This window comes from Nyctereutes procyonoides, unplaced genomic scaffold (genome assembly GCF_905146905.1).
Source record: "Nyctereutes procyonoides isolate TBG_1078 unplaced genomic scaffold, NYPRO_anot_genome, whole genome shotgun sequence".
Lineage (NCBI taxonomy): Eukaryota > Metazoa > Chordata > Mammalia > Carnivora > Canidae > Nyctereutes > Nyctereutes procyonoides.
The window spans coordinates 3,342,411-3,414,499 of record NW_026575136.1 but is presented as its reverse complement, the minus strand read 5'-3'; the positions used below and the strand labels follow the sequence as shown (position 1 = coordinate 3,414,499).

General features: G+C 37.1%; 1 pseudogene; it reads left to right on the top strand.

Moving 5' to 3' along the window:
• Positions 1-26,107: 26,107 nt before the first annotated feature.
• Positions 26,108-45,452, top strand: LOC129495418 (thymocyte nuclear protein 1-like; annotated as a pseudogene).
• Positions 45,453-72,089: the final 26,637 nt, after the last annotated feature.

Genomic DNA, 72,089 nt, shown 5'->3' with positions numbered 1-72,089 from the left:
TGCATTACAAAAACAAGCATATGCATATAAGTTAGGTTACCCAGTATTGTTTTTTAAAAAAATCTTTGCCACTGTTCCGCTTCATTATGGGAATGGTGACTTTCAAACTTATTTTTTCCCACACAGAACCCTCTCTTTAGATGAAATCTTAGCCAGGAGCATAAACAAATAAAACAGATAAAAGCAGGGTGATGCTGTTGAAGATGAGTAAATCAAAGGGCTCTTCACCAGCAAAGTACTAAATATTCTCTTCATCCTATGAATTTACATAGTACTCATTGTCTACATCTCTCACCTCCTGCCAAATGATACACTCCCTTGAATTTTATTTTTATGTGATTCTATAGTATTCCTTTAACAAAATCAGGAGCTCTCTGTAACAAGGATCACAATTCCTAAGGCATTATACTTCTTCAACACATCCAACGATGTCTTCCACATAGTAGGTGTTTCCTGCTATCTATGTGTTTCTGAGTTAATTGAATATGATGTGTAGGTTTACACATGAAAATTCATTTTCATCTTTCTCTACATTTTCATTTTTCTCATCTCTACATTTCTACAAGATGTCTTCACTTAGGTTTCTTAGATACACACAGTTTAAAAAAACAGTTATATGTATGCGTCAAAAATATATATCAGAAAAATGACATGTATAAATTTATCAAATTAATTTCTCAGAAAAATAATGCATAACATCATTCTTGATAATGTTTTAGATAAAATATGGGTAACTAAGAAATATGAGAATTGTTCCTTTTAGACTGTTGATCAGATGAAATTATTTTTACTTACTGAACTGGCTTAGCTTTCACTAGAGGTAAAGCTGACTTATTGTCAAATCCAACCAATTTGTAGTTCTCTCAAGAGAGAAGAGACTGGTATAACTAGCTTAGTACAAACAATCAGGGCTTGAACTATAGGATGGCAATGAGCAGTAAAAGAAAGAAGAGATGCAAGAGTTGTGTCTTCTCTGTTCTTAGCTCCAAATTGAACTAAGCTTGTATTACATACACACACAAAAATAGACACATATTCAAATGGGAAATTTCCTGCAATTGTCACAAGGCTTTCTATGCTTTCAGTTTTGTTAAATATTATTTTAACACTTTCAACAACAACAACAAAAAAAAAGTATCTTTGTGTTTATTCTTTTTTTTTTTTTAAGATTTTATTTATTTATTTATGAGAGACACAGAGAGAGAGAGAGAGGCAGAGACACAGGCAGAGAGAGAAGCAGGCTCCATGCAGGGAGCCCAAAGTGGGACTTGATTCCAGGTCTCCAGGATCATGCCCTGGGCTGAAGGCAGCACTAAACTGCTGAGATACCCGTGCTGCCCTCTTGTGCTTGTTTGAATTAAAATAGATCTTACTAGTAATGAATAGCAGGAATATTGTAAGTCCATTCTGAATTTTAAACAATACGCTACAGAGGAACACACACTCAAACACTCCTAGCTTGCCTATACAAAAGTGGGGGAAATAATCAAATATATGTAATCTGTATTTCATTTATTTTACATGCTCTTCATCAGTAGTACTTCACAATGCTTCCCAAATAACTGGACGATTTAAGTTGGTAAACCTCCTCAAGTGTCTTTTGAAAAGGTTCATTGGAAAAGTGATAGCAATTAAAATTTTTGTAGCCACATTTCATACTTTGTTTACATAAGTTAGCATCTTAAAGGTAGTTAGCATCTTAAAGGTATTCTATTTTCAGTATTTATATGAGTATTCAGTAATCTCTGTAGTGACCTTTTTAAGGCATGTTTTCTTCTTTTTTTTAATTTTATTTTTGTTTAAAGATTTTATTTATTTATTCATGAGAGACATAGAGAGAGAGAGAGGCAGAGACATAGGCAGAGGGAGAAGCAGGCTCCATGTGCAGGAAACCCGATGTGGGACTCGATCCCGGGACTCCAGGATCACACCCTGGGCCAAAGGCAGGCGCTCAACCACTGAGCCACCCAGGCATCCCAAAGGCATGTGTTCTTCAAGAAGGAATTATAGTGACTCCTGCTGCCCCCTTCAATGACCTAGAAACCATAAACGTCTGTCTATCTTGACTTTAAAATATGTCTGTTTCTTAGGCATCTGGGTGGCTCAGTTGGTTAAGCATCTAACTCTTGATTTCACCTCAGATCATGATCTCAGGGTGGAGGGATTGAGCCCCACGTCTGGCTCCACACTCAGTGAGGAATCTACTTGAGATTCTCTGTCTCCTTCTCCCTCAGCCCCCACTTCTAAAATAAATAAATAAATAAATAAATAAATAAATAAATAAATAAATAAATCTTTAAAAAATCAATCAATAAAATAAAATATGGTTACTTTTTGAGTGATCTTTGGTCTTTAAGTTGATATATACTATTTAAATTTAAATTCTTCTTCTAGTTTTGCCTAAATATTTTGTGAAATACCATTAAGTCAAAGAGCACATTTATGGCAGTCTAGTAAACATTCCTGAGGTCCCTTTGCTCAGAATTTTAGGTCAAACCTCCCAAAATATTTACTGATATAAATAGCTCATAATTTATTAGAAGTTTTTATAATCACTCTGAAATTTCAAGATCAAATGGACAAAACATTAGCATCACCTTCATTAAAATACACAGAATTTTGGAAACCTTCTTTTGGAATCAAATGGTGAAACAAAGATAGAATAGATTCTTAAACAGCCAATCTAAGCAAAATGGTTAGGGTATTGAGACAAATAGGATAAATTTGTTTTGGTTTTACAAAGGAGATTATGAGTTTGTGAATTTTTAATAATGATTACCAAGCTAAAATAAAATGAAGTAGTGATGATAAAAACAAAGGCATAAGTGACCAACAAATATATATGTGAGATACCCTCTAAGGACTCAGAAGATAAAAGTATAATCTCTTAAAAGCATAAAATGGCAAGATATGTCAAACTTCAAAATGACCTGACTGGGGATGCCTGGGTGGCTCAGCATCTAACTCTTGGTTTTAGCTCAGGTCATGATCTCAGGGTCATGAGATCGAGTCTCATGTTGGGCTCCATAATCAGCAGGGAGTCTGCTTGAGATTGCTTCCCTCTCTCTTTGCACCTCTCCTCACTCTCTGTCTCTCAAATAAATAATTAAATCTTTAAAATGAATTAAAATGGGGCACCTGGGTGGCTCAGTTGCTTAAGCATCTGCCTTTGGCTTAGGTTGTGATCCCAGGGTTCTGGAATTGAGCCCCACATCGGGCTCCTTGCTCAGTGGGGGGTCTACTTCTTCTTCTCCCTCTGCTGCTTCTCACTCTACTGTGTGCTCTCTCTGTCAAATAAATAGTCTTTAAAAAAAATAAAATTACCTTCCTATTACAATTTTGAAAATTTATTATATAGGTATATTTTCAAAGAATACACCAAAGTATGAAGATTCCATTGAGACATTGCTTATAATGTCTCATGATTTATAAAAATGGAAGCAGCTGAATATAGCAATAAGGAATTTGTTCAGTCAAATATAGTATATCCATGTGATGAGCCACTATATGGTCATGAAAAGAAAAGAATAAGACAATGACAACAATAATAATGTTACTAAGGACATTAGTCATCATTAATTGAGTCCATGCTATATGTGTTAAGAAAGTGGCATAGTGTAGTTCTGGGGAGAGCGTTCTGGAACCTTATTGCCTTGGATAAAATCATATACCTGTTACTTCTGAACTCTGTTGGCCTCAGCTTACTTATCAGTGGATTTAACTATAGTCTCTGTTTTGTAGTTTGGAGAGACAAGTAAAGGAAAAGTTAGCTCAGTGCATAATAAGTATTAGCTGCCATTATAATTAGTCATTTATCTTTACATGTCATTTTACATATACCACATGTGCTAGATAATATTATTATCCCCATTTTTATATATGAAGGACAAGGTTGGTTATCAGAAAGTCATACCATTGATAATCATCAATTATTTGTAAGTGATAAATAATTGATACATTCATCTTTTTAACAATATTATCAAGAACCTACTTTATATTAGGGCTTGGAGAATATGGTGGTAATAAAGCCTTCAAAGTTCTTATTCTACTGGAGCTCATCTTTCCATAAGAAAGGTAGATCAAAAAAAAAGATAAATGCATAATGTCAAGGTGAGTAATGCTATCAAGAAAATGGAAGTCAGACCAGTTGTTACAGAGAGATGGACAAAAAAGTGGGGCAGAGAAGAACAGGAACTATATTAAAGGCGGTCTTGGTGATATGCAAGTAGAAATATGTTTCTAAGAATGCTACAAACCATATAGATGGAGAAAGGGCTTTCCACACTAAAGAAGCCATAAGTTCAAAGCCCAAAGTGAGGGTGTTCTCACTATGTTGAGAACTCAGGCTTCAAACTAAAGCTCTGTTGAGTCTACAGTCTGAGGAGGCAGAGATACTGATTTTGAAAGGTATCTAAGATACATCTAAGAAGTGAAAGAGTTAGTTGTATACAAGAAGGATTATGGCATTTGTGTTGTAAGAAGTTATTTGATGTCAAAATCTATATCTATGTTTAAATGGCAATGCATGCAAATTTTTCTGGATAGGCAGGTCAAATTACATTATTGCCCTTGAAATTTTTGACATCACTAGCTTGAACTACTGGCATTCTGTAATTGAATGCAGCCCAGATGCTTGCCCCCTCAACTGCTCCTGGACTGCTCCAGATGATGGCTCAGAGCTCACTTGTACTTCTTCACATCTTGTTCCTGATGTCTTTCAGTCTGCTGTTCTTACAAATGTCCCTCGTCTCAGGCTTTTGACAAATGCCTCTAATACTTTGGACAACCCGTACATAATTTTCTAGTGTTGGAAGAAAACTTTCTTCTATCACTTTATGATTCATTCTTTTTATAGGGTCACTACATCAGAGTTACGTTGGGGGCCACGGGTGGGCTGCCCCAAGATAGGCCTCTTTGGCATGAAGATTATTTTGATTTAAAAAGCAATCAAAACCCAGTAGATTCAGGAAAAGTTCTTTTTTTTTTAAGATTTATTTATTTACTTATTTATGATAGACCTAGAGAAAGAGAGAGAGAGGCAGAGACACAGGAGGAAGGAGAAACAGTCTCCATGCTGGGAGCCCGACGTGGGACTCGATCCCGGGACTCCAGGATCACATCCTGGGCCAAAGGCAGGTGCTAAACCACTGAGCCACACAGGGATCCCCAGGAAAAGTTATTTACCTCCCCTTCAAACACCTAAAAAAATGTTAGATAGAGGGCCTGCTCCAGAAGGACCTATCATCATAGGTCACTACGCAATGGTGTAAAGTAGGTATGGTAGTCAGGGAGAAACCTAACAAGACCTGTTTGATCAAAGTTTTCTATGTCCCATCATTTCTGAGTGGTCCAACTAACATTCATTTGCCAAATATTTACTCTTTTTCATCTTCCTGTGAATTGAATTCTTTCCCTTTAAAGTCCCAGACCCCTACCCCTTTCTCCTCAGTTCAGAATGACATCTGTATTTATTATATTGCCTTATTTTGCCTCATTGTCTTTGGAATTTCCTTGTTTCTATGGATCCCCCATAGGTTCACTATTAACTGATTCCTTCCTTTTAATCTGTTTCATGTCATTTTTATCCTTTGTCTGGCTAAAAATTAAGATATAAAGCAGGTAGAAAATCAGTAAGAATATAGATAGCATAAATTAACCAACTTAAAGTTAACATTTATAACTACAACAACATCCAACAGATCCACCAATGGCATAATATACATTCTTCTCATGTTTAGATAGAATATTCACAAAGATTCACTGTATGCTATAAAACATACTTTAACACATATAAAGGAAATAGAAATCATACAAAGTACCTTTGTATGATTAAACAGCACACCATTAAATAAGCATGTGGTGAGAGAAGTTTAAAGAGGATTTTTAAAAAATCAAATCAAAAATGTTTTGATACTAATAAAAGTGAATATATCAATATTTTTATTCTCTTCTCCCTAGATAACTAGAAAGAAACTTATGTTCTCAAATTTATATATTGCTTTTTAAAATATTATATGGATTTAATGCTATGTGCTTTCCTCGTGTTACTGCTTTTGCTATCAAAAATATTGCTTTTTAAAAATGTCAGGACATTTTTGTTCCCTCATAGTTACTAGGGCCCCAAAGCTTAAGTAAAACTATTTTTTGTTTATTTGTTTTATATAAGTTTTTGTCCACCTCGCTGCCAAATTGGCTGAGTCAAGGAAGTATTCAAATAATATCCCCATAATATCCTTCTTCCTAAATTCATCCCTGGAGCCGAGTCCTGATATCCATACTTGTCTCCTTTTCTAATGGTGGACCATGCCAGAAGGACTCCGCAGTCTTGTCCACCACTTAGTTTCTGCTACCCTCCTCCAAGTTCACCCTACTTGTTTATATATCTTTGAACCCTAAAAGCTCACACATTTTTTAGCAGGCTCATAAACATGAAAATCAGAGAATGCATATATATTATAATGGTGATTGAGATACGTGCTTGATCTCTTTACAATCAACACCTCTAATAAAGCTATGTCCATTTTGCATCATCGACTGTATTTCCTTAGCACTGAGCAAAAATTCCATAGTATCCTATGACATACGGTTGAGAAATAGGAATAGGTTTTATCGAGGAACTCAGCAACCAAGGTTCATCAAGAATAGAAGGCACAGGTCCTCTGATCCTCTTTATAGCATCACACAGACTGGCATCGTGTCAGGGCTCTCTACAGCTTGGGCAATGTATACCCGCGTTCCAGGAAAGGCACACCATCAGCCCTATGCTCTCCTTCCTTATGTGGTAATTGGAAAATAATCAACCTACTGGCATGATGGACAGATAGGGTAAAGGTACCAATGATTCTCAGCAGTTGTCTGCTAAGGGTCAATTCGGGTCCTCCTACTTGGGAAAGAAACCATCAGTCCTCTGAGAAATGCAATTATGATGCCCCCAGTTTTGCTGAAATGAGGTATAAGTAGAGGGAAGATCAAGGTTCTCCAAAATAGCTCACTGTCCTCACTGTCCAGACAACCCAGTGTGAGCCCCCAGGGTGATTTTCAGATATATCTGTTTGTCGTGCTAGCATATTTGAGTGTCTGTGATGTTCTAGCTGTCTTTCCTGCTAAAAATAGTCCAAAAGATTGAATGAAATAATATTGAACAGACAAGTAGGTCAGAATAATTTTGTTCTGGAGTAGAAGCTTTTAACCTTTTAGAAATTGTGGAGTCCCGTTAAGAATCTGATGAAAGCTTTAATTATCTCTGAAATTTGCATTTAGGCAAATAAACCAAGTCTACCACACTGCAAAATTTCAGGGGGACATTTATATGATTAGCTAACATATAAACTCAACAATGTATAAACCACATCACAAATCATAAAATAAATTTGTTCATACACTTATAGATTCTTATGCTTTATCATGTTAATAACCCTTAATTTATTTTACCCCTAACACAACTCGCAGTGTTCTCTCATATTACACTAAAAATCACTGCAAAGGAAGATCAAACGCCTACACAAGTGCTCATGTGAAATGGGATATAAGTGTTACAGGGTTGCAGGATTCTTGTCTCATGGAGTCAAAGAATGAATCTCGTGGACACAAAAGGGTGAAGGAATAGCTTACTAAGTGAAGGTGAGAATGGAAAGAAATCTCTCCAGAGTGAGAGGAGACTCAAATGGGTTGTCAAAAGATGTAGTTTTGAAATGTTGGTGAGGTCCGGAGCTGATGGCCAAGAAAGAATTCTTGAGCTGTTTTTGGTGCAAAAAGATGATATTATTAAGGCACAGAGACGGGACCTGTGGGCAGTAAGAGCTGCACTAGGGTCATGAGTGACCCATTATATACTTTCAAGTTGGAGAGGGTTAGGGATAGCATAAGTCTCTAAGAAATTTTGGAAGCAAGGTATCCAGGACCTTGAGGGGCTAGCTATTGCTAGGAATATATCATTTATTATCATCTAATAAAACTTTAGTTATGAGACCCTTCAGATATATATAGATGGGTCATATGCTTAGAGGGTGATTGCCAACATGTAGCTTGGGAGGTAGAGATAAAAGTTTCCAAAGGAATTTTTATATGTTAAAATAGACTTATAGGATCCTGAGAGTCAGGCTAAGATTGACTCTTGCCCTTACCAAAGTGTCAACATGTAGGCAGTTGAGGCCCTAGAGAAATTTCATTGCCTCATTCAAGGACTGGTCAATGGTAAGGAAATTTAACAATTTTTCTTTTGCCTTTGTTTCCCATGTCATCAGGTTAAAGTTATCCTTGTTAAAAACTAATTGCAGTTACTTATTGTATTGTAGGAGCCAAGAACAGGACACGCCAAGATGGTCCAGTTTGGTATGAAGAGTCTTCTGAGTTGAAGGCAATAAGACCCTGCAGGCTCAAGAGACACTTTTGCCCTTCCTTTAACTACACAGAAGAATCCAAATTAGGGATTTTTCTATTAGCAGAGAAAAATTTTATCTGAGTGACCCATCTGTATAACAAGACAAACATCTAATTGCCAAACATCTTTTCTTCCTCTTATTGTCCTGCGAACTACATTCCTTTCCCCTGAAGTTCTGACTCCTACTCCATTCTCTTTAGTTCAGGATAACATATTTACCCCATTTTGATTGACTGTCTTCAGAATTTCCATGTCTGGATGGATTCCCTGTATGTACACCATTATATTTGATTCTTTTCTATTAATCTGTCTCATGTCAATTTGATTCTTAGTCCAGCTAGAAGGACCTGTGAAAGAACAGGAATTCTTGCTCCCCTACATATAAATAAGTACAAAGTATTCAAATCTGATAAGTCAAGAAAAACAGTAAAGGACTTTAAAATGGGCAAAATTGATTGGTGGTATCTTGTCCAGAACACTCAGATTACTTTAGCCTTTAATGATATTCAATGTTAATATAATCTGTAAATTGTGGAAAACTAATAGTAACATAAATAATTATTTTCATTAGAAATGCAAATGAGTTTGTTCAGTAGAGTTGTAATTGATCATTGCTCTGTGAATATTGGCTAAATTTGCACGTATTTCCACCTTCACTTCAATATCTCTATTTGTTTACAAATGTGTTCTTCGAATTCTCCTTTGAACAAATTTTTATGTTACCTGTTCCCTCGTTAATTATTATGCTAAATAAGATTTGTAAAATGTATTCACTTTGTTGGACCCTGGCTCACGGGTGCCAACGTGGCCCGGTGGACGCCCCAGAGACCCAGACCCCAGACAGGCAGATGCAATTAGCAAGAGGGTTTATTGAACGTTTGCGCAAACGGGCTCTCCGCCTCCGAGGAGGAAAAGAGCCCCGATTAGCAATTACAGGGATCTTTTAAAAGGCAAAAGGAAAGAAACTGCCTAAAGACAAAAGAACCGCGGGAGTCGCATGGCCTCCAGGTTGATTTTGGGGAGGGTCAACATGAACCTATTCAGGGACATTCCAATCAGGGTGTGTGTGTGGGGGGGGGAACGGTTTTCTTATTGTAAACAGAATGCTTTTAGTTGCTAAAATTTCAGGAAGGCGCCTGGATGGGCTGCCTCTGGGTTAGGGCTGGCCCTACTTACAAGGGGGGAGGTTTCTTCATTCCCTCCTCTTGTTTGGGCTGATTTTAACCTTAAAATCTTAGGGAACATTTATTTTTTCAGTTTGGAGGGCCCGACATTGCTGAGTTAATACCAGAGCTTGGGTAATAGACAATCTTTCTCGGATGAACTGGAGCAGCCGGTTGAGGACGCAGGGGCCGAAAGTTAGCAGCAGGAGCAGGACAACTAGAGGGCCCAGAATGGTAGAGATTAGGGTGGTCAACCAGGGAGACTGATTAAACCAGCTTTCAAACCAGCCCTGCTGGGCCTCCCGGTCCCTTTGTCTTTTATTTAACCTTTCCCTGAGTTTGGCCATGGAGTCTCTGATGACTCCAGAATGGTCTGCATAGAAACAGCATTCCTCTCCCAGGGCCGCACACAGTCCTCCCTCTTTCAGGAATAGTCAATCCAAGCCTCTCCTGTTGTGAAGTGCTACTTCTGAAAGTGAGGGGAGGGACTGTTCTAGCTTAGAAACGGACTGCGCTAGTGTCCGTAGATCCTCATCTACAGCTGTTTGGAGTTCTATAGAACGTCGTGAGCCCTGGATCGGAGCAGCTGCGCCAGGACCCACCCCAGCAGCGACCCCTAGTCCCAACATAACGGCTAAGGTTAGGGAGACAGGTTCGCGCCGAAAACGGGTGGGATGTTTATCACACTGATTTTCTAGAGTTTCAGCAGGTGATAGAACACCCTGGGTATGATCTGCACCATGACACAGAAGTCGTTTGAGCTATTTAGAACCTTGGCCGACACACAGGGGGTGAGGCCTTTGTTGCATGCCCACCAAGTTCCCGGCTGGGGCTCCAGGTAAGAATCAGTCCCCAAAATCGGGGTGGTAGTGTTGCAGAGTCTCTGGTAGCCCCGGGGGGGTGTTCCTATGCAGGTTCCCTGTCCTGTAACTTCTGTAAGGGTGAATTGTGGTTGGGAGTCGGGTGTGCATCCCTGAGTGCTAGTGATGTTATTATAGGTCCCTGAAGTAGCAATTCCCTCATAATAAGGGGGAGGGGAAGCAAGGCAGAGCCAGCAGGATTTAGTTACATCGGGGCTGGATCGATTAAGGGCCAGGAATGCCCCTATTTGCTGGACGATATCTAGGTCGCTGTCTGAGTACTCGAGAGAGAGTTGCCCCGGTGTCCGGACAGCCTCTGGTACTTGTAGGGAGAGGGCCTGTGGGCCTAGTGCAGCGGCCCGTGCTGTCTCATCGGCCATCCTGTTCCCCTCTGCTACTGGGTCATTGCCTCGCTGATGCCCAGGACAGTGAATTATACTCAGTTTTCTCGGCAGAAAGAGGGAATGGAGAAGATCTTGTATTTCTTCTCTGTTTTTGATGTTTTTACCTGCTGAGGTTAGGAGACCCCTTCTACGGTATATTTCTCCATGAACATGGGCAGTTGCAAAAGCATATCTGCTGTCAGTATAAATGTTGACCTTTTTGTCCTTAGCCTTTCTTAGGGCCTGAGTTAGGGCTATAAGCTCTGCCCTTTGAGCTGAAGTCCCAGGCTCTAAGGCACTGGCCCAAATGACAGCTTTCCCATCTACCACGGCTGCCCCGGCTTTACGCTCACCATTTCGTAGAAAGCTACTCCCATCAGTGTACCAGGTTGCTTCAGCATCTGGCAAAGGCTGGTCCGTCAAGTCCCCTCTGGTGCCATGGACTTCAGCTAGGATCTGGTGGCAATCATGCATTACTAGGGAGGGGGACTCGGTTTCTGGAAGCAAGGTGGCCGGGTTTAGAGATGTAGCCGTTCCAAACCGTATCCGCTCAGAATTCAGTAACATGGCCTGATAATGGGTGACCCGGGCGTTTGAAAGCCATCAATCAGGGGGCTGGCAGATGACTGTCTCCAAGGCATGGGGGGCCACCACAGTGAAGGGTTGGCCGAAAGTCAACTTGTCTGAGTCTTTTACCAGGACTGCCACAGCCGCTATTATTCGGAGACATGGGGGCCATCCTGCAGCCACGCTAATTTTTTTTGAAAAGTATGCCACGGGCCTCTTCCAGGGTCCCAGTTTTTGAGTTAGGACCCCTTTGGCTATTCCATTATGTTCATCAACATATAGCGTAAAAGGCTTGGTTACATCTGGGAGGCTCAGGGCAGGGGCGGTCAATAAGGCCCTTTTTATTTTGTCAAAAGCCAATTGCTGCTCCTTTCCCCAGTGGTAGGGGGTGTTGGATTTCATGAGAGGATATAGGGGAGCCGCCATCTCCGCAAACCCGGGTATCCAGAGGCGGCAGAACCCAGCACTGCCGAGGAACTCTCGTAGTCCTTTGGCATTAGTGGGTGCTGGGATCAGGGCTACAGCCTTTTTGCGGCTCTCCGTCAGCCACCTCTGGCCTCCTTCCAGGAGATATCCCAGATAGGTCACTTGTCTCTGGCCTACTTGGGCCTTTTTGGCGGAGGCCCTATACCCCAGTTCTCCCAGTCTCTCAAGCAGGGCCCCCATACCTTTTACACAATCCTGTTCTGTCCTAGATGCCAGGAGCAAATCATCCACGTACTGCAGAAGGACGAGGCCCGGATGGCCAACTCGGAAATCTGCCAAATCCCGATGCAAGGCCTCATCGACAAAGTGGGGGAGTTTTTGAATCCCTGCGGCAGCCTTGTCCAAGTGAGTTGTCCTGAGAATCCCGTCTCAGGATCTTTCCATTCAAAAGCAAAAATAGGCTGGCTTTGAGAGCTTAACCTTAGGCAAAAGAATGCATCTTTTAGATCTAACACCGTATACCAGACATGGCTTGGGGGTAAGGTGCTGAGCAAGTTGTAGGGATTCGGCACCGTGGGATGTGTGTCCTCTGTCCTCCAGTTAACCTCTCGTAAATCTTGTACCGGCCGGTAATCTCCTGTGCCGGGTTTTTTTACGGGTAATAGAGGAGTATTCCAGGGCGACTGGCAAGGTATTAAAATGCCCAATTGTAATAGTCTCTGTATATGTGGCCGAATGCCTTCTTTGGCTTCTTTGCTCATTGAATATTGCTGGATCGATATGGGGGTGGCCGAGGGTTTTAAGTTTATAATTATGGGCGGCTGGTTTACAGCTAGTCCCATTCCGGCCGTTTCCACCCAGGCCTGAGGGTAGTTAGTGAGCCATTCAGAATCTAGGGGCTGCACGGACGGTGGAGAGTCCTCGTGCAGCCGGTGTTCATCCTCTAGGCGCAAGGTCAGTACCTGGAGGGGCTGCCCTCCTGCGCCAGTAATAGTGGCCCCTTTTTGCTGAAAATGTATCTGGGCCCCTACTTTTGAAAGAAGGTCTCTGCCTAGGAGAGGGTAAGGGCAGTCTGGGACCAGTAAGAAGGAATGCGTTACTTGCCCAGTGCTCAGGTGGACCTTCCGTTCGGTTGTCCATCGATATAACTTGCCTCCAGTTGCCCCCTGAACCCAAGACGTTTTAGAGCTCAAGGGTCCTTTTGCCTCAGTTAAAACTGAATGTTGAGCCCCCGTATCGACCAGGAAGGTCACCGGCTGTCCCCCCACTTTAAGGCTTAGGGGGGGGTTCCTGGCCCTGACACCCCTAATCTTCATCTTCTAGGGACAAAACAGGAATGGGCTTCTTTTTAGGTCCCTGCGTTTGGCCCTTCCTTGGGCAATCTTTAACCCAATGTCCTTTTTCCTTGCAGTAGGCACACTGGTCTCGTTCAACCCGTGGTCCTCTTTTGTCTCCCAGGTCCCTACTCTGTCCTGACTTACTCTGCCCTGAGCCCTGTACTACGGTGGCCAGTATAGCCTTCTATTAACCTCTCCAGAAAACCTGCCGGCGTCTCATCCTTTCCCTGCACTATAGCACGTACCTTTGCCAAATTGGTGGGGCGACGCCCTGCCCCTTTGAGACCCGCTAGGAGTACCTGGCGATAGAGACGGAGCCGCTCCCTACCAGCAACAGTGTCGTAGTCCCAGGTCGGGCGAACCAAGGGGAAAACATCCTCAATCTCATTAGGCAGCCGGGTCGGCCTCCCATCCGCCCCCGGGACGTTTTTCCGAGCTTCGAGTAGACGCGCTGTCTCTCCTCCGTGGTGAGGGGAGTCTGCAGGAGCTGTTGGCGGTCATCCCAGGTCGGCTGCAAGATAATGTCAATATTAAAAGCTCCGTTCCTGGGCCACCCGACGTTGAAAGCCGGCCACTCTGAGGAGCAGAAGGTGACCCATCTTCGTCTTCTGACTTCGACCGAAAGATTGTGTGCCCAGCCGGCAACATCTTTCCAGTGATCTAGAATGAGGCTTAAAGGGGTGGTTACAGTCTGCCCCATGGGTGTAGAGAAGGGGTGAGCGGTGAGGAGGAGGACAGGAAAGGAAGAAAAACACGGAACGAACAGACGCACACGAACGACAGGACTGGCGCGGCAGATTCAGGTGGGAGCGGTCGCGAACCACGACCCTCCCCGAAGAGGAGGGAGTGCCGGGGCTCCGTTCCTCTTCCAGACCACTCCGGAGTCCGACTCCGGAGGGGGACCAGGGGTCTCGGGCACGTCTGCCTCCCCCGCTGGTCCAAATACAGAATACAGAGTACAGCGTCCTGCAGGCACAATACAGACCCGGCACAAAACAGACCCGGCCAGTCAGACAAACGGACGAGACAGATATGACATTTAGCGAGCTCGGTCTTACCTCCTGCCAGTCTTAGGATTGAGTCTGGGGCGTCTCAGATCCCGGACGAGCCCCCAAATGTTGGACTCTGGCTCACGGGTGCCAACGTGGCCCGGTCGACGCCCCAGAGACTCAGACCCCAGACAGGCAGATGCAATTAGCAAGAGGGTTTATTGAACGTTTGCGCAAACGGGCTCTCCGCCTCCGAGGAGGAAAAGAGCCCCGATTAGCAATTACAGGGATCTTTTAAAAGGCAAAAGGAAAGAAACTGCCTAAAGACAAAAGAACCGCGGGAGTCGCATGGCCTCCAGGTTGATTTTGGGGAGGGTCAACATGAACCTATTCAGGGACATTCCAATCAGGGTGTGTGTGTGGGGGGGGGACGGTTTTCTTATTGTAAACAGAATGCTTTTAGTTGCTAAAATTTCAGGAAGATGCCTGGATGGGCTGCCTCTGGATTAGGGCTGGCCCTACTTACAAGGGGGGAGGTTTCTTCAACTTTATGTTTCTATATCATAATTTAATGTTTAAAAAATTCTTCTGTACATTTTGTAAGTACTCATCAGAAATAAAAATGAAAAAATATATTATTTCATGGACACATGCCGTTAGATTTTTGTGTACAAGAATTTTGTGTGTAATTCTATAGCTACTATTTAGTGCCATGGACAAGAGAGATAGGAAAGATCAATAATTTCAATTATTTACTTTTTTTTATTTAAAATGTGGAAAACTCCCTTTCTAAAGTGATATGATTTACCTAGACTATTGTCCTGAAGTTTTCTACATTTAACCAATTAAAATGTTCTTTGCTATTACATGTTTTGTTTGTATGTAAGAGAGTTTAATAACACAATTTGCATTCTTCCAAATTCAATAAGACAAGATTATTCTGGGCACACTTGGCTTTGAATATTGCCAGGTGGCACTGTAGACTGAAAAAAAAGTAAAAGTAAAAATTATATTCACGATATATGCTTTTATTGAATGAAATATACATTTATTAGAAGATAGTTTTTATTTGTATTTTCACTGCTTTCATTACAATCACATTAATATTTGTTAGGTATTGTTCAATCTGATCATTTGGCTAAAAATCAAATGAGGTAACGGTTCTATTGTCTGATTTCTGTGGAGCAACTGCATCTTCTGGGAAATGAATTATGACAAAGTACAAATTCATTTCTGTTCTTTCAAAAAAAACAAGCTTCAATTAAATGTTAACACCCCAGGTGTTTTACATCTCTTCAATAGAAACATTATCACTTCAGCTTTTGAGACAGAGGTATGTCAAAAATCCAGATGCTTCATGCATTTTTTTTTTTTTTTTTTGGAATTCAATGAGGAAAGTTAAGAAAACTATCTGCATGTGAATTACTTTCTACAATGGAAGGCATCCTGACACTGATTAATTGCTAAGCAAAGCCCATATTCACTGGAATGGCAGTTATATGCAAATATCAGAGGCCAACTGGAGAAGGCCTGGAATGACATTCTCCTTCAAGAAATTTAATTTTTGAGAAATAAATGCAGCACACTGAGATAGTAAGGCTTAGAGAAAAATAAACCAATATAGCTTAGAGGTATAATTTTATTTTCTTCTTTTTGAATTATTTCTCACTTTATATGTCCATGAAAATGACTTATTTTTTTTTTCCCAGTAGAAAGCATATTTATTGATCCACAGAACTTCTCCAGAATAGACTTTAGGAAGAGCTAATATCTATTGTTTTCCCTTGGATTATGGAGACCAAGTATAAAAAAGCGTGCCGAAGAGATAAATGAGAGATTTTTGGAAGCTAAAATATAATATCTCTGTAATTATAATTTATTTTGAAGGATGTGGGACTGACACCAATCTGGTGCAAATATAACATTACCAAATGCTAGAATGTTCACGAAGGGGAATTTTAAATGAGAGGTAGAATAACCCACTCCAAAATGATGCTACTTTGATATAGTAATTATTTTGAGGTGAAGGCAATTGAGAAATAGTACACAGAGAAAGAATCCTTTGCCCTATCAATTTCTGCCTAAAAGTAGAGCCTACATTTCCCATTGTGACTGTGGCATAAATTTCCATTTGTAAAGATGTTTCCCCTTTCATACCACTAAGGCTTGAGATGACTCTGAGATGAGTCTTCATTACAAACCTTAGTAAGAAACACTTATTTACTTACCATATATTTCCTAGTTACCTTACCACAATTTATATCCCTTTGTTAAAATGGTATACAAATCATCTAGTCTAGGCACTTCTTTGGGTTTTTAATTTCTTTTCTACGAATCCCTCTATACATAGAAAATATTAACATCAAATAATGTTTGCATATATTTTTTTCTTCTGTTAATCTGTCTTTTGTCAAATTAATTCATGTACCACTGACAAAAAAGAAAAGAAAAATGTAAGAGGGTAGAGGAAAAACTTTTGCCTTCCTTACATTTCCATGCAACTCAACATATATTAAATAATTATCTTCTATTACATTCTTTTATCAGCTCTAGGTATACATAAAGGAAAAAAATGTGAATGTGTATTATTCATTTTGAGAAATATGTAATTGCCAAGGCTAATTTGGCCTGAATGAAATATAGTACATACGGATTGTGGCAAACTCAGGCGTTGGATCATGGCAAGCCTTAGACTACAGTGTTTGACCTTAAGCAGATTTTCACAAGTTCCCAGCTGGATCTCAGTCACTCATTTTCTCAACAAATGTTTACCTACTTAATTGTGTATTTAATATATATTTATTGAACACATTGTATATGCCTCTTACTCTTTTTAGGTGCTAAGAATAAAACAAAATATTACAGACAAATTCTCTGTCCCTAAGGAGCTTACAATAAATCAAGAGAACTATAAACATTTATAGAAAGTTGATAGTATTGTTTATAACAGGAAGTGTTAAGGGAATATATAAATGTTTGACATTTATGTTAATTCTAGAAATAGAGATGTCAAGGAAAACTTTCAGTAATTTACAACATATTTATGATTTGTCTTCTTATCTGTACCCAAGACTTATTATTAGTGTGTGGTATTAATACAAAGTAATATACATATAATTTTATATATATTTTAAATTTGTTTATTATCATTATTTTTACAGACCCTGGAGAAAATAGTCTGCCTTCACTGACCCAATAGCTGGAATCATGGGAATGCCAGCTCTGTCACAATCCTAACTTACAACTCTACTCAAAGTGATGAAGAAGGAAAATTATAGAATGTGATGTTTGCAGAAACATTGTCTTTACCATGATCACGACTGACCAGGCCCACTCACCATTGGGATGATGTTCTGATGGAGTTCAGGGCACACTTTCCCAAAATATGGCACCTAGGCATATTAAATATCTTAAGCTGAATAAATTTTAGAAAATAGTGGAAACAGAAAACTGATTCTGACCTTTTCTCCTCTCCCTTCTCTTCTGAGACAGGTCATAAAACCCTTATGTGAGAGATAACCTCTAGAGGAAAGAAGCATCCTTATTTGTGAAGACAGAATGGCATTGAGAATAATCTGAACTAACAAGTCTTGCTAAGTTTCCTGGTTGACTCCACTTACCTCACACTGTCTTACCTATCATATATCTATAGGACAGCACACTCTTCCTCACATCTAATATAAAAATTCTCCGATCTGTTTCTTCAGGTTTTAATTTCCTTATGAAGACTTTTGTATCACACAGAACTGTATTAATTAAATGTATATGCTCCTCTCTTGTGAATATGTCTTTGTCAGCTTAATTTTCTGACTCCACCAGGAATCCTAAGAATGTTGAGGAAAACTTTTTGCTTCCCTACAGTCTAATTGCTCCTAAAATAGCAAAGTCTGTGTATGTTGTCCTGAAAGCCCATGAAATGAAATGTTTTCCACCTGCAACAGCTCTTTCAATGTTCCAAGAAATTGAAAAACTTTCCTGTTAAGTATTTATAATTCTCCTATTTTGAAACTTATGTTGAATACTTTGGGCATCTTTATTTCATTAACCAGAGGTGATTTTTGACATATATTTCATTTTCAAAAATCCAAACTTTCATAAAACATGTGTTTTTTTTCCCTAAAACACTTCTCACATGCTGAATTGAATCCTTAATGTAAGTGAATCAAATAATGAGCAAAAACATTAGCCTATCTGATGTCGATTCTTCGAGTCTGTGCAACTAATTGAGGACTTTATTATATTTCAGAATTCCTTTTTTATTACATGAAAATGTAAGAATAAAACAATGACAGATACTAATAAGAAAAAATATCATTCTCAAGATAAAACTGAAACAAAGTAGAATATAAAACAGGATATCTAGAAGTATTTCACTGAAATTGTAACTTTGGCAAGGTTTTATTAGAGATTTATGATATTTCTGGTTCTTATGGAATAGAAACCTCTTTATTCTATGTAAGTCTGTTTTTCATCCTACTGACATTCAGAATACATACATATTTTCAAGAAGACATTATACACAAAGGTAGGAACTGTCTTTATTATGAATAACACTACAGTGAACATCTTTATATATAAATTGTGGACTGCATCTCTGATTATTTCTACATGTCTAATGTCATACTATCTGCACTACGGTTAACATTGCTGTGAATATTTTTATACATAACTGTTTGACAGCACCTATCTTTATGGTAAATTACTTCAAGTGAGATTACTGGATGAAATTGTATAAATAACATGAAAATTTGGGGTATTTATGCATATTATAGTCAGTTCTACTGGCAGCAACAGATAAAAATGGATGTTGGCAATCTTGAAGGGACTTTTATACCTTAAAATTATTTTACAATTGATTGGCAAATAAAATATATTCCTGTATTTGCCTTTCTTTTTTTAATCAAGCTAGACTACTATTTTACATATTGATAGGCTATTTGTATATATTTTCATAATTTTATGTTGTGACATTTATCTAATTTTTATCAATCTGTATTTGTTACAAAAAAATGAAACTTTTTCATATTTATTACAATATTTAATCCAAATATTTATTTTTTAACAATTACACAAAATTAAATCTATGCTAATGTGATTTTTGTCTTTTGAATTTCTACATACATGGCATTTTTGTTAAACAGCCCCAGATTTCTTCTGCCTTGAATCAGCTAGTGATTAAAATTATTAAAAAGTGGCTTCAAAAGGGAGAGTTGTTCAAATTTCATTATATACTTGGATTTTTTATTCTTCGATGAAACAGGTGATACTTTGCAGCAAGAAAGGCAAGATTGTAAAGAGAGAATTTTAGAGAATTATTTATCTTATATTTGACCCCAGGTTATAAGCTTTACATAAGGAGCATGGTGTTTGAAAAAAAAAAAAAAAGATAAAGAAGAAGACTGCCCAGGGCCACCTATGTAATTGACAGAATGAAAATGATCAAATGATCTTGATCAAAAATCACTAAAAATATCAAGACAGTGACAAGAGGGTATTAAACCAAGTGTGGGACCCTGTGCAACTGCATAGGCCACATGCCAACAAAGTCAGTCTTGATTCTACCTTTTCTGATCTTGTTGGATTGTGGAGAGAAGGAATAAAAAAATACAGAGGTGGTAGTTGGTCAGAGATGTGCCACCATCATATTTCTACCTCAAAGTACAGTGTTTGTTTTATAGGTTCAGGGAAATTCCTAGGGTGAGGGGATCATCCTCCCCCACATATACACTGACATTTGAAATTTGGGATAGAAATCCCCGTCTACCCTTTACCCGGTTCAGTAACAATCTGAAGGGAGGTCACATCAAGGGGAACTCAGCTCACAGCTCAGTCAGGCAGAGTAAGCCTTCAGTCAAACTTCTAGCTTCTCTGTTGGTGTCAACAGGACTCTGTGCCCTGAAGGTGAGCAAAGAAATTAGCTGAGTTGAGAGTCAGCATGATGCCCAAGGCATCTGGGGAAAGTAGTCCTAAGCAAAGGAATGAAGGAAGGAGGAGAAAGCCCGGCAAAGCTGCCCTGTCTCAGCATTGTCCGGGTGGTGGAGAATCCAGCAGCTGTATTTTGCTGATGCCTATGGGGTGACTAACAGAAAAAAAAAAAGGACAAAAAATGGTGGTTACAATAATTTCTCACACAAATACTTTACAAAACATCCTGTTTAACAAATAAGTGAAAATAGAAAAAAAAATTAAAAATCAACATCTTCGCAAAAACTTTAGGATGTACCTTCTGAATAATACAATAGTTGCAACTCTTTTGGTCAAAAGTTCTCATTGCTATTAGTAATGTCAGCTGACAACTCTTCAAACAAAACACCACAGTAAAATGTTGATCATAGAAAGCTCAATTGATCAACTTATGGCAAATAAGGGAGAGCATCACCTTCAGAGACATTTAGTTTCTTAAAAGGGGAAGATGGGAAATAGTTATTTCTAGGGTTTAAAGTTTCAGTGGCTGAAGCCAGGTGCTTAGTGCTGAATCTGCCTTGGATTGGGTGCAGTTTCTGGTATAATGGTTTAGGATCTGTGGACAATTCAAGATAAGCCTCTTAGAAAAGTGTTCCTGAGTTACCAGTTTTCTGATGAGTGACCTCTTTGCCCATTTGAGCAATTTATTGTCCTGAGAAGGCTGCCTACCTAAACATAACTGTTGTCCTAGGAAAAACTTGGTCACATTCCTTTTATTTTTTTATTCATTTATTAAAAGATTTTAATTTACTTGGGAGGGAGAGAGCACATGGGAATGCACACAAGCAGGGGGGAGGGGCAGAGGGAGAAGCAGACTTCCTGCTCAGCCTGGAGCCCACTCCTAGCTTGATCCCAGATCCCAGGACCCTGAGATGATGATCTGAGCCTAAGGCACACACTTAACCTACTGAGCCACCCAGGTATGTGCCCTGAGCACATTATTTTTAGATAATTGAATTTGGGAGAAGATCCTGAAGCAAACAATGAAGTTATTTACTGGATTATATCTTTAGCTTCTTGGGAAAGAAGATTCCAGAATAAATAATAATGTTGATGGAGGTAGTCTTCATTTTTAATCCAGAGAGTTAAGTTTTAGGCCTGCAGTTCATCTTGGTCCTCACTAAACTCACAAACATAATGTCAAAGGCAGCTCCTCAAGAGAGTGTGATTTACCTCTTATGATCCGGTAAGAGCATCATACACTTTTAAAGTAATTGTCAACTGTCATTAATATGGCCAGATCTGGGCAAAATTTAAAGAAAGTATAAAGTTCTACTACTTTCAGTAAGTTTGTAATCTTATTTCTCCTCAACCTCTTGAATTTCCACCTCTGTTTTAGTTTGACCCTTCTCCTCATCTACCAAATTCTTAAATACTCTTTCCCCAAGGTTTTCCTGTAAGAAACTGAATAGAAATCAATAAACTTCCTTTGAAATTAGAATTCCTTGCTCTCAGAATATTTATTTGGTAGTTGCTGCACTGCTTTAATAAACACTTCTGAAAATATACACATACCTATCTATCGACTTGCTACAGTTTGTCCCATTAACCAGAATGTATAACGCAGAATTCATGTCTTTGAGGAAAATGAATTACTTAGTAATATGTATACTTTCCAGATATATTTATTAACTGCATAATGGATTGAATAGTTACTTCCTTCAATATTTTTAAGTTTGGATTTGCCCCCTTCAGTTTCAGTTGGCTTAAATAAAATATTGAATTGGCGTTTTCAAACCAAGGGAGATTGGATTAAATAGTCATAGCTCATCAATCACTTTTCTTTCGTTATTTAGTGTAATGTTGTAAGGAAGCATGGGATTGAGAGTGAGAAAATCTTGGTTTTAGTCTTGATTCTGCCATCGACTGTCTGCAGAACTACATATATCATTTAATTACTCTAAATTTCAGCTTATTTATTCATTAATTGAAGAATTATACTAACGGGTTTCTAAAATTAATGCCAGCTCAATCTTCTCTGATGAATGATCCCAAGTTGTACAGCATCTCCCATGTGAGCTGCTTAGAAAAGTCTGTTTTCTTACCTGCATTTGCCAGTCATTTGTGCTAAATCTGAAAGGTCATTCATCACACATTGCTGGTTTATCATAGCTTTTTCTGAATATCTGTTTAAAGTGTCTACAATAAACATTTCATAACAATTTGTAAGTTTTTAGAATATTCTAGAAAACATAGGAAGACTCATATGTCAAGAGCACATTGAGGAACTTATTGAAGTAATGAAGAAAATTGGGGAGCCAAGTGGGGGAAGGACTGTTGATTAACTCTCCAGATTTGCTACTTTGTTTCTTAGCTCTGATTCAGTAGAATATTATCTATTACAGAAAGATACCTGTTTTCTAAAGTAATAATTAGAGACTGGAGGAGCCATTGATTAGTTCCAAATATTACTCTTTCAGGCATGGCTTAGAGAAAATGACATTGTAAAATTTTAAGATAATCAATATTTAAATGGTAAAAGATACCTAACTTGTACATTGCTATAAATGGTTATAGGAAACATAATAAAATAAAAATCCTAAAATAGAAGCAAAATTAAGTTTGAGATCCTCTTTATTCTACTACAGCCTAGATTCAAACCAGGAGCAATAAAAAAGGGAGAGTTTTATTGTTACCCACTGTTCTACCCTTCTGGGCCATGTTTCATTTTTTCTGTTTTACACCTCATCTGTCTTTGCCCTATGTTGGGAGGAAGAGAGTTGAATAGAATTGAACTTCCTATGCTATCTAAGGAAGATAAACTCAGTAGGGCATATAGACATAAAGTCTATGTATGTAACGTATAATAAACTAATTTTTAAAAAGGAGTTTCAGGGATCCCTGGGTGGCGCAGCGGTTTGGCGCCTGCCTTTGGCCCAGGGCGCGATCCTGGAGACCCGGGATCGAGTCCCACATCGGGCTCCCGGTGCATGGAGTCTGCTTCTCCCTCTGCCTGTGTCTCTGCCTCTCTCTCTCTCTCTCTCTCTCTCTCTCTCTCTGTGACTATCATAAATAAATAAAAATTAAAAAAAAAAATAAAAATTAAAAGGAGTTTCATGTGTGTGTATCTAACTCAAATGCTGTACTTTCTGTGTCTAGACCCCATCATAGCTGCTGCCTGGATCACAGCGAGGTGGTGGTTAATGAGCCAGGCACACCCAACAAAGGAGTCTGGCTTTTGACCCTTTGGACTCCTGGCGACCACAAACACTTCCGGATATGGCCTGTTCTCTAGTGCTGATTCTATTGTTTTGCAGCAATATGCTCCCTCAGGCATTCTCAGTAGTCATTTCTTTCTTTAATTCTCTTTTAACTATTTTGGACTTCCAAGGATTCTCACAATATGTGAACCAATGAACTACATCTTTGTCTTTTTTTTTTTTTTTTTTGCTATAATTTTGGATTTATTGCCATTTGTTAAAACCATTTTTAGGGACCAGAAACATAAGGGAGACAGGCTGTAATATGTTCAACCCATTATCTGGCAAGTGTGGTAATCAGATAGGTAGATATAAAGTGCAAGTGGCAAGCTGAAGAGCAAATAAGTATGCAGAGAAATTTTTTGTAGTGTTAAAAACAGAAACCTTGAGGTAAGGCAACAGACTGAGCACAAGAATGACAGGAAAGGGTGCTGTGGAGCAGATGGGTATATGGGTATGTGCTGGGTATGGCACAGCCACCATCACCCTCACAACACTGTAAATTACAACTTCACCCAAATGAGAGGATAAAATCTTAATCAAACAGGCTTAAGATAAAATAAATTTATACACAATGAACAATTTTATAAATAACGTCAAGTATGAACCCCAAAATGTCCTCTTGCTCCCTGAATGTCTCTGGTTAAAATGAACATCCTAGACACTCTGTAGCAACTGCCTACCCAAGCATTTCACCCCTTGTGGTTTTTTTTTCCTCCTTTAAAGATGCTCTGATTTTACACTGGCATCTAAGTAAGTATAAAAAACAAGAATTTGGGAGGGATTGTATTAAAGGGGAAAGGGCTCTGTATTCTTTGTCTTATTTTATCTCAATTAGTTCAGATTACCTTGGTATTTATTGCCCTGGACAAAAATAACCCAAATAAGTTATTGGAGGTTTGTAAAACCAAGTATTCAGCTTGCTTAAATATGATAGATAGATAGATAGATAGATAGATAGATAGATAGATAGATAGACGATAGATAGACATTTGAATTTGTTACAAGGTTAATATTACACAATTTTTTTTGCCAGAGTAATTGTAGAAAATCTATACAACTTTTGAGAAAAAAACTTTTCTTTTTTGTTTTCAGAATTAATTTTTTTTTTTTTTACATCCTCTTCCTCCAACATACTACATAGATGTTCTAAAGGAAATCATATATTGGGATGTTAGTTTCAAACAGAGATAAACTCACCAATTTACTCAACAGGACTTCTATATAGAAAATATCATCAAGGATAAAATCAAACTTAGGCATTATGTTTGGATGAACAAAAAGCAAAAAATTTTGCTTTGAATATTATGCCAAACAAAAGTGATGAAGAGTCAGTGTTTTTTTTAGAATTCTTCAGTGCTACAAATATGACCTATTTCTACATATTTCAAGGAGCTCTAGTGTTTAGCATATATGCTGCCCTATGCTTTTTTTCTGTTCTGTAACTTATTTCTGAGCACAATTTAAGTGAACGATAAACATGCAGCCTCCCAAAATATAAATATGTATCATTAAAAGTCTCTTTCAATACTTTTCCATCAACCTTCATTCCATATTGTGAGTGTCATTACAGTACACTTTTCAAAAGGTAACAAACACACAAGTGTCAAAGATTTTATTCATTTCATTAATAAGGGAACCAGTAAGATGTTAAACCTAGTTCAAACAGATTTCAAGAAATGAAGATTTATATAGTCTGTGACAGTAACACTGAAAATAATTTGCAACTAGATGCAAAGCTGGTTAATATCATGTATGGCAATAAACCCACATTCGCAGTTACTTTTTCTTCTAGGTGGATGTAATTTCAACATTGCTGTTGAACAAGAACTAGCTGTAGTGCTCCCATTCCAGGAAGGATTTCATTAATACCAGCTTTCTACAAGTTAACCTCTATCCCTACAGAACTATAAAGTATGCTAATCAATAGTAAAAAGACAGTTTAATGAAGACAACCACTCCTAGAAAATGAGCTAATCGTCAGTCACATTATGTGCACTGCTCAGTGCTCAGCATTACATGGATGGGACACCCAGCAATCTCTGAAGCCTATGCCCAAGTCTTGGATAATCCTTAAAAGTATCCATGCTCATGTGGATATACAGGTTGGGGCAGATGAAGGCAAGGCAGTCATAGGATTATTCCACCAAAAGGCAGAAAGAGTTAATATCCAAGTTTTGACACTTAATATAGTGATGGTAGCATGACAAACAGTTTAACCGTAAGACTGTTTCAAGAGAAATTCTATCTATCAATTTAACATATCAAGGAGAGGTCTGGAGAATGTGATTGCTGATTTTTTACCTAAGGAACATTTCAAGAAAGAGAAATGGAGTAATATCCACTACCACCCACGAACCTGGTAGATTAATGGAATCACAGGAGACAGAGCAGAAGAGGCAGGCAGTTGGGTATATGGAGTGAGGGATAAATTTCTTTCATTTAGAGAAATGCCAAGACCCCAGAAACTTCTGCCAATTTTTCTTCAGGAGTCCTGGCAGGGTCAGCATGGTGGGATACTTCAAATGTCCCCAAGGACAGCCGTGTAGAAAAGCTTTGGTTGTACAGTTTACCCAGGCATGGAGAGGGCCTGCATTCTTCTCATTCAGTGCTGCTCTCATTCAGTTTTTACAGACCGTGGGGGGATCCAGTTCTCGCCTGCAACTAAGGAATTTCTGTAACTGTACTTTGGCTTGGGGCAATGGGACTCACACTCAGATCCCAGCAGGCTCCGCAATGAGGGCCAAGATGTGTTCAATATTTCAAGGATGGCTGCCAGAACCTTGACTAAGGTGAGAAAGGACTTTTCCTAGCCAAGGATTTCAGCAGAAGCTAACGATGGGTGGCTTAGAGGGCAACGGCTATGAAGACTCTCGCAACAGCAGCCAAAACTTCAAAGGGAAAGCCAGGGATGGAAGGGCTGAGATGAAGGTAGGGAGGATACTATGGGACTCAGAGACTTTTGTCTCTTTCCCCAAAGACCAAGCCCTTAAAGCGATACCCCTCCTCCCTGTAACCCAAGTACCATCCAGGAGAGAGTAGATGAGCAGAGTAAATCCTGAAATTCTATCCAATATTGCCTTCTGGGTTACCTCAAAAGATTTCAAGACATTTCAAACTAATCTTATCGGATTAGAGTTTTTTGCTTGTTTGTTTTGTTTGTTTTTTGTTGTTTCTGTCCTGGCTTATTGGGGTAGAAACATGTGATAAAAATCAGATAGCTATGGAAATTATTCTGTATTTCCCTATGTAGCTGACCGTACTGACATAGATATGCAATCCTGCTGCTAATCTATTCTCCTTTCTGTGTCCTAAACTTTCCACTTTTCTTGAAAGCAAAGGAAGAAAGGGAGAATGCGAAAGGAAAGAAGGAAAGAAAGTTCTGAGCACTTTTATTTAGCTGGGGCTGGGTGCGGAATGGTCATCCTATTTGCGAACCTTTGCACAACATACCCAGGTCCTTCATATGGAGTCATCCACGTGTCCTCTTCATTTGAGTGCTGTAAAAGCTTGGAACCATACCAGAGTTCCCTCTGAAGTGTGAGGAGAGATAAGAGAATGGAATGCTCTACCTGGGATCTTGTCTGGGAATCCAAAAGGGGCACACATGCAGAAGCCCCCAGGATAGTGTGAGTGAGCAGCAGAGGGACCTCAGACGTACGGGCAAGGGGAGATGGCCCTCTAAATGTCGAGCTCTTGCGGAATGCTGAAGTTTTCACTTATTCAGTTGTGGCTCAACTAGGCAAATACTTTGTTAAGAACTATAGGCTGGATCACTAGTAGGGGCTTAGGGAGATAAAGCTGCTTCTGTGAGGGAGCCTCCACCTAAGACGTGGATGGAACTGGAGGGTATTATGCTGAGTGAAGTAAGTCAATCAGAGAAGGACAAACATTATATGGTCTCATTCATTTGGGGAATATAAAAAGTAGTCACCCCCACCCCCCACCCACCTCCCTTTCTACCACCCCTTGTTCATTTCCCAGAGTTAGGGGTCTCTCATGTTCTGTCTCCCTCTCTGATATTTCCCACTCATTTTCTCTCCTTTCTCCTTTATTCCCTTTCACTATTTTTTATATTCCCCAAATGAATGAGACCATAGAATGTTTGTCCTTCTCCAATTGACTTACTTCACTCAGCATAATACCCTCCAGTTCCATCCACGTCGAAGCAAATGGTGGGTATTTGTCGTTTCTAATGGCTGAGGAATATTCCATTGTATACATAGACCACATCTTCTTTATCCATTCATCTTTCGATGGACACCGAGGCTCCTTCCACAGTTTGGCTATTGTGGACATTGCTGCTATAAACATCGGGGTACAGGTGTCCCGGTGTTTCACTGCATCTGCATCTTTGGGGTCAATCCCCAGCAGTGCAATTGCTGGGTCGTAGGGCAGGTCTCTAAGAATTCTTTGAGGAACCTCCACACAGTTTTCCAGAATGGCTGCACCAGTTCATTCCCACCAACATTGCAAGAGGGTTCCCTTTTCTCCACATCCTCTCCAACATTTGTTGTTTCCTGCCTTGTTAATTTTCCCCATTCTCACTGGTGTGAGGTGGTATCTCATTTTGGTTTTGATTTGTATTTCCCTCATGGCCAGTGATGCGGAGCATTTTCTCCTGTGCTTGTTGGCCATGTCTATGTCTTCCTTTGTGAGATTTCTGTTCATGTCTTTTACCCATTTCCTGATTGGATTGTTTGTTTATTTGCTGTTGAGTTTAGTAAGTTCTTTATAGATCTTGGATACTAGGCCTTTATCTGATACAACATTTGCAAATATCTTCTTCCATTCTGTAGGTTGTCTTTTAGTTAAATTGACCACAATAAGCAAGCAAGTAGCTCTGAATCAGAGTTTAAGCAATAAAGAATAGCACTTTTTTTTCTTTCATACCCAAGTTTACCACCAAGGTTGTAACTATTTAAATATCTATACATGTCACTTACTAAAGTGGAAGAAATAAAACCCGAATTCTAGTTCGGATGCTTACATCATTACAGCCAACCCTGTATGTAAGATAATTTTCACAAACATGAGAATGTGGTAAGGGATACAAAGCCCATTATTGTGTCACTGTCTGTCAAATATTTTAATTTAGAGGTTTGTTTGTTTGTTTTTATTGTGATGCACAGGAGTGTACGACAAACATTGGCTATGAACGAAACAACTATCACAAAAACCCCACTATAACTGAGAGATAATTGTGTTGTACTAAACTGTAAGAAAGCCCAGCATATACCTTAGAACAGAGATGATGTTAACAAAAGAGAAAAAGAAAGAAAGAAGGTAATCTAGCAATTAGAACAATGCAGCATGGAGCTAAGAGGTAAAAATTTGATTGGCTGAAGATCATGCCTAACACTTTGAAAATTAATATCTCAGAGTGTTATTTTTTATTATGCCTTGAAATGCTGCTTCTTTAAATCACAAAACTATATAAACAAAAAATTCCCTTTTCAACTGCTGCAAGTAGCTGATAAGAATGGAATATCTCTTCCAACATGGGGTAGGCCGTCTTGCTTTAGTAGAAATGTAAATTTCTACTTTGTGTAAATTGAATCATAATTTGTTGTATTGTGTTAAAATACACGTAACATAAAAATTATCACTTTGAAGTGTACAATTCAGTGACATCAAATACATTTGTGATGTTGTACGTCCAACATCCTTATCAGGTTCTGCAATTTTTTCACCACTGCAAAGGGAAACCTCACACTCCTTAAGTAATTATTCCTCATTCTCTTGCCTCCAGCCCATGGCAACTATGCACCTACTTTCTGTCCTTATGGGCTTATCTGTTCAGGATATTTCAGAAAAATTGAATCTTGCAATATATTTGCCTTTGTGTCTGGCTTCTTTTACTCAGCATAATGTTTTTAATGTTCACCTATGTGGTAGTATAGATCAATACTCCATTCCTTTTTTTTTTTTGGCTGAATAATATTGCATTGTGTGACTATACACATTTTGTTTATCATTCATCCGTTGACCAGTATTTGGATTATTTCCATCCTATGGTTATTGTGAATAGAGCCATTATGAATATTTGTGTACCAGTTTTTCTTTGAGTACCTGTTTAGAATTCTCTTGAATAAAACCTAGGAGGAGAATTGCTTACTAATATGATTATTCTATGTTCAGTGTATTCAGAAACTGCTAAACTGTGTTCTACATTTTATATTCCTACCAGCAATGCATAAGGATTCTAATTTCTCCATATTTTTACCAATACTTTTATTTTTTTTATCGTGATCATCTAAATGGATGTAAAGTGTTATCTCAATGTGGTTTTGCATCATCCTAGTAATTAATGAGGCTGAAAATCTTTTAATGTGCTTATTATCATATTTCCTTGGGAAAAGTGTTTATTTAAGTCCTTTGCCTGTATTTTCAGTTGCAACGTTTGTATTTTTGTTCTTACATCATTCAATTTTATACAATGACAGTAAATTTGAAATCATCTTGACAAACACTCCAGTGTTTTTAGTGGAAACCCCACATGCTAGCCAAGAACAGGTCACTCCAAACTCAGGTCTTTTAAGACAAGATAAACAGAGGGCCAAGAAATGGGAGCTATTGAGACACCACGACTCTGTATCTACACACTAAATGGAGAAAGAGCACTTCCCAGTTCAAGTCCCTTACCACAGAAGACTGACAAATCCTGGTTCTCTGCCCACAATCTCCTCAAGTCTAAATGTGATCTGTATGTCATGAAAAAAACCTCCTGTCTTCAGCAGCTGGTGGTAGGGAGGAGCATGGTTCCTTCTACACAGGAGCCATGGGAGCTCTAGTCTTGTAAATGAGGAAACCAAGGCAATGGCAAGTTATAGGACATGATCTAAATTCCCCCAGTTATTACTGAATCTGGGACTCAGAGGCAGTGTCCTGTCCCCTATGCCTTCATGCCTTCCCTAGCTACATCATAAAACTAACAAAGATTTTTTAAGATAAGTGACTGAGATTAATAGGATAATTTTGAAAGAATGATGACTACTTGAGGCAATCTTAAAAACTTGAGAATTACACACATTATTTCAACTTAGAAACCAAATTTCAGGTTTAATTAAGGAATTAAAGGAATACATATAAAAACATAACATCCAGATCCATCAAATATATAAAATACATAGTTTGAGTACCATTTTGGGATGTAGATAAAAGCCAAAGAAATTGCAAATCATGAATTGATTTTAATGAATGCAACCTAAATACAGTTTAAAATATCTAACAACATAAAATAAACGGAGAGATCAATTTATGCTATAACATATGTAATATGAAATATTAAAAATTAGTTCATTCTTGTGACCTGTAATACACTCTCAAGCCTTTTTGGTTAGTTTTTTTTTTTTTTTTAATTTTAATTAGTGATAAGGCATGAAAGAAAGACACAAAATAAATGAAAAGCTTAAATTTGCAGTTTAAAAATAGTTGATCATTCTCCAGGGACTAGACTTCTTTTGGCAAGATATTAAGTAGAGTGCAGGGAGGCCAGGCCTGTCCTGTTCAGGGCTCTAAAGCCAACTTCTCAGCTCTGTATCAATCAGAGTGTGTAGGGAACATCAGAAACCGGAGGCCAAAGGTCTAAAGCCACCGAGATGGGAGATAAAAGATGGAGCTAATCAGATGCTTAGATGGTTCTGGGACCAAAGCATGAATTTAGGATAAAAGCACACAGCTATTTCAGACACAGCAAATAGAACAGAGCATGACCTTCAGGCTGGGGAGAGGATGCACCAAGCCCAAAATTTCTCAGAGGTCAGCGATTATAGAGGAAGGACCGTTGATAAAAATACGGACAGAAGTAAATTGCCTTAGTGCTTTGTGACCTGAGAAGTATATTTGCCCTGCTATTCTTTCCTGTGTAAGAGAGGACATCCTTTATCTCAGCCACCAAAAAGCATTCTAATATTTTCTCCTGGAATCACCATTCAATTTTTTTCCCATTCATTTTTTCTTCTTTTGTAACTGTGACATAACGAACATTTGTTGTTCCATTTATATTAGAAAGTCTTTAATGATTATCAAGCCATTATTCTTCTGAGTCTTTTTAAATATTTTATTTATTTATTTATTTTAGAAAGAAAGAGTGTGTGCACGCTATTGCGTATGTGAGTAGGGGGAGGGGCAGAGGGAGTGAGAATTTCAAGCAGGCTTTATGCCCCACCTGTGGCTCAATCTCATGACCCTGAGATCATAACCAGACCCCAAATCAACAGTTGGAGATTCATCTGACGGAGCTACTGAGGCGCCCCTATTTTGTACTTTTTAATATCATGAACAGTTAAGTGGAATTTGGGGACTATCTGGGGACTATTCCAACATTCCTAATAGGCTTCTTCCCCTTCCCTTTGGTAGAGAGGGGCATAGTGGAGCAGCAAGAGAAGCTATTGAGATGGCTATACATGAACTGGAATGCATTGGGAATCACATTTCTTTTTTTTTTTTAAGATTTTATTTATTCATGAGAGACACACACACACACATAGAGAGAGAGAGAGGCAGAGACACAGGCAGAGGGAGAAGCAGGCTCCATGCAGGGAGCCCGACGTGAGACTCGATCCTAGGTCCCCAGGACCAGGCCCTGGACTGAAGGCAGCGCTAAACCGCTGAGCCACCCGGGCTGCCCATATTTCCTAAGATTAGATAGGTAATTTGCCTTGAAGACAAGGGAGTAAACTATGTAGGAACTCAATTTTCCATTGGACTCTTATAAATTTCTCCCTATAGATAATGCAGACCATTAGTTTTAAACAATAGGCTATACTTCCTAAATAAAATATGTTTTCATTTGATATCTGGCAAACTGAAAGCAAAGCCATGCAGCTGGTTGCAGAAATTAAAATATGAACGCAATTATTTTGCTATGGAGAGCGATATAATTCATTCATATTTTTCTATGCCACCTTCTCAGGCATTTTGTTTTTAATTTTTAGTTTTAAGTAGTTGTTTTATGTCCAATTTATAGAGCCAACTCTAATTCACAGATATTATTATGTAAACCTCCCTGCCTCTTCTCCATTTGCCAGCTAAAATATAGTGCAAGGGAGAGGTATATGGAATATGCAATGCTGGGAGGAAGGTTTGTAGAATGTGGCAATCTTTGTTCCTCAAAAAACGATGTCACAGATATAGCATACAATACGTAAAATCTTTATATATTCCTTGGTAGAGAGAAACACGATCTATTCAGATATCCAGCTTTCAAACGTTATCCTTGTGCTAGTTCAGAGGTAAATCCTGATTTATCTAAAGTTCCCACACTGTCCATTAGGAATTTCTGTTATGACAGAAATATTCCATTTCTACACTGCCCAGTATAGTAGCCATTAGCCTCATGGGGCTATTAAGTTTTTGAAATGTGGCCAGTAAGACAGCAAAATGGAGTTTTATATTTTATTTAATTTTAATACTATTAATTCATTAACTTAAAAAACTCTTCATTTAATTTTAATAGACACATGTGGCTACCACCTATTGTATTGGACAATCCAGCATAACTAATTATGATAATCCCATTGCCATTGCCAATAACTAGATTGACATAAACTATATGACAAAACGTTTGCCAACAGATGGGAAGAGAATGTTGTTGGCAAATGAAATTGTTACTTCCACCATTAGACAATGCCTTCTAGCATTGTTGCATAAAACTCTGACACTAAACTTATCACACCATGAATTGTAACACCATGGCCGAGCAAGGATGCTTCCACATTGCTGTGAGACTTTCTGTAAATGAGATAATGAATTTTTCATATAGCCTAAGCCATTTTGATTTGTGTGTCTTGTTATTTGCAGAGGAAGCACCATCACTCACATGAAGTGTCTTCTAGATTATATAATGAAATTGTTAGAGGAAGTATTTTTTTAATCTTTTAAATTAGAATGGGCTATTGTTTGAACTTTAATAAAGATAATTTTTGTACATAGTACATATATTTGGTATGATAAGGGTAGAGTACTTATGTAGTCACCACAATAATAGGATCAGACTTGTGAATGTTTCATATTTGTTGTCTAAATTGAAATTCATCTTCAAATCTTATGAAAAGATAACACAAGTGAAACATATATGCTATTTTGAGGGCAAAAATATTAAAATTAGAAGATGCTAATGAGGTAAGACAGCTCATAAGTTGTAGGGATATATCTTAATTTTGGGTCTTTTTTTATTTTTCCCCAACAAAATACTTCTTTTTAATTTAGATTGCTTGTCTCTGTCATTATCCTTTTTGTTAGTGGATTCCAAGGAGAAAATAAAACTGACCTTTTAGATATTTGTATATGTAACAGTCTAGTTGTTTTTGTTTCTAATGTATCTCTAGCCATATCAAAAGCAGTGCATTTTTGAGTCATGTAGGACAGAAAATGCCACATTCAAAAGAAGAATAATATCTGCTTTAATTATATTAAATATAATTCAGAAAAAAAATAATTTAAGTTGGTTTTCAGAAAATCTATAGAATAAAGTATGTAAACATATGAAGTTATATGCACTGAGTGACTCACAAAATTTTGCAGCTAAGAAATTGAAAAGACCTATTCAAACCATAGGTCTTAAAATATCTGCTGTTAGTTGCAAATGTTTAGGTAAAATTTAGAAAATGTGCTTAATGATGGGAACAACACGTTTTGCTTTCATATCTTCTTGCATTCAGAGCAAGAACTATTTCCCTTTACTTTCCAGGAGGAAAGAAAACAACTTTTTAACAATAACAGAGGCTCCCTAGTTTAGGCATTTTGTTCTTAGGCCCTAAAATAGCTTGATGAGGCCGACTTTGCATTTTCTTTTCTAAAGGCATTTAAGTAAAAATTTGATCACCTTTTGTCTGCAAAGTGTTTTCATGTGAACCCCTACATGAGGATAACACAACAGATAATAATAATAATAATAATAATAATAATAATAATAATAATCTACTCAAAGTTTTTCCAAGCTTTATAACTTTTTAAAGTAATCACTGTGCCCAAGGTGGGGCTCGAACTCACAACCTCGAGATCAATAGTTGCATGCTCCACTAGCTGCAGCCAGCCAGCCAGGTGCTCTTCAAGTTTTATGATTTTATCATTTAACTGTATCATTATGAATGTAATGATCAACATATTCATATGATGGTGGAATTAAATATTTTAACCCTTCTGGTTTGCCACTAAGAAGCTTTACTAATTTAGTTCATAAAACATAATTCCAAAATGCAAATGTGATAAAGACCCATGTGAGGGTGGATGGAAGAAGAACTGTTATTATTAAGAAACATATTGCTAGATATCAGGAAGATACAGGAACGCCTAACAAACATCTGTAAAAATAAAAAGTAATTATAATAATTACCAAATTTTTTATGCCAAAATATTATATATATGTATATTTATACTACAAGAGTGAAAATGGTATAATAGAAGACATCCATTAAGCCTTTATTTTTAGACACCAAACTTAAGTTTTTTTTGTTTGTTTGTTTGTTTTTAATGTGCTGGGTACCAAACTAAGGTCTTTAGTAATCTTATTAAATCCTTATAGCAATCTGATGTGGTATGTTCTAATCTTATCCCTATTTTACAAGTAAATAAACTGAAGGTTAGAGCCAAACAACTCATTTACTAACATAATAGTAGAAAAGTTGAAGTGGTTATTGGGCTGGCTTTATTTGTTTTCCTCCTCTTGAACATCGTCATCCTGGTCTGCCATTGCCGAGTATTAGAAAACCGTGATTTTCATTTTTTCTTTCATTTTGCTAATCATACATATTGGAAAAGTAAGTCGGGACCCTGTGTAGAAAATAAAGGAATAGGGATCCCTGGGTGGCGCTGCGGTTTAGCGCCTGCCTTTGGCCCAGGGCGCGATCCTGGAGACCCGGGATCGAATCCCACGTCGGGCTCCCGGTGCATGGAGCCTGCTTCTCCCTCTGCCTCTCTCTCTCTCTCTCTCTCTCTGTGTGTGTGACTATCATAAATAAATAAAAATTAAAAAAAAAAAAAAAGAAAAAAGAAAATAAAGGAATATTAGGGGGTGACATGGAGGGAGTAGTTGAAATATTAAAATAGATTTGAAGATTCCAAGATCAGTGGGAAATTTTGTTCCCCTTCCCATTCACAGTCAAGAGAAAATGGCCTCGGTAAGCACACATGGCTGATAGGACCAAAGATAACTTCCCAAAGATTTCTGTGCTCTAGATTGGCATGCAAGCTGGGATATCATTTCTGTGTCCTAAAACATGGCACATAACTCATGAAAGAATGGGTGAAATTGGACAAGTGAAGGAGTATTTTAGCCAACACACTCTATCTACTCCAGTTGACTTCTCATCTAATCAATGTTTTGGTACCATGTAAGCCTCCATCATTCAGAATTTAGACAAGCTAGTAGGGAGAAAAAACCCAAGACTACCTACGTTTCAGAATCTGCTTTCCTAAAGGTATAGGAGCTTAAATTATTAATTTTCATAAAAACGACAATTTTATTTTTGCACTCTTGAGTTGTGGGTTCCCTAATAGCTAATTACTCAACTAATGTAATGTCTCAAACTTGTAAGTTAATTCATAATTTCTACAACATAATGACCGTGTATGTCTGATACTTGGATACTGGCAGTCAATGTATGTATCATTTCTGGATTTGAGACTTAACATGTGATGGTTAATGTAAGTATACAGCTTGAAATGACTGAGTCAGAATCGTGATATTTTGGTTATGACATACAATAATGTATGATTACATCACTTACCACCCAGTATAAGCTCCATAAAAGTAATGAAAATGACTATATCCTGAGTACTTAAGAATGTCCCTGGCTCTCAATTAATATTGAGTGAATAAATGCAATATATATATATATATATATATATATATATATATATATATATGCATATGCCAAAGATCTGGTCCAATAAGGAAAAAAATGTAAATGGTATAAACCAAGTTTTCCTTTCCTTCTTATTTTACTTTTCTCTTGAAGTTCCCTTAGGGCTCAAAGAACTCACTTTGGATCTTTGTTTAGGTAAAAGAGCATGCTGGACTCATCTAGAATTTTGCTGGATGAAATGGACAAATAAATTAATTTCAGTGTGGTTAATAAGTAGGTTTACATATTATAATTCTCTAGCGATTTCTGAAGATGGTTCCTAACAAAGCAATGTCTTTAATATATGAAAAATATGAGTAGTGACAAAATAATTGGGGCCAAAAAGACTTTCAAGAGACCTTACAATCACTGCATATGGCAGTGCCCCACAATCAGACACTTGGCTCAAACTAATAAAATAAAACATACATAAACTATTCTTATTGACATTTCAGCTAACGGTCATGGTCTGTTAACCAAAGTCCACTGACAAATTCTTTCTCTAATAACTCCTGAGGTTCGTAGACAGGATTGTCAAAACATACCTCTTGCATTTCCCAAACTTTTTCAGTCTGCTTTTCACTGAGGAACAGATGAGATTATTTGTAAATAGAGAAGACTTCCTAACCGGCTTTCATTTCTATTAATGTAGGTCCACATTTTAGTAATTAAAATATTGGGCAAAGAATTGATAATACTTCAAATTTGGAAAAGATTTATGGAAAAGATGTCTTTCATGTTATCCAGAAGTTGCACAATTATATATCTTGCTTTATTTTAAGATGTAAGCATTTAACCCAACGAGCCTGCATCTACTGGTATGAATTAAACCTACACCGAAAGGTATATAAAAGTGGCAGAATAGAAATGAATATAGACAAAGAAAAACCCTTCAAGTTTCTCACTATAACAAAATATCTCCACTGTGATCCAGAACAAAAGGATAGCTGTTTCAAGTGCCAAATAGGGAAAAAGTTCAAAAGAGTAAGCGTAATTATTTAATAGAGTTCCGTCGGTGACATTGATTAAATCTGTCTCCCCAATAAAATCATTGTGACATCTCATAACTATAAAGGATGGGGCTCCTGTTTTAAGCAGTTATACTTACAACAGGTAAATTACTTTTCAAGCTGTCTTCACATTTGCTTCCAAATCCAGTGCGGACAGAACAGAAGGAAATGGGGCTATAATACCATCTGAGTGATTTACGGTGAGCATAAGAAAAGGCACTACTCCCTGAAAGTTCATACACTCACAGATAAAGGGGTTGCATGACCAGGGTGATATACCTCTGGCCCTGCCCAGAAGTTGAGTGATGCAGTACATCATGATTCTGGGTGTCACCAAATGAATGAATTGGCAGCTAGAATTAATACTGTGCCTTTGAGCAGAGATTTGAAGGGAAAGGGGAAGAGCAAACATACTGGTCCTATTCTTATCAAATTGATGCATAAATGCTGGATTTGGGTATCTTAACTCAGCACCCAAAAGCAACTATGGATGAGCTTCAGGAAATTTATGAACACCTTGAAATTAAGTATGCGCCATTTTATATGCATTTTACAGGGGAAGAAGATCTGTTTATTTCACTGGGTTCTCTGTATAGGCTACAGTCACAAACACAAGAAAAAGATTAAGCATCACTCTTTGTAAATAGCTTGAAAATTAGAGAAAGGAAGATTTGCATGCTTTAAATTTGTTGTAAACTATTAATTAAAAAAATCTACCACAACTTCTGAAGCTCATGTTCCAACATTTTTTTCCTCTAAGCATATTCCCTATTCCACTTAAGAAATTGTTGAGTCTGAAAAACAATTAAATAAGTACAATTGCACTCTTCCCTGCCTTTAGCTCCGGACTCCATCTCAACACAGCTTGCCTTCCTCAGGCTCTCCATCCCAGGGCTATCGATCCCATGTAAGTTCCACTGTGTCTTGCGTCCTCCTGACCTCCTCACCTTTGCAGACACAGCTTTTTTCCGCCTGAAATATTACCTCCACCTCCAGTCTCCAACTGATTAACCCTACTTGTCCTCCAGGATTTCTCTCTGGTGACCTTTGATCAGGACCCTGGGCAAATCTCTGTCAATGCACATATCAAGCTGCATTGAAATAATGTGCTTTCACCGTTTCTTTTTTCCATTACTAAATTGCAGTGTTCCTTGAAATCATTTAGAAATTCATTCACTTCAGTGAGCTCACAACATCACACAGCATCTGGTACATAGAGTAAATAGTCTTTACTGAATATACATGGTTTAGAAAAAAAATGAGTTGTAGTGACCAAAAAGGTTTAAAGAGTTTTCCTTTTTAGAATGCATATATTTTTAAACAAAAGAAAATTATAAGATAAAGGAATGAATGGAATTGATTTCATGCAGAAAGAAACAACATAGAAAGATATCTGGCAATAAGGGAATCTTCCTGAAGCCACTGAGTGATTAAATTCCTGTCACATAGTTGACACCTTGAGGCCCAATGTCTCCTGAATCATTAATCACATGTTCCAGTTGAAAGTACCTTACAATCACAATTTTTGTAAACAACACATATTGAAGTTCATAAGGAAGAGATGGAATTCATATTTTGTCAGATAGCTAACCTAGCAATATTTTATTTTCAAATTTGAACTTAGCCAAATTCCACCTACTTACTCTCCTAATTGTTTTCTTAAGAGCAGTGATTTTCCACTGGTTGTGCAGTAGACACAGTGATACACCAACCATATGTCTCTTCGGAACTGGAGGATTTAGTATACACTTACTGATTGTGCTGCTGCTTCATAGCTTCCAACTGTGACACGTAACTCTGCTTGCTGCAGGGAGCCTGCTTGCCCAAGTCTCACTCTGTCTCTGAGAGCAGTCTACATTCAATGAGTGGTTCATGGGGAACTAAAGGCTCTACCACCTTATGTCAAGACCACTCAGAGGACTATTGTAGTTTCAGAGATTCTTGTGGGATTGAGTGACCTCTTCTGAGACTCTCTGGTAGCCGATCTTTTCCCTTTGACCAAAGATGCTCCTTTGCTTTCCCTCTCACCATTCCTTGACCCAACAGGTGCTAATTCTGAGTGTGTTTCCCAACAAACTCTGGCTCTTGTGTCAAGAATAGACTCTAATGGGCAAAAATACAAATATAGGAATTAGCTTGGAGACTATTGTAGTCCTGGGAATCAATCTTGATCATAGGTGGTGCAAAATATTTGGATTTGGAATATATTTTGAAGTTAGAGACAACAAATTTCCTGACATGTTAGGTATACGTTGTAAGAGAAAAATGGGGACTCAAGGATGACTCAACTTATGATGGCATAGTACTGAAAAAAAATAGTGGGGCATGGCCTATATTTGGGGCAGATACAGGGAGGGGTAATTGAGAATCCATTCTGAAGTATGTTCAGTTTGAAATGTCAACTAGACATCCACTAGAGATGTCAAGTAAACAATGAGATTTACGGGTCTGCAATCTGATGGAGAACTATGAGTGGGAGATGCAACTTTAGAAGTTTTCATATACTAATTTTTAAAGCCATGAGACTAGATGTGACCTCCAACAGGATGAACAAAAAAAAAAAAAAAAAAAAAAAGAGAAAACCAAAGTCTGAGACTGGAAATGCACTAATTTAGAGACTGAAGACAAGAGAAGGAACCTGCAAAGGAGATGAAGATGGAATGATCATTGAGGTAGGATAAATCCCAGAAATAGTAAAGACTTAGAAGAAATGTGGGGAAGTATGAAAAAGAGAAGGGTAGGGTGAACTACTTCAAAGGCTACCTATAGGTCAAGTAAATTGGCTTTAATTACTTTGGTAGTGATCTTGATGATAACATTTTTAATAAGGTGATGAGAAAGAAAACTGGATGAAGTAAGAACATGTGAGGAAGGGGGGAAAAAAACCCACCTGTTTTAGGCATTTTACTCCAAAGGGGTGCAGAGTAAGAGTAGTTGGCAGAGAAAGTGGAAACTGAAAAGCTTTTTCTCTTAAGAAATAACAGTATATGTGTATGTTGATGGGAATGATCCAGTGAAAAAGTGATATAAGATAAAGAAGGAATTATATCTTGAGCAATGAGCTTGGGCTAAGCAAGAGACAGTAGGGTCTCTATACAAATGAAAACAGTGGCATGAGATGTAAGCATGAAAATATTGTAAAGATAATAAATATTGTAATATGTTGGAAAAAAAGCCAATATATACATATAAAGTGTTACTTATGGTGATGGGCTTACAAATTATCGGTTGAAGTGGTTTCTATAATTTTGTTAGCCAGAAAAAAATACAACCTATTCAGGTAAGCCTGTTGATATTTTAAAGCATAAAGTAAAGACTTTTAAAGATTGAATATTTGAAACATTTTGTCAGTATTATAATTTTAACAGTTAAATGATAACCTATTTTCTTAATATGCAATAGGTCCAAAACCAAATATTATATGCGTCATTAGAAATATAACTGTGGGGTCTCCTAGGTGGCTCAGTTGGTTAAGCATCTGCCTTCAGCTCAGATCATGATCCCATGGTCCTGGGATGGAGTCCCACATTGGGGGGGGGGTCCCTGCTCAGCGGGGAGTCTGCTTCTCTCTCTCCCTCTGCCTGTCACTCTCCCTGCTCATGCTTTCTCTCTCTGTGTCAAATAAATAAATAAAATCTTAAAAAAAAAAAAAGAAATACAGCTGTGACCAAAGTGTGTTTTTTCCTATATATTATTATAAGGCAAACACTTCAAAGCACATGTTAATGGAGAAAAAGCTGGAAAATATGCTTAAGAAAAATAAATATTGTTAAGGATTTTTTAAATTAATAATCAAAAACAAAACACCAAAATGTTTTGTTTAAAGCTAGGCTTTAATCATATAGTACACAAAAGTAGTCAAATTACTGTTATTTCCAAGGGCATTTGGGAGGTAATATATTGCCAAGAATGGATTTAATATCAAAACAGATTAGAAAAGGTAGTTAGCATTGTCCATATATCCTGATTTGACTAATTAGTTTTATGTAATCCATTAACTCATCTGCCAGATTACAGTAGCAAATCTGATAGCATTGGATCATACTACTTAAAAACAGGAGCATCTGGCAACAATTAACCTAAGAGGAAATTTCCTTTTCCATTTTTATTATTATCACATAAGTTTAAACTCCATTTATGCTATCATTTATGTTTATTCAGAGACAGACTACTTGTGAACATATCCTTTTCTTCTAACTCCTGCTCATCTTTTAAAAATTTTTATTTCAGTTATGATCTTTGCCCCATTTCCTCTTTGGGTTAAATTTTCTCCATTGTGGGTTTGCTGGGAAAAAAAAATCTCAACTACTATAATTTGCACCAGAGGTGAATTACTACGATTAAGTGAAGGGATATTTGTTGCAGTATATAAATGCCCTATTTGTTAGACAAAGCAATCTAGTCGTCCCAAGATCTTCTGTTACCACAGAAAAGCTGGAGCTCTGAGAATAGAAATCTGGAGCTAATGCTTTACAGGTGACTTAAAATTTGCAGTTGGTCTTGACCCTTGCAATGTCAATCCATTTCCTTGTATAGATCAACTCCAATCGATTTGTTTGTGTGAGTTTCTGTAAGAATAACTTCCCTTTAAACTACCTCCCGGTCATTTACTCTTTGTCAAGCAGGTGGTACAATTGTTTCCGTAATTGCTAGTAAGCAAGGAAGAGTGGTCAACATTATGGTAAACTGAGATGCCTAAGGTCTGAGAACTTTTGTTTCCTATGAGGTCTTGGTGAGTAGCAGTTACACTTATCACTGCAGAAACAGAGATGAAGCGATTGATCTATCATCTGTCTATTATCTATCTATCTATCTATCTATCTATCTATCTATCTATCTATCTATCTATCTATCTATCTATCTATCATCTATCTCCCATTCCTCCCCATATATATGATCCCCCTGCTGAGGTACTTCCTCCAATCCCTTATTTTTAAGAATCCCTGGTTACAAAGGTCCACCATACTAAGCACAAAGAGAAATGGATCCTTGCATTCTGGCCAGGCATTTTTAAAAAGTAAATAAATAAATAATCAAATCTATTTTTCGAGTGTTTGTATGATAAATATTCAAAACACATCTTTCATGATGAATGAATTTTGTACTAAGTCTTTAAGACATTGATTTGTTTTTGTTCTTGTTTTTAATTCCCTTGGTCATGTTTCTGCTAATTGAGAAGTTTCATTACAATTGAAAAGTCCTTTGAAAATGCCATACTTTTCTTGCTGTTGCTGCGTGGTCAAGCACTGTCAGGTTTCTGATCTCAGGGCATGGAATCAAGAAAAGAAACAGAGAAAATGGTATTCTATAGGCCCTCTTCTTCATTTTACCTTTTTTTGGTAGACTCCCCATTCAAACTAGAGCTTCTTACTCATTGAATAATCTACATAAGCTATTAATTTTATTTGCTTCTTCAGCATATAGAAAGCAAAAATATGATGAAGTTAGGTATTTGTAGCTGTTTCTTAAGCAACAAGGCAAAGTTTAAATTACTTGTTGCCATTAATATTGAAGACAAATATGGGAAATTGAGTTGAAATTGTATCCTTTAGGAGCCGCCTGGGTGGCTCAGTGATTGAGCCTCTGCCTTTGGCTCAGGAAGTGATCCCTGGGGTCCTGGGTTTGAGTCCTGCATTGGTCTCCCCATTGGGGAACCTGCTTCTCCCTCTGCCCATGTCTCTGTCTCTCTCTGTGTCTCTCATGAATAAATAGGTAAAATCTAAAAAAAAAAAAGAAAGAAAGAAATTGTATCCTTTAAATAAAAAAAACTAGGAAAAATAATTCTATATTTTGCTAAAACATCTCTCCATTACCTATTTAGGCTGACAGCCAGGACTGTTTTCTTGGTCTCAAAGACTCATGCTAAGCTTTAAAGCCTGTGTGAGTTTGTGGGCATGTGTGTGTGTGTGTGTGTGTGTGTGTGTGTGTGTGTATACATGAATACATCCAGTAACATTTGAAATAAAAACTTCTATCACTCAACCATGCAACTCAAATACAATGTATATAATAGAAAATCACCATATGGAAGATTCACACACTGTGGGGTGTAACATCAAACCCAATGTCTTGAAATATTTAAAGCCATATGTGGTAACAAATGTTTGCATTAGTAATCTGGGTGTAAACTGAATTTTTGGTGCAGTATTTGTATCCCCTGGCTTAATTAACCTGTTTCATTTTTCTCTATATTTGACAATATGAAAATTTACAAGTGCATTTTAATAACTTCTCATCTATTTTCCTGTTTCCTGTATCTCAGTAACAATTGGAACTCAAATTCTTTGGCAGATCACATTTGTTCCAATTGAAAATAAAAATGTGTTCTGGGATGGGAAAGGCAAGCTGGGCTAGGGACAGAGATGTAGTCAGATGCTTTTGGACCATGGTTCATGAAAACTTCATTCGTTCTGGTGAAAACCCATCCTGATAAATTGAATCCTGTGACGTGGAAAGTCATGTCATATTATGAATTCTGTTGACAGAATGCTGATGACAAAAAGTTTACAGATTATTTAAGTAGCAGAATGAGAGCTTTTCAGATTATAAATTTATGTTAATATTTTAGATTAAACCTGATTTTTTGAAATATATTGTTTCTTCAAAAATTGGAATAGGAAGAATTGCAGAAGAGCAATGCAGCTCTTAAAAAGCCGCAGGCAGCCCAGCAGAGAGCTGTAGGGCAAACACTGCCTATAGAGGAGTATTGTATAGAGCAATTAGCAGGAGGCCCTAATATGCCTATCATGCTCAGTCATTGGCTGGGAGCTGCCTAGGGAGACTGTGCTTTTGACTCAGATATAGTAACCGAACCCAGAGGTATGGTAACTCCAGGCTGTTATCTGACTGAACCCTGTGCAACAGGTTGATTCTTGAAGATATATCTGAGTGGTACACATTTATTGCCTCCGCATTAGCAAATACCAGATTTTTAAAATACCATTCATAATAACAACAAACATTAAATGGTGCTAGGTATTAATGTAATAACAACAACAACAAAGTACTGTAAGAATTTAAGGGAAAAAAAGAGTAAACCTAGGGAAATCATAATAGAATAATTAAATTTAGAAATATGTGATGATCAGGGATAGCGATAATCCATATAAATAATTACTCTACAAAAAGTAATAATTTACAAATTCAATAAGTTTCCAGTTAATAGCTTAGAAAAATTTATAAAAATATTTATGAAATATTATATCTTAAAATATCCAAGACATTCGTGAGAAGATTAAAAAAAATGAGGAGGTTTGTCCTACCAAATATCAAGGCTAATCATAAAGCCATAATAAAAATAAAAAAGTTAGAGAAAGTAATAGATCTGTCAGATGGTGGGGTCAGTGCTGCGAGAGAACACCCCTGCGGGGAGAAGCCCCAGAAAAGGCTGGCTGGGGCTGCTGAGCCTGCTGCTGGGCCAACAATAAGGGGCCAGCAGGAAAACATATCAAGACTAAGAAACCAGCAGCCCCATCAGCTAAAGAGGGTAACTCCAGCCCTAGGAAGACAGGCCTCTAAAAAATGTGGGAAGAATCAAAGAGTTACTGGTTGATAAAAGTTATTGGTTGATAAAAGCCAGAAAGCGACTAGAGAAAGGTGTACATGGGAAGTTTGCACTGAGTATCCTAAAGCCAGCCCAACCAGACAGCATGCTGGGATGGTGTTCCCAACTGGCAGGACAGGCTGGCAACTTCCTTCCAACCATGAAGCTAGAGGAAGAAGCCTTCTTCTACCATCACAACTGCAAAGAGCCAGGCATCACAGGACTTGTGAAGCTTGTCAAGGAGGCTTACTCAGACATCCCATAGTTTGAGAAAAACAATCCCCATTATGACCCATCCGGCAAAGAAGACAACCTCAAATGGTCCGTGTTGGATGTACAATTTGTTCCCATGATGAAGTGTTTCATTACTCTAGCTGAGCTTAAAACCCATCACTGAGCCCTTAAAAAATATGGCTCTCTTAGAGAAGCAGACCGTAAAAAGGGCTCTTAACTTTAGAGAACAAACTAAAGTTTGCTGGAGGGGAAATGGATGGGGGACGGGCTAAACAGATGATGGGGATTAAGGAGGGCACTTGTGATGAGTACTGGGTATTGTATTTAAACTAACGAATAATGAATCACTAAATTCTACTTCTGACACTAATATTATGCTGTATGTTAACTAACAGGAATTTAAATAAAAAACTGAAACATTAAAGAATATATATTTGTCTCTATTCACTTGCCAGAGACTCTCAATTCAGTCCCTGACCCTAGAAGAGTTTGATTTTATTGAACCTGGGGAAAAAAAAAAAAAAAAAAAAAAAAAGGAACCAAGTTAACTGGAGACACTGTTGCTGGAATGTGTAAGAAGTTAGCTACTCCAAAGAAGTCAAGCTTTTAAAAGACAAAAGAAGGTGAGGAGGCTTGCTCGTTATGTTCACCAGAGGTTGTGTACATAGGTGGTTTTCAGGTACTTTTTTTCAATAAAACACTAATATGAACAAAAAAAGAAGGTAATAGAATTAACTAAGGACTTAAAAAGAAGCCTATCAATCTATCATATTTTAATAAACAATGAAATGGAAATATAAATAAATATGTAAAGGACAGGCTCATCATTCAGTGTTATAGGACAAGTGATTTCATCAAATGGAGTTTTAGAAAAGAAATGGAGCCATATTTCATGCCATACTTAAAAGTTAAATACAAGTGACATCACCAAGATGATCACATCTTGGCTGTTTCTGACTTTGATCTTTCTCACAAGAACGATTAACGTCTACTAAAGAACAAGACACCACTGAAATGATCCTAGAACACAGGGGTGAGGCTGACTCACTCTTACACCTTGAGACCAAGACGGATTGCATTAGAGGGATAAGAGAAGAGGCTACATTTTAACCACATTGCCCTTCCCCCAGACAATGCAGACCATGAAGAGAGAACTCCTCTGAGACTTTAGTTCTTCCAGTAGGAAATGACAACCCAGGGGGAACAACCAGCCTCTGCCAGTATAGGGGTCATTCTGTGAGACCCCTCCTCTGATCTTGCCCCACAGGGATTACAGAAAATCTGTAGCCCCAAGCAGAGGTTATATTTACATGAGATAAAATAGACTTTAAACTAAAAATGGAATAAAAGAGACAAAGAAAGCCAAAATATAATGATAGAGAGGTCAATATATCAAGAAGTTATGAGAGTTTTAAATATTTATGTGTCCAGTACTAAAGCACTTAAATACACAAAGCAAAATTAGCAGAGCTGAGGGGGGAAATAAACAAAAATACAGTAATAGTTGAGAACTTCAGTACCCTGCTCATAACAATGGATAGACCATCCAGTCAGTGAAAATATAAGGAAACTGTGGATTTGAAGAACACTATAGACCAAGGGGACATAACAAACATACATAGCACATTCTAACCAGCAACAAGCAGAATATACATTCTTCTCAAGTGCCCCTGGAACATTTTCTAGGATAGATATATTAAGCCATAAAATGTGTCTTAGCAAATTCAAAATTGAAATTATACCAAATATCATCTCCAACGAGGGTGTATAAATCTAGAAATCAATAAAAGAGAAAAACTCAAAAATTCATGAACACATAGAAATTAAACACCACTCTCCTGAACAACTAATGGATCAAAGAAATTATAGAGAAAATTAAAAAAAAAAGGTTTTTGAGACAAAAATGGAAACACAGCATACCAGAACTTATGCAATATACATAGCAAAAGCGTTTGTTTTTTTTTAAGATTTTATTTATTTATTCATGAGAGACACAAAGTGAGAGAGAGAGAGGCACAGGCAGAGGAAAAAGCAGGCTCCATGCAGGGAGCCTGACATGGGACTCCATCCCAGGTCTCCAGGATCACACCCTCGACTGAAGGTGGCACTAAACCGCTGAGCCACCAGGGCTGCCCAGCAAAAGCAGTTTTTAAGAGAGAAATTCATAGCAATGAACACTTACATTAAGGAGCAAGAAAGATCCCAAATAAACAATCTAACTTTATGTCTGAAGGAATTAGAAAAAGAAGAACAAATTGAGGCCAAAGTTAGCAGAAGATGAGGGTGTTGGAAGGAGAATTGGAGAAAGGTGGTCAAAAGTTATACAGTTATACAACAGTAAGTACTAGCAATGAATGTACAACATGATGACTATAGCTAATGCTGCTGTATGACACATAGTGAAGTTGCAAGAGAGTAAATGTTAAGATCACAAGGATATTTTTCCCTTTTTCATTTCTTCTTTATTGTAACTAGATGAGAAGATGGATGTTAGCTGAATCATTTTAATAATTTCACAACAATGTAAATCAAACTATTATGCTGTGTGCCTTAAATTTATATAGTTATGCATGTCAGCTATTTCTGAATAAAATTGAAAAAAAAATCAAATACAGGAGGATGAAAATCTAATTAGGAAAGCTATTACTTTAAAATTTAGGAAAAAATGCAAAAGAATATCTTATGATGGGAAGGAGGAACTAATATTCTTACAGGAGAGACAAAAACATAGCCATAAGAAGTAGACAAATTTGACAATATTAAAATTAAAAACTGTTAAACAATCAATAAAACTAAAAGCAGATAACAGAATTAGAGAAACCATTTATAACCAACCAAATTAAAAATTAGTATTTATATTTTTAAGGCCCCACGATTTAGTAAGTTTAATAAAAAGTAAGTAACTGACAAATGAAGAGACCAAACAATTCTTAGAAGCAGAACTATGAGTTATCAATACATAAGAAGAGTGGCTGAAACCTGTTAGTAATTAAAGAAATAACTATTTTTAAAGCCAGAAGTCACTTGCAATTCTTCAGATTTGGTAAAAAACAAAACAAAACAAAACAAAACAAAAAAAAAAACCTACAAATATCAAGTATATTTGCTTATATATTGATGAGATTTTAAATGCACGCAACTATTTTGGAGACACATTTGTTGGTACCTAATGAAATTGGATGGCACATTTGTTGATATCTAATGAAATTGAAGATGAGTATACTTTATAGCTCAGCAATTTCACAACAATATACATAGAGAAATTTTCACAGTAGCATAAGAAGACCTGCTCCAAAATGTTTGCTATACCATTGTCTGTAATAGCAAATATCATAATCAACTTAAATTCCCACTAACAGAACAAATATTTAAATTGTGCTTAAATTGGGCAGTTTTGGCATAGTGATTTGCAATGATTTTTTTGGAGCTACACTGCCAGTGTACGAAATCCAGCTCTATCAACTTTGGGCAATTATAGCTCTATGCTTCAATTTCTTCATTTGTAAAATGGAGGTAAAAATTGTATCCACTTCTTGTTTTTTTTGTGTATAAAAATCAAATAATTCATATAAATAGAATTCAGATATAATCAGATACATAGTGAGCTTATAATAATTATGAGTTACTATTAATATCAGTCATAGGACAATAGACAATACAACAGATAAAATGAATAAACCCAAACTATATCTATTAATGTGAATGGACTTCAAAAAGTTGCATTTAAGACATTTTTAAAGAAAAATATATAAAACATGATACAATTTACATACATTTAAAACTTGAAAATGATACTATATATAATCAGTGAATATGTTCATTTATTTTAAAAGTTTAAATCATACATGGGAATTCATCTGTCACTGGAATATTTCATTTTAAAAAAGTAGACCTAAAGGACATGATGTCCAAGTGTATCTGAGCATTGCTTGGCTCTTCTCTATCTTTTTATTAATGCTTGAAATATTTCATAAATAAATATATCATAGTGTTACTTTATTTTTTCACCAAGAGATCTGTATTTCCCAGGCTCTTAAGTTTAGTTTCCTGCATTATTCAATTTTTAGAAAGCTTCAATAGCTCTTAAAACTACAGTTTCATTTAATTATGTAAGTATTCTTTGGTAATAATTAGACCTAATTCCATATGTGATATGAATTGATTTTATAATGTAAATATGTAACAATCCCATTACTGAAATGTATGCAAGTTAACTAATATAATATTTTGATAAGTACAGAACATTGGCTACAGAATTATTCCATCAAAAACAGAAACAAAAAAGCAAGTAGTACAGGACATTCAAAACAAGAATTGAAAACTGGGGCATCCTGCACATCTGGTAAAAGAATTATTTCCTTCAGAGCTTCCAATGATGCCTGACCTGTGCCTATGCTCCATCTCTTGTATATGTTCTCATTTTGGTAGCCTTTCTGATAGACAAAATAGTCCCCATAAATCCTTCTCAGAGCCTGTGATGAGGGTCTTGCATCATTCAGACAAGGGGTTGGCAAACATTTTGTATGATGAGCAAGATAGTAAATATTTTAGACTATATGATTCATATGACCTCAACTCTGTAGTTGTAGTGCAGAAGACATAAGCATAAATGATTTGCACATGAAAGGGCATTGCACAAGTAGGTGATTGACTACAATTTCCAGCCCTAAGTCTCTACAATGACATAGTCAGTCTCTCACACCTTATCAGAGCCCAGTGAGAGGCTATTACTTTCCTCTTAAAAGATACAAGATTGTGGTAGTTGCTTTACTCCAGAAACCCAACCCAACAACACTGTGTTGTTTTTCCACTTTGGGAAATGCCCAAGTAAATCCATCTTCGCTATTGACAACAATTGTTAACTAATGTATAAGGACCAAGAAGAAAGGCCAACTGTTCCTAACTGTGCCAGGAGGATAGTAGCCTTTCTGGTCCCTGAATAATCTCTAGAGCAAATTTCTGACAGATTTATTACTTGCTGCTACAGTTGAGAGTATACCAAACTATGATCCTTATCAAGTAGTTGAAGTAGACATTTTTTATTATTCTTTGTGGCTTAGTGGAATAACCTAAGATTATCTTTGACCTTGGGAATGACTCCAAACAGCCCCATTCATTCATTGATCTCTAAGGACTTCATTGTTGGTTGTCCCACCAATGGTTTTAGTTAAGTTAGTGGTCCATGAGTTCATCTACATCCTTTTATATGATCACAAAGGCTAGAAGCCTGTACTTCCACTTGTTTCCTTCTCAACCATGTTCATCCTATCACTGGTGTAATGTAATGTATTCAGTGCAATGAACATTGCCATGACAAAAATGTCAGGAAATGCACACACTTGTATAGAATAAAAGACAAACTGCTAACACTTCCAGATAAAAACAAATTGCTTCAATGGGTCTAAGTATATAAGGACCCAGATTATTGCTTAACTGAGTTCATTACTGCAAATTATAAACACGATAATGTTTTTTTAATACAGTTACTACATAATGATTACAGCAATGGTTGAGATATTGGTAGTCTATATCAGTCTTTAGATTATATCTGTTCTTTGATTTGGTGTTGAGGGAAGTAAAGGGATTTTAACAAACCACTCTTCTAGATTTCTTTGTTTAGTACAGTGTCCTCCTTACTTTCACCAACATGGCTAGATTTAGAGTTTACAAGTTGATTGAGGATATGTAGGCTTAATTTGACTACTGATTGATAGGTTTCCCATACTCCAAGTCAAAAAAAAATGTTGAGTATTGGCTATCCTTGTCTTCCTATATATGAATATTACTCAATAAAAATACTATTGCCCATAAAATAACAGCTATTATTTGTTCTGCATTTACCACGAGTCAGATATGCACCTAAACAATTTATATTAAACAATTCTTATAACTCTTTTGGGATATGGTCCTTTCTAGTTCTATTTTATAGCTACTAAGTCTGGAAATTAAAGATATTTAGAGAAATATTTAGAACTAGTTCTTCTTACAATCCTATGGTTCTTACCACATTCTTTCATATCATCGCAATTAGTCTTTTAGATGAAATAAAATCTATTTTCTCCATTATTCAGACATGTGTGGAATATTGAATATAACATAGATGTGTTAATGAGAAACAAAACATTCCTCTAAAAGAACTAAGCATTTGTCAGTCACCAGTCCAGCTCTTGGGACAGTGAGTTTTCAGACATTTAGTCTGCATAATACCGGTTGAAATGTCAGTTGTGAGTTTATGAATAGAAAAACAGATAGGACAGAAAGAAGGGTCAATTAAAACTAGTAAAACCTGATGTAGCAGCCAGATGGCTGACCTTCTCTCAATATCATCTCAGGGTACCCAGGATTCTAATGTCCTGGTTTATTGTCCAAATGGCAACGCATTAGCATTGTTGGATCAGCCCACACCAAGCTGATGCACTTTCAAACTTTAAGCCAGCTGGAAAGAGACAATCATGGTTCTGGACCTCAACTCTGTGCTCTGAGTCAAGCTGTCAGGATAAGCTAAGAAGCTCTTCTTGCATTCTAACCTCTTGGTCAAAAAGGGAATACATTTCCTCTTTCAGCATTGCTAAGCTGTTTTCTTGCTCACAGGTATATGTAATGTTGGGCATGGACAGGAGGTCTATTAATTGAATATGTCATTGGACAGAAAGAAATGGTTGAATCAGGCTTACGATTCAACTTGTGGTTTCCCATTTCTTCTATTTCTGCTCTTTTTTGAATGCTATTTTTGACAGGTAATTCAATGTTTCTCTATCACTATTATAATGAGAAATTATAGCTTACATGGGTCCAGAATCCATGAGGAAGGAAGGAAGGAAGGAAGGAAGGAAGGAAGGAAGGAAGGAAGGAAGGAAAAAGAAGAAAGAAAAAAAGAAAGAGAAGAAAAGAAGAAAAAAGAAAAGAAAAAAAGAAAAGAAAAGAAAAATTTTAGGCAAATGTGTAGTGAAGAATTAACTTCACCCAGAAAGGTTCACTTGGCCTTAGTCCTGGCTCCTGGGAGTTAACTTCTAAATGCTTGAAATAATCTGAGTGAATGGAATGTCTTTATTCATGGAGGCTTCTGGGGCCACAGCTGATAGGTTATGCTAACAAGATGATTGGTGGTAGGTTAGGGTCCTCAGATCCCAAATGATCATTTTGCTAAATAGATGACTCATTGTACGGACTGGTCAGGTCCAGAAATACCAACCATGTGATCAGAGAGTTAGAACTGTTGGCTATATGAAATCAGTCTGATCCCCAAGGGTTGGGACTCATTCAACCATGTGGGCAGTAAATCACCCATGTCAACCTGATGAAGCCTCAATAAAATCTCTGGACAGTAGAGCTAGTGTGAGCATCCAGATTTGGCAATCTTTCATGCACACATGTTACACTTCAGTGTCAGGAAGGTAAACATATCCCTTGGGACAAAGAAGCTTTGTATTTGAAATACTCTTCCCAGTCTTAAATTCTGCCTCCTGTGTTCATAATAAAGTCATTTTGCCACAATAAAACTTATAGTAAATATAGTGCTTTCCTGAGTATTGTGAGGGAAATTATTAAATGTGAGAATGGTCATGGGAACCCCCACATTTTTAGCCAGCTGGTCTGAATTAAGGATGGTCCTCAAAACCCCTAAACTTGTGAATAGTGTCTAAATTCTTGGGCAGACTTGCAGTTGGAGGCTGTGCCCTTAATCATGCAGGTATATCTCAGAGATATTGCAGGTTTGGTTCCAGACCATTGCAATAAAGTGAGTATCACGATAAAGCCAGTCAAACTAACTTTTTAGTTTTCCAGTGCATGTAAAAATGTTTACCATAACCTATAGTCTATTAAGTGCTCAATAGTATATGTCTAAAAAATATACATCTTACTTAAAAAGCACTTTATTGCTAATAAAATGCTGTCATCTGAGCTTTAAGTGAACTGTAATCACTGATCACAGATCATTACAAATAAAATAATGAAGAAATTCGAAATATTGCAAAAATCACCAAAGTGATGGCATAGAGACATGAAGTGAGCAAATGTTGTTGGAAAAATGGTGCTGATAGACTTGCTCAAGGTTGGATTGTCACAAAACTTGTTTGTAAAAAAAAAAAAAAAGGAATATCTGAAAAGTACAATAAAGCAAAGCACAATAAAAGGAGGTATGCTATATTTATGGAGAAGATAAGGAAATAAAACAAATATATGTGCTTTGGTAGAAAGCATACATAATAAGTACGGTAAGTATTTAACATACAAAACAGATATAATTGTGAGAAGATACTAGGATTATGGTTGCTATATATTCAATTGTTTTATATGTTAAAAAATTTAGTGATTGACTAAAGTAAAATGCTAGTTTCCCAGCAGCACAATGTGTGGCCTTACTGCCAACTTACAAAATAGAATTGTCAAGTAAAATTTTGTTGTCTTCAAAGTTCAAGCTGCCACATGAGGTTGTATAGATCGTGCACTGCACAAGGCCACACAAGAGTCAAGTGGTAGCTCTGTTTGCTCTGCCACTTGTCTTGGCGCAGGTTTGTACCTGGAGAGGTTCCGTTTCTAATTCCCATAAAATTATCACATGCACTAGCTATAGCATTTGCCCACCGTGGAAGAAGACTTCAGTTTCCGAAAAGAGATTTGAAGATATTCACTTTCCATATTCTCTTCTCTCTCGACTAGCATATTCAAAGTTAACTGTAAAACTCATGAACTCAAAAAAAAAGGATGTACTTGAAGTTACACAAAGACAGAACAGTAGCAAAGTTCATGGAATAATGAATACCAATATTCTTATTGGGAAATGAGAAATCTTCTCGAGAAAAAATATATGTCAGGCAACTCCAGTCCCTTGAGTGACCTCTTGGGATTCCTATAGATGCTCTTTGCAGAGAGCACTTTTTCTGTTCATTATTAAATTATTTCCCAAACTTCCTTCAATTCTGTATAGTGCTGTATGACCTACAAAAAAGGTATTGAAATAGAAGTTTCTTTTCCCTTCTGACCAAATGAGAAGGGCAAGATTTGTGGAAGTTTTTCAAGAAAGGAATGAGCTGCTTATTACGGTGAATTATGTGAAGGAAAGGGCCAACATATAATTTGGTTTCTGCTCTTCCTATTTAATCCTATTAGTTTCAGTCTTTGTGATACGTCTTCTGTGCTTTCCTGAGCAGTCAAATCCCCTTTTGGTTTGAGCGGGTGGCATGACCGGCTGAGTACAGTCATAACACAGGCAAGATTCTTCCTTTAGGGCTCATATAGCAAAATAAGAACAAAAGGCTTTTGTCAAGGAGGATGAAAACCATCTTAGAAGATATGGACATGACTGACCCTGAAGCAGATACCTTTTCTCCCAAGGTGGTCCTCACCTCACAAACCCGTCTTCACTATTCCTAGAGGGAAGTTTTAACCAAGATGCCCTAATAAGATCGACTTCTTAGCTGATCGGAATTAGAAATGTTCAGAGACTGGTGTTTTTCTGAAAGTAGTTTAGATTCGTCTCAAAAGTCAGCAATCTGTCTAATGGCCTCAGCCAATTCTGTCCCCATATGGAGGAACTAAAAACAATAATTGCTACATTGGCTAAATGCTTACTATGTGCTATGACATATTTGAGCACTTTACATGTATTTACTCCCCGACGACTCACAAAACACCATATGAAGTAACTAATATTGTCATCTACAATTTACATATGAGAAAACCGAGGTGTTTAGAGACTAAAATAACTTATCCACAGTTGACGAAATCTGAAGTGATGAAGTTAGATGCAAGCCTGGGAGTTGGGCCCAGAGTCCTGACCTGCAACTTCTCTGATTGATCAGGATTATATTCAGGACAAAGAATCATAGAAATGCATAGATCATCAATGTCAATACGCTAACTAGTGCTTAAATTATGTCTGCATGAATCCCATTAAGCATACACAGCATCCCTGGAGATAACACCTCCACTCTCTTATAATTCTGGACATTTTATAGAGTTGGGGGAAACAATTAACCATTCCTTATGTTCAGACTGCCTGCTTGACTTAGGAAAACAGAAGAGAAGTGGCCTGGGTGCTGGTGTCTGTTCTTACAAATGAGTTGAAAAATTCCAGCAATGTGCTATCCAATTAAATGGCTGCGTTCATGCGACACTTCTCATCCAGATGGAGGGTTTTGTTTCATTATTTGCTGAAACACTTTCTTCTCGAAGGCTACAGTGTCCCACATGCTTCAAGTAGCATTTGTGCAGTTTGAAACAATACCTTCATTAAAAGATCTGGTGAAAACTCTTTTTTCTTCTTTTTTTTTCTTTTTTACAGGGAAAGTATAAATGATAAGGTTTCAAACTTATCTGAAATATAAGAAAACTTACAAAATTAACAGGAATATGGTATTATCTGTAGCGAAGCAGGTGACGTTGATGGGTTCTTTTCTTCTTCTTCTTTTTTTTAATCATGAAAAGGGCCTTGATGCTAAGCAGATGGCAGCTATGTTATTCAAACCGGATGGAGAATGAGTCTTTCCTTAAATCTCTTCTCAGAAAGTGAATACAGTTACCGATCAGCAGTATGTATGCTGTTTTAAAACAGCTGTTAGAGTGAGTGGGCAAAATAAAACTCCACATAAGTAAACACTCTTTCAGATACTCACATGGCCTTAGAAATTAATTTAGCAATTTTGATTGTCAACTTCTATTGTCAGTCATTATCTTCCTTCCTCTTATGTGGGCTACGTAACAGCCTTCCCATTGAAAGTTCTACCTGCAATCTCTGTCATCAAATCCAGCCTCCACACATCTGTCTGAGCTGTTTCTGAGTCATATATCTTATCAGATCATTTCAGCGCTAAACATTTTCAGTGGATGCTTGATTGCCTGCTACCAGCCCAAATTGTTCAATACAGAAAACAAGAACCTTTACATTTAGCTTCAGCCCTCTCCAGTCTGCAGTAGCAACACATCCTGAAGATAATTGTCTTCACAATTCATCCAACAACATGAGGATAGTAGGTACAGGTAAGGGTACCAGTCTCCTCTAGAACACCACACAGGGCTGTATGATCACTCAGAGGTAAAAGTGGTGACATGGGGGTTTTTATAGGTAGCAAATCAGAGCAGGATTGACAACAGTGAAGAATTATTGAAAAAAAAAGTAGAAGGGCAAAGAAATTCAAATGCAGAAACATCAGAAACTTGTTCCAGAGCATTCATAGTCAAACATACTTTGAAAATTAGAAATTATGAATTATCTGAAAACTGCAAGAAATAGGGATAATCTGCTACTATCTTTAGGTGATGTCATAGAGTTCTGCAAAGCTGTCATTTGAAATGCAGGTTGGAAGATATTCAAATAATGAGTTTGACAATACTTTAAAATTTTTTAGCTGCCTGGAACTGTGATGACTTTCGAGGAAATAAATTGAGGATAGGTTTATTGCCTACAGATGCTTTATGTACTAATTAAAGATTTTTATTGCTTTTTAGATTTTTATCAAATAAATGTTAAACTTAAATCAAAACAAACTTTAAAATATCAGTTAAAAGTATATATACATATCAACTACTCATTATTTTGAAACCTTGTCATGTAAAGTTAAGTGAAACATTTATTGCTCTCTGTAGAAAATAAATTGACATCCACCAACACCAGCAGTGTTCAAGTGGTCCTGTTTCAACACACCCTCCTGAATACATTTGTTCAAATTTTTTGATCTTTGACAATCTTAGACTTGAAAAATGATAATTCATTTTATTTTCTCAAATTCAAACTTTTCTAACATGAACAATGCTGGGCATATGAGTTCTGTGTTTAAGACTCATTTATATTTATTGTCTATGGGCTCTCTCCTCATCTCTTGCCCCTTTTCTTTTTAGGGAAGACTTTTTTATATAGTAGGATATCAGTCTACTATCTATGATGTGAGTTGCAAATAAGTTTTTCTGTAGTTTGTTATTTGTCCTCTTTTGGGGGGTTGTGTCATGTGTATTGTTTTTCTTTAATTTTATGTGGTCAAATTTCTTAGTCTTCTTAATTTCTGGGCTTGGGATAACACTTAAAGATATGTTCTGACATCAAGTTTAGATTTTCCTATACAGTTTTCTTTTAATAATTTTATGGTTTTATTATTTTACATTTAAATCTTTGATATTTCTTAAAAATTTTATGGTCTAAGGAAATGATCAGAAAAGTCTAACCCATGAGCCAAATGGGGTGCACAATGAGCGAAATCCAGCTGTATCAATTATTCATGCTCTGTCTATAGCTGCTCTTTATTGTGCTGTAACAGCAAAATTGAAGAGTGATAGAAACCTGCAGAGCCAAAAATATTTACTATTTGGCTCTTTACAGAAAAAAAGTTTGCTGACTCCTAAGACATGTAAATGTAAAATACTAGATATATTTTCTAAGGAGTTAAATGTTTTTTTATGTGACTTCTGTCCACTAATTTCAGAGCTGTCTTTGTAATACACCAAATCATTAAAGATCTTTAGAAATGGAAGGCAAACACAATATTCATAAGCACCAAAATTTCACAAAATCAGGTTAAATGATCTCTTGCAGCATCTTTTTTTTTTTTTTTTTTTAACTTTTATTTATTTATGATAGTCACAGAGAGAGAGAGAGAGAGAGAGGCAGAGACACAGGCAGAGGGAGAAGCAGGCTCCATGCACCGGGAGCCCGACGTGGGATTCGATCCCGGGTCTCCAGGATCGTGCCCTGGGCCAAAGGCAGGCGCCAAACCGCTGCGCCACCCAGGGATCCCTCTCTTGCAGCATCTTATGTAAACAGAGTTTGGATCTTTCCTTCCAGGAGAGGACTCTGGTGTGAATAGTAAGAAAACAGAATTTATGTTTTATTGAATCTTCTTTCTATATCAGACAGATCCCAAATGTTTATCATGGAGTCACATTTTCCTTCTTCCTAAGGTTTCTCAGTAGGGGAATGTTGGATGTATGTACAGCACGGATACAACCAGAAGATCACTTCTCATGTATGATCTATCCATCTGGTTGAACACATATTATTAATGCCATTAGTTTTTTGAGAGGATTATATTTATTCTTGAGTGTAAAAATGAAGGAAACATATTTGTTCTTTAATATTTGTTCATTTGTTCTGAATTTTTTCAGTAGCCTGATTGAATTGACAAAGACGTAATGATTTTGTCAGCAGTCTGGATTGACAAAGACCTATTAATTGGTCTTCCTCTTGCTCCTCTTGAGATCCATGGTATCTATTGGTGACTGGGATTTGACTTACCTGGATTTGGAGATAGGGTCAGTCTGTGATGGAAGATCATTTTTCTCAGTGCAAAGATGTTTCTCAAGGGATCTTCAGAAAGATGAGAAAAAGACTTACTTACATATGGTGAATTTCATCCACACAAACCCCACGGCAACCAAAGGAAGACGTTACTTGCCAATATTTGACCCACTTTTTGTTTTTTATTCCCACTTTTCATTTTTATTTCACACAAAGTACACTTCAGTGCCCCTGTGACTTTCATCTTTGACACACTCACAAGTTACTCATCAATATGCACAACCAGCCTCCCCCCCTAGGGGAAATCAATGACTAAAGATGCCCAACATGAGAGAAAGTGGAGGACTGGCAAGTGAACTGATACTGTAAGGAATAGAAAGAGGACTCTATCTGCCAAGTGGAATTCAGCTCTTTAAAGGAACAGTTAAATCTGTGGTTTTCAGGTAGCCTAGGAAGTTTTAAATGGCCGCTCATTGTGAGAAACTCATTTCGAGTACATTTGAAAGGCAGAACATCTAAACGTGCGGTGGCCTTTGCACCTCTCAGGAACTTTGATTGGGCCCTGGCTGCGAAGGAGAATGCAGAGAACTGAGTCACCAGCACAGCTTCTGTAGCACCCTGGGGTCCTTTGGAAGCAACTCCTCGTCCAACCTCCGTCTAGGATGGGTTAGAACAGTGACTCCTCCAGGCAGGGGTCTGAGATAAACGACCTCCAGAGTCCTCGTTCAGCCTCGCAAGGCTTTGATTTTGAACTGACGAAGTGCAAGCCGACTTTAAGTAGGTCATCCAAAGAGCTCACATCCTGGCATGTAGTTGGCATTCACTAAATACTATGGCAGACAGCGAGAGCGAGGGAGCCGGCAATGGACGTTTTTGAAAGCAAATCTTTCTACCTATTTGTATTTTTTTCCTAAGGATTCTATGGGCCTCTTCCTTCCCTGGGAAGGTGCTCCTGTGAGTAGTAGCACCAATTAGCATGAGCACAAATATGAGATTATATGAGATCATTCATGGCACCCAGGTTCACAAAGCTACTATGGAAAAAATTAGAGTAACAATGCCTCTGCTTGATTATATAATTTGTTGATGAGGGCAGGTGGCTTTGGCTGTTTTTTACTTTTTGGGCCAAATATTTCTCATTGCAACCTGTAATTATATAATTGATTTTTTTTTTTTTTCATTCATGGGTCTAATTAACTCTGGGACCTTAGCAACTGATACATTCTCAATCACATAACTCCTTGACCTAACAGCTTTATAGTTATTCTTTTACCTGCCCCACAAACCTTCTTATCTACTATCATCTACATTATATACCATAATATAATGTAGAAGAAAAGTCAGATGCTGCTGTAGGTTATTGGTATCTGTGTAACTTCCGTGACCTACATAATGATGCTTCTTTAATAACTTACATAACTCATGGAATCTCACAGTTACAAGAGACCTGTGTGATCACCTAATTCAATGCTTTCATTGGTAAAAATGGAGACTTTGAGATCTTTGTCAGTTTTTCCATCCCATGTACCAAAGCCAATGTCTATCACTTATTAATAAAATGTACATTTTGTCTTTATTTCTGGTAAATTATTTTACCAACATAATTCCTTTTCAAAGCAGAAGATTAAGACAATTTCTTGCATAAATTCTCTTCTTCATGAGAGAATAAAAGATAAAGATGATTATAACAAATCAGCACAGTTATTTGAGATGATTACATTTATGATAATAATTTCAAAATGATGCACATATTTTGTGTTTTTCTTTCCTCTTTGCTACCTTAAGCATTGACTTGAGTTGAGCTATCCTTTGAGGTTCTTTCTAAAAGAGAGTAAAGCTCATTGCTGTCTGAGTCAGTACCAAACTCATTTCTCTGGCTTCATTAGCTCACTCACTCATTCTTTAATCATGGAATCTGGATTTTTTTTTTTTTTAATTCTCTCACTGACTATCTACATTTCATTTTGATGACTCTCCCAGGCACTTCACTAGTATGAATAACATGGCTGACTCTTGGTTTCTTTCTTTCTTTTTTTCTAAGATTTTATTTATTTATTCATGAGAGACACAGAGAGAGAGAGAGAGAGAGAGACAGAGACAGAGACAGAGACATAAGCAGAGGGAGAAGCAGGCTCCAGGCAGGGAACCTGATGCGGGACTCAATCCTGGGACTCCAGAATCACTCCCTGAGCCAAAGGCAGATGCTCAACTGCTGAGCCACCCAGGCGTCCCTCCTGGTTTCTTTCTTAAATGAATTTCTATAGTGTTTGCTGTAATGTATATGTGTACTATGTGGGATGGGAGATGCTCCCTCTGCATGGCTCATGTAAACAATAAGGTACCTTAAACCAAATTCACACACACCAATAATCCTACAAAAGGATTTATTTACAAAGTAGATGATATCTCTTTATTTTTTATTGTAAACTGTTTTTAGGGAGAAAGACATAAAGTGGGTTTCTCTTTTTGTTTTCCAGAGGTATACGAACTATTTCTATTTTTTTAAAGATTTATTTATTTATTTGAGAGAGAGAGCACACTCACAGAGAGAGGCAGAGAAGGAGAGAAAGAATCCTCAAGCAGATTCTCATTGAACCCGGAGCCTGACACAGGACTGGATCCTAGGATCCTGAGATCATGATCTGAGCTGAAATCAAGAGTTGGACACTTAACCAACTGAACCACTTGGGAGTCCGTTACACAAACAATTTCAGAAAGTTAGGAATTTTGTAATTCCTAACCTGAATAGCAATATGTAAGCAAAAATAATATTTAGATTGTTTAATAAAACAGTGTGGCTTAATATGTTTTTTTTTTAAAATCACAAATTCCATCTATTTACTATGGTGAGACTTTATGTTTTTCATTTTCTCATTATAATATATATTTAGAAGTAACAAAATTGTTTTTGAATTTACATTTGAAATATGTTATCAACTCAGCCTTGTTAATAAGTCAAGTGCTGTGATTTAGAGGGGCTTTTTGGTAGATTGTCTATCTGCTGCTCATATACTGAACATTGTTTCTTAGAATTCCAAATCCTGTTAGTTAATAATGATAAGAAATAACAAAGTTGAAGAAAATTGCCCTGCAAAGATAGGCAGCTATCAATCTACTCAGAACATTAGAAAAAGTAGCTTAGGTCTATTTCCCTTGAGATTAGTAGTTTCGACTTAAATAATTTGAATATTTTAAGTGTTTTTTTTTTTGTTTTGCTTTGTTTTAAATAAATTTATTTCTGTTGGTAAATTTGAACTGGAGGGTATACAACCCCTGTAAAGACTATCTTGAGCAATATAAAGAGCCAAATTTTTCTCCTGAATGAAATAACAGAAAATATGTACCCATCCAACACACATTTTGTTTTTCAGATTTTTTTTTTTTAGTTCATAGGTGCCAAAACATGCTGTTTTATGTTTTGTATCTCAGTAATAACATACTCACAGAGAAGACCATTCCCTCCCTCTTACCCATCAGAAGTATAAAGATCCCTTAAGAAACATCATGGGGATAGTGAAACTGCCAACAGATACCAAAATCATTTTGTTATTATTTTAATTATAAAATGCAATAGAAAGCTCAAGTATTTGAATATTCAAAGTGAATCATTACCATGTGTATAGGCAGCACATTTGGCAAATGCTGAAAAATGAAACACTGAGGATTTGTGATAAAACCATAGTTACAACAAAGCTGTTGGGATGAACGTTTTAATTCATGCTTGCGGGTATAAAGTCATAGCTTATCATGCTGGCCAGGCGGACTTATTGAGTATTCCTGTTTCTGAACTCTTTTCATTGACATTTTTAAAGCTATTCCAACATGATGATAGAGTTTCTTCTTCTGCTATCTATGACATGCTTAAGCAGTGAGAAGAACTCTTGAGGATGGATGACTGATATACATCAGTTCACATCAAACAATTTGAGAAGGAAAGAAACCAGATGAAATATCTTAAACAATGGAATAAAGAAACTTGCACAAACACATAGAAATGAGATTATTTTTAACAGCTCTGATTGTTGCCCAAGAATGTATTAAAATTCTGAAAGAAAAGGCAAACTTCTAAATTCTTTGAATACTTCATCCTCCTCAGGAATGATAACACCTGGAGAAAGAATTTTCTTTCATTCCACAAAAGACAACTGTTCAATGCTTGAGCATTAAAACTTGATGAGGTGTCAGGCTTTCACTAGGCACCAGGGCGAGAACAGTGAATAAACGCAGTCCTCAAGGAGCTTACACTTTAACTACAATGAAAAGCAATGTGGTTGATCTCAATGAAAAATGGTGTAGTACAACCATCCATCAAACTACCAATCAGTGGCTTTCCCTGATGAGTAAAGTGTAAGGGGGCTGTCAAAATGAGTGGCATTACAGCTGACATAAGCTCTAGAAAGAAATGGGATTGGGCTTTGTCTCTGAATCCTGCCTTGGAGCAGAAGTACTTAGAGGATGTTTACTGAACTGAAGTACACTGAAACCATAATAATGAAAGATAGATCAAATGTGGGGCTTTTTTTGTTTGTTTTTTGTCATAACAGATGTGAACTTTTGAAGAAAATTTATACTTATTTGACGAGTCAGCCTTCACGGGATTTCCTAGAACCCAATAGTATTTTTATAAAGTCAGAGATAAAAATATTGAACCAGATTCAAGTACATTCTGTGATACGGGCGCAGAGAAAATCACAGTTCAATCGTGGGTCATTAAAAAATGGATTTCTCTAGCACTTTGGTCTCACTTATCCCATAAATCTGGGAAAACTCATTTGCATGTAGTTTCTTGTTTTTGTTTTTGTTCCCCACCCGCCTTAAGTATCCAGCACTGTGGCAGGTCTCACTTTTTAGAAAAGCAATGTAAAACAATGATTTCAAATAGCTTGAAAATGTTGCTAGAATTCACTATTCTTGGATAAACTCTGAATACATTTGACTCATGCTCATTAATTAAATCATGTAAGAGTAACTGCACTGGAGACACACATCCTCAGTAGGAGAAACAATAGAAATCAATTTACATCAGAATGGAGCCCTCTGGGCTCAAGAATCAAAACACCTTAGTTCATTTTGCTATTACTCTAGGAAAACAACACTTGAAGATGTATGTTTCCTTGAGATTACTCGCAAGAAATAACATTTTGTCAATTCCCCTCCTTTTCATTCTTAGAGAGAAGAGCGGAATAAGAAGATCAATAGTTATAATTACAATTTTCTATCAACCCTTCAAACGCCTTCTTCTAGGGTATCCTTTACCTTTAAAGATTACAACCTTTGGAAATCTATGAGGCATTTTCCTTTTTCCTTGACAAAGTATTTACTATTAATTCTGAAACTCAAATGCAACACAAATTAGCAAAAATGGTTTTAATAGTCATGGAAAGAAAATCATTTTATACAGGGTAAGGAGACTTTTCTCAATGCAGTAATTAAAGGTGAAGTAATTAGGTATAAAAATGAATTTTCTCGGGCAGCCCTGGGGGTGCAGTGGTTTAGCGCAGCCTGCAGCCTTGGGGTGTGATCCTGGGGACCCAGGATCGAGTCCCACGTCAGGCTTCCGGCCTGGAGCCTGCTTCTCCCTCTGCCTGTGTCTCTGCCTCTCTCTCTGTGTCTCTATGAATAAACAAAATTAAAAAAAAAAGAATTTTCTCTATTGTTGCTTTATTAAAAATGAAATGTTGAATTCTGATTGTTAACAATTAATTAAGCAATTCATTTTACGTTTCCAAAGTCCTAATGCTTGAACACTTGCTGAGAATAGGTGAGATATACAATGTAAAGCATATACCTGGCACCATGTAAGTGGGCACTAAAAAATTATTACTTTTCTACTTATTTCTTTTCAATTTGTTCTACTTAATGTGAACATGCATTTATTTACCCATTTAGCTAATATTTATTGATACTGCCTGTGTCAAGTACTCTGCTATGTATTTGAGATTCAAAAGGTAGCAGAAATGAATTTTTCATAGCATTTACTAGCCAAATTGACTTCCACATTGGGAAAAGAAGCAACACAACACGTTAAAACTTAATGGGCTCTAATACTCTTTTGTAATTGTAATATTTATCAATGCTAACACAAAATACCAACATCATTGTTGGGATTACATTAATGAAAACCATTGGTTTGATGACATTTAAATAAAATATTTAATTACCTGACTCAGCTTTTTACTTTATTCCTTACCATTTGGGAACAATATATTGTGAGTTATATAGTCATTATGAGTTGTATAGTCATTAATTATTCTAGGTACAGATGTTCTCTTCGGGGAGGCACCAGATAACACTTGTCCAACATGTAGATAAAGTTCTCAAATATTTGGGGTATGTATGCCTTGTGATCAAGCCAGTTGTTAGCACAGGCAAACAAAACTACTGGCTGTACTACTTATTCTTTTGTGTATTAATTAGTTGTTAATTCTGATAGAAAGATTATTATTGACTATATTTGCATCTGTCTTTTGCAGATTCTCCATAGATAAATTCATTTTGTACTCCTGCCAAATTCAACTCGGACCAAAATATCTATGTGAGTGTGTTACCTATCAATCAGTATTTTGTGGACATCCTAATCAGAGCTGTGTCTTTTTTGTGTTGAGGAATGTTTTTAAAAGGATGGCTTTTAAATGACTTTTAAAACGTTTGGTATTTAAAAATGTCAGGTTTTTAAGCAAATTTTTCTCAGGAATGAAGTGCTAGGAATCCCTGTTGAAGTGGAATATTTATACTGGGCTATTCACAGAACTACCACTGTTCCCATAGTAACTTGTTCTTAGATGAACAATGAAGCAGAGGGACTGGTGTGTGTATTGAAAATCTGACCCAGTGATATTTGATAAATACTCACTCATATCTGGGAGGAGACAGTGGAAGAGTAGGCTTTTATCAGGGATTATAAACATGTTGATCAGTTGTATAGGCAGGAAAAATAAGTGATTTTGAGGCACGCTTTTTATCTTGTATACAAATTTTCTCTAGATGCCTTCCCTGTGGTCTGGAAGAGTTATGGTTTTGATGTAATAAGAAAAAAAAAAATCCCGTGGAGTACCTTTTGTAGAAATCTTCAGGATTTTGGTAGGATCTAGGATAACTTTTTCTTACTGGTACAATTTTACAAGCACTGACCCCATGCCTGGAATGATAGTAAGTGATTTGATGGATCTATACCAACGTTTGGCTCTTTCTGTAAGACTGGAATTCTTAAAGGAAATGAGCTTGTTAGAGGTCAGATACTTGAAATTAATCTGTGAAAACATGAGATGAGTAATTGTCGTCAATGATTTAAAAAGATGTATAAAACCAAATATAAATAAATAAACTACCTAACTCTGTTGCTTTTGAAGTTTGCCTTGCAAACACCTTAAGAATACTCTGATGTCTGTCAATGCCTAGAAATCCATGCCTTCATCTCTTACAATCCTTTTTTGGTTCACAACACTTCTTTTTTCTTAGAACCAGCAGCACGAAATGCAGCACTTAAAAAATTTTCCTCATCTTACTCCAAACTCTAATGGCCCTACAGATTTTATCGTGTGCCCATCTTTGGACATCGCATATGGGTTCTATTATCAAATAGGATACTTTCAATTGCATCAGCTTAATTATATAATTGTAAATTATTTCAGCCTTAATTCTTTGTTCATACATTCAGCATGACTTGTACTGTACTTATTTGTGTCAAGTCTTGCCTCTCCAGGGGAATTGGAACCCCAAGTGGCCATAAACTCTGTTTTCAAGCTCCCTGTCATAATGTCTAGAACTTAGGAGATGCTCAATATGATTCTTGTTGGGGGTAGGGCTGGAAATGTGTTCTTGCTGCTGTAGAGCTAGTGTTTGGTAGGGGTCTCAATGAAGGCTAATGAATACCAGTTGGTTGTATGACTAACCACAGAGTTTAACATTTTGTATAAGAAAATGTATAGTTAGCAAAACAATAAATTTTAAATTCATTTTGATAGTTGTATTTTCTTTCCTAGAACATTGTGTAGAATCTGTCACTGTTTTTTAAGTACAGTGGAAAATTTATATCACTGTACTTAAAGATAGGGAGATAGACTAATCAGTGAATTCAGGTGTTTGCTTTCATCAAGTAAATTGAAAAAGACTTTAGGGAACTGAAATCTAACAAAGTTGTGTGATTGTGTTTGTGTGTCTATTTATACACATTTATATTTGTATTTATATGCGTACTAAAGAAAAAGATTAACAAAATGATTTGGAAGGATCTAAGCAAATCTTAGTGCTTTAATTTTGATACTTTGAACTTCAGGCAAATCTCATCACATTTTCCTTATTTTTCTTATGCTTTTTGGGATTGATGAAAATTTTCAAGAAAATTGCAAATTGAAATGTAAGGACAAATTCTAGCCTCCTATTAAGATTTCCATATATTTTATTTTTTATTTCATTTTTCTTTAAATATTTTATTTATTTATTCATGAGATACACAGAGAGGGAGACAGAGGCAGAGACACAGGCAGAGGGAGAAGCAGGCTCCCTGCAGGGAGCCCGATGTGGGACTCGATCCCGGGTCTCCAGGATCACGCCCTGGGCCGAAGGCAGGTGCCAAACCACTGAGCCACCCAGGGATCCCCAAGATTTCTATATATTTTAAAACTGTATTTAAAAAATTATATTGTGCATAACAGTCTTGAAAAAAAATATTGGTCCAAATTGGTGTTAAACTGTGTATCTTTCTTTTTCTTTTCTTTTTTAACTGTGTATCTTTCAAGATAGAAATCAATTTCATGTAAATTATCCCTTTCTTTAGCTATCATTCTTTTCACAAAATCTGTAAAAGTTAATAATACATTAAGAATAGTAATTAACTGTGAGGTTTGGTACAATTATTCTTTATCTATCAAAACCTCTTTAATTGGCACTGCCATGGAAACAGCCTTAAATTCATGATCAGGTAAATTGTATGGCACATAGAGTTTTGAGGGCGTCTTTCCCTGAAAGGTTCATGGGTAAATAATACATGAGTAGCTTTGTCCAAGAGTTAAATATATGGCTGGAGAATATGCTTATTGGTTTTAGAAACCAACTCTGACTTTTTTGTACTATTATCTATAAAATGAGAATAATATTACTACTGACAGTGCTGACAGATAGAATTAAATGAGTTTAATGTATGAAGAATTTTTAGATTGCTTATTGATATATATAATAAGTGATAACTGACAATATTAGTACTACTAGTAATGGTTATTTTGTCTTACACAAAGTACTTTTAGTTCTGTATACTCATTTTTTTTCTGTAAAATAGAGATATTGCATTACTTATTTACAGTTTTATTATGAGCAATAAGCGAAACAATGCATATGGAGTGTTGAGCACATTGCCAGACAGACATAATCAATAAATATTAGCTTTACTGCTATGACCATCAGTCCATAAATTCTTCTCTACCATATTGCTGTCCCTCCTCAAGTTATGAACTGTTGTTTAAGGCTCTGTTTGTGCATATGTGTGTTTGTGTGTGTGTGTGTGTGTGTTTTCCTTTGAGAGAAGAGTTAGTCTATTCAATCCAAGTTCAGCTGTATAAAAATGATGTGGGAGGGAATCCACTGTGTGATTGATTTGTCCAGCTCTCCAGATCTCTCGGGGAAAGCCCTGTGCATGGGCAATAGCATTTTCTCACAAAGAGCATATGTCCCCAATTCCCCAGTCTTCTTTTTCATGCACAATTCTCTCCCAGCTGTTGCTACTGTTTGGCTCATGTTCAAGATAAACAAACATTGTTATCGATTCAGAAGCCTCCTTCTGATATTTGCAAAGACCAAAAAAAGTGTCTAGATCTTGGTACGTCAGTTTATTGTTTTTAAAACAAAATTACTTTGCACCAGGTACCTTCTCATCTATTTATTTTTGAGTTTTCAATTTCTTTCTTTCTTAGACAATAATTACTCACCACTCACATATGTAGTCAGTGACAGGATACTGATTTACTCCCCATTACACTGAGGGGCTCTGCTGTTTTATTTTTCTTTCTTCATTTTATCTACAAGAAGAAGTCTATGCTTTAATCATCCTTGAACTAACTGCGCCCTACACTTAGTTCCTCCCATAGGAAGTAATTTGCTCTCTGTGTGCCTCTATTCTCTGAGGTTTTTGCAAAGTTTTTGTTGTTGTTTTGTTTTCCTTTTGTTGTTGGTTTTTATTGATCTTTTCTCATTGTTGTAATGGGGCTGTTTTAACCCTTTCATGGTGTAGATAATCTTGCTTTGATTCCTTGATTGCATCAAGCAAATCTTATGTCCACGATATTATTTCAAATCCTTGAGCTTCATTTCCTATTAGCCCCTCTTTTTTGGTTCCTAAACCTCAGTTCATCCCAGACCCACCCTACCACCTTGATGATGCCAACCTGAAACTGAGCTCTGCTCTTTTTTGCTTCCAAAAGAATCCAATGCAGCTTTACCATGGTTTACTAAAAATATGACATGAATTGGGGCATCATGTGCAATGCATGTGCCTCTCAGCCATCTCACATACCCACACTTCCTGTTAGTGCTCCAGACCATTCTTTGTCCCACTTGCCAAAAGCCATCATTCCCCAAATGAATCTCATCAATGATACACAGTCTCCTCAAAAGTCTAATAAATCTTATTCCATTCCTCAATCTGCTCTACTATAATCTAGGAAGGTCAAATAATCCTCTTCCCAGACACAGAGAGGGTTGTACCCTCCCCAGTTAAAGCTGGAATTAACCAGCAAGCAACGTAACCCACAAACCTTGAGTTGCACATATATTCACATGAGTATTGGTCCTATGTTATTTGAATTTGAGCACAGACCCGTGTCCCTCTATAATTACACATTCACAGAAGCACAACCAGCAACTGAAACTTATTCATCATTCATATTATTACAGGCATTTCTTAAAGAATGTCACAGAGATCCAACATAAGCCCAGACAGTCCTTCTCTGACACCTGTCCTGTATCACTAACTCTCACATTCCACAGTTTCAGGTAACTTCTTTCCTTACTTCACTCCACCTGTTCACCAGGCATTCTATACAAACACCCAGATTGGGTTGTTCTTTTGCTTCCCTTAATTTTTTCTGATGACAGAATCAGTAAAAGTCTTCCCTCTCTGATTTTGTTCTCTACACTTATCCTCACCTTCTGAGGATGTCTCGTGTGGCATAGCCAGCTCACTCCAATCACAGCAAATTCTCCCAGAATCTATATGCCTAAGAAGAAGGCTCAGCTTTTCCCATATGTTAAATAGAACAAAATCTTTTCCTATCTCAGACTGAATGATACCTAACTTCCTGCTTGTGAACGACAGAAAGAATACTCTTTCCAAATGAAATCTCATCATCACCACAAGAGTGTGTCATGGCCCCCATGATGGGGACAAGTGTGCCTTTAAGACATCTAAGTTATTCATTTTAAATGGCACTGGGGCAGAGATACTTGTCCTGTATAGCCCAGGTAGCAACAGAAGCCAGAGATTTTACTTACATTTTACATATTTTTCTTTAGCAGGAAACAGAAAGACCAGACTGGCATTTTTCTAAAACTATCACTACGCATCCGGAATGTCTTGCAACAAATGCCTGCATAAGAAAATAAAGATATTTGTCTTGTGAAAAAATAACGTTTGGGTAGAAAAAAGAATAAATTTGGATCTAGAAAAAAATTATTTAACTTACATGAGCAAGATTAATCCACTTTATATTTCTGTGTAGAATACCATATCACAAAACAACTTATTTTAGATTTCTTCATGGCACTTAGGCAAAAAAAAAAAAAAAAAAAAAAGCGAAACCAAAAAACAAGCAAACAAACAAAGCAGTAAATACTTGCCTTCATTTTCACATCTACAGGTCCTGTTAAAGTGATAACCTAAAACAACAGCAAAACTGTCAAGATTTCTGTCAATTGGTCAGAATTCCCTATGCCTTGAATGTTCAGATGACGCTGTGAATTTCATTAGACATCAGTGCTTTTTATTGACCCCCTTATCCAAACAATCTCATGACAGTCAATTTACGATTTCCTTTTTGTTTTAATTAATTAATTAATTAATTAATTAATTTAGAAAGAGAGAGAGAGTAGGGGCAGAGGAAGATGAAGAGAGAATCCCAAGCAGGCTCCGTGCTCCACACAGAGCCCAACGTGGGGCTGGATTTCATGACCCTGAAGTTGCAACCTGAGCTGAAGCCAAGAGTCGGATGTTTAATCTGACTCTGCCACCCAGGTACCCCTTCTATCTAGTTGGTTTTATAGTTATATGCATTAATCATATTTTATTTATATATTTATATGCGTAGTTCCATTATATATACTTATACATTTAAACAGTTATATGATTATTATGAGTATGTGTACATGTATACACACATATAAATAGGTACTAGGTGTGTATGTATACATGTTTATATGTATACATACATTTATGTACATACATACATATATAATATGCATATTTGTATATTTATGATTGCATAGTTACATTAAAGTATCTTTTTTTTTTTAGGATTTTATTTATATATTTGAGAGGGAGAGAGAGAGAGCGAGTGAGGATGGGGAGGGGTTGAGGGAGAAACAAACTTCCTGCTGAGCAGGGAGCCTGATGCAGGATTCAGTCCCAGGACCCTGGGATCATGACCTGAGCCAAAGGCAGACACTTAACCGACTGAGCCACCCAGGTGCCCCAAAGCTCATCTTTTTTAGGACTTTTTTAAGATATTATAAACTCCTCAGTTATGCTTCAATTATCTCTCACATCCAATCACTAATAAAGAAATATCTCTTAGGTTGAAGTTCCTTTTTTATTAAAATGATTTCTACAGAAGTAAATTAGATCAGTCTTATATACACTATTAATAGTTTCCATTATGGTGGGTACTCCCTAATGCTGCCTCCAGATTCTAAGGTGGACTCTTCTTTGGCATCTGCAGTGACATCATGACAAGATGGCATTTCTGCCTCCTATTCTCCTCACCCAGCAATCAGCCAGAAAGCCAAATGTCTTTCCACCCTCTTAATCATAGACCCACAGAGGAGGCAGACATCCAGACGGCTTGATTCCTTTGTCTAAAATTCTGGGTGCTGGTCCAATCCTTCCCTCTGGCCCAAGGCTATCTTTTGTTTTTCTCCATCTGCAGGATTCCTGGCTTATGGCTATGCAGATGCCCGCAGTGGCACTACAAATCCAGGCTGAGCTCTTACTATCTTTGAAGTGCTGTAATTATAATTGAGTGCTCAGTGTGTTTCTTCCCTTTAAAGAAGGAGCCATGGCTCAGGATACAAGAAGAAGGCATGCCACCAGATTCTGATCTATTTTAACCATCATGTTCCTAGAGAGCCAAACAGGACACTCTGAGTGTTCCAAGAAACCCAATCATATTTCCCTTGACTTTCTCTAATTTTGGCAAGGATTCAATTTTATGAAGTCATATAAAGAGCAATAAAAAGAGAATATGACTGTGAGTGGGTTATCTTAATTGAGCCAGGTCAGGTACTTATAACAGCTTCTGCTTAACATGGTAGTGACCGTTTGCAGGTACTGGTGTGTTTGAAACCTGTCATTTCTTTTGTAGGCAAATCTCTAGGCTAGTTAACAATTCACTGACATATGGCACATTTTAAGAAATAGTTGTTGGAAAATAAGGAATTATGTGTGGGTGGAATTAATCCCTATTTTACCAATAGCATCCTCTTCACTGTCTGCAGATTATCCATTAACCAGCAAGCTTTCCTGTTCCTTTTGAATAAAACAGAAGCCCATACTAGCAAAATGTCACACTTCTCACAATCTACTACCCCTTTTTCCTAGAGTCTCATTTTCCCACAGTTGAGTTAAAATTCTACACCAAGACAAACTTCTTCTATGAGGAGGTCTGGTAGGAGAGAGAGTGTCCCCTAATGGCTATGTCTGACTGAAAACTAAAAAGGACTTTATTTGTGTGGGGGGGAGGTCTTTGCAATTAAG